Source organism: Cenococcum geophilum (genome assembly GCF_001692895.1).
Source record: "Cenococcum geophilum 1.58 unplaced genomic scaffold K441scaffold_7, whole genome shotgun sequence".
Classification (NCBI taxonomy): domain Eukaryota; kingdom Fungi; phylum Ascomycota; class Dothideomycetes; order Gloniales; family Gloniaceae; genus Cenococcum; species Cenococcum geophilum.
The window spans coordinates 2,225,276-2,297,364 of NW_027137565.1; the positions used below are offsets into that span (position 1 = coordinate 2,225,276).

Below are 72,089 nucleotides of genomic sequence, written 5' to 3' on the forward strand. Positions count from 1 at the left end.
TACATTATCCTACCATTATATTATATTATCCTATTATCGCCCTACCATTATATTATATTGTCCTAACATTATCCTACTATTGTCCTGCTATTATATTATATTGTCCTATCATTATCCTACTATTATATTATATTATCCTGTTATTATCCTACCATTATATTATATTATCCTATTATTATCTTATATTATCCTGCTATTATCTCGGTACTGCTATATACTTTTTGCCATTTACTAAGATTATAGTTATAGGTATTTATCGGCCAGGATCTAGGCAGTAACTCTTAGCAGTAATTTTACTACCTAAATCTCTTATAGATCAATCGATTAGCGTAGAGCCGTTATATTATAGTAAAGCCATATCTAAGCAATCTATATTATAATCCTTGGCATAGTGTTGCATATAGAAATATTTAATCGTTAGATTTAGGAAGGTGTTTATATTTTAATTAAATTCATAAGACTATAACTAAGGGCCTTTACGGCGTAGTAGCATAGTAAGTTCTACAATCGCTTTAGTTTAGGGTTGCTCAGTTACTGCAAGAAAGTTATAATGCTTGGCGTGGTATTGAACTTAAGGTGCCTTGCTACTACAGTGGCAGAGATATAGCAGATTAACTACTCACTGAAATATGGCGCCCCCGTTACTGTAGTAGCCACTACAGTAATAGAGATACCCTATATTTATAAATTTAGATTCTATATACGGTATAGCTTGCGAATTTAACGCACTTGCCGATTTAGAGGAGCTTTCGGATCAGAAAGTCGCCAGATTGACTAAATAATCGCGTTAGAATCAGATTTAAGCTTTAGCTTAGATATATTCTACGGCCTTTAGATTTAATCTAAAGTCGCAACCGAACGTTCCCTAAGATTTAATATAGGGATCTCTCCCTAAGGATCTAGTTTAATCGTGAGGTTTAGGAAGGGGTTATAATTTAGTTAAATTTATAAGATTATATTCCAAAGTCTTTATAACATAGTAGTATAGTACATTCTGCCTCTTGCTATAATTTAGAGCTAGCCCAATATAATTAAAACTTAACATAGAAGAGCCGATATGCTTAGTATATAGTGCTGAGATTTCGTCAAATATATGACTTTAGGCGTTGCGGGACATATACGAAAATATGAGCTTAATTTAGAGCCTTACTAACGCCTAATTTAATAGAAAACAACCTTCTTTTTTAATATTTTTAATATTTTTAATGCGCGACGAGTGGGAATTGAACCCGCTATGCCTAGGAGTTAAATACGCGACGTCTAATTGCTTAATCTGGCTAGGAGGCTCGGCGGCGATGCAATAGGGCTCGATAACGTAATAAGGCTTAACGGCGATGTAATAAGACTCGGCAATATAATGAGACTTAACGATGTAATAAGGCTCGGCGACGTAATAAGGCTTGGCGATGTAATGAGACTTAATAATGTAATAAGGCTTAGTAACGTAATAAGGCTTAGCGGCAATGCAATAAAACTCAATGATGTAATGAGTCTTAGCAACGTAATAAGGCTTAGGGCTGGGCAACGAGGGGAAGATTTAAGGTTGCTCGGTTACTAATGCCTAATAGCGAAATCTAATAGTATAGTACTGCTATTAAGGTGTTCTAATGCGGGTAGGTTATATAAAGGTTTCGTCCGTAACATATCTAATATATCCTAAAAGTCTGCCTTTTGCTTATCTTTAAGGTTAAATTTCTAGCCTATAATAAATTAAATATTATAGTTGGTAAGAGCATAACGAATAATAGTATATTTTGCCCTGTTATTCTTAGAACCATTAAACATAAAGTGGTAAATAGTCCATTAACTTATATCTGTTAGTGCTGGCTAATAAAGTACCTTTAAAACATACCAATATTAATAATAGCCCTTTTATTTTATAGCATAATAAGCTTAATAGTAATGGGGTTTTAGTCCTTATAATTAAGCATATTTGTCTAGCGGAGCTAGGTTTGCCAATTATTCCAGTCAGTATTATATTATAGGTTAATTCAATATCTTACACTAATAAAAAAAGGCAGGAGGTAGATTAAATAGAATAATTAGGGTACGCTTTTCTTTACTATTAGGGATTTTATATAGACGTTATATAGCGTATAGGTAGGAGCTAGTGGTTATTAAGACGTTATAGGCAGTAGTGAAAGTTTTATATGGGATAGTGAGATCTCAAAAACCACTACTAACGGTTCCCCCTCATAGCAGACAACTACGTATATGCGCTATAACTGTATAATCGGCAGACAAAAGCGGTAGTTATAAATGTTAGTTTATCTGTTCTAATGCTGTTTTACTTCTTATAATAATTCGAGATATAAAGGGAGCTTTAGTTATGGGATGATCCTCTTATATACTGATTAGGCTTTTAGAATAATAAAGATAGCATATATATATAGTCTATTAGTAGAAAGGATATACCTTAATAGGAATTGTTAATGTATATTAGGAATAAGAGTTAGTAGGGTTATAGGCTAGATTACTTAATAGGTGTTAAGGTAGTTAATGGCTGGAGTAATATTAATCTGGATAAAATTTAAACTTTTTAAGGTTTAGTTAGTTATAAGGTAGTTAATACTAAGATAATATATTACAAAATATTAAATAGTTGCATATTGTCTATATATATATACATTATGCTAAGACATACTCTTATTACAGGGGGTCGCTACTCTAACTGCACTAGCTACGCTATTTCTATTATATTATTATTAGCCTACTAAGTAGGTTAGGCTTTAAATACTTTATAGAACTTATTAATTATTATCCTTTTAGTTATTATACGCCTCGCTAATATAACTATATTAATTGGGTTCCACTTATCCGTACTATACGTTGTTAACGTAATAACTACTAGCGCTAGCTATCTAGATCTAGCAGCTTAGCCGAACACTTACACCTCTATATCTACTATTGTCGCCAGTTTAAGTAGATAAACTCTATGCGTAGAGACCAAATTTAGACCCTCTCCTCTAACTCTTTAGTTAATAATAAAAAACTAGACCATATTATTCTAGTAAAAACCGCCTATTAAAATATAAAACGCTTTGTAGATATCCTTCTAGTCTTTTAGGGATGTCCTAGACTCTATCTGGTAAACAGTTAAATATTTAGACTAGCTAAGCCTTTTATAGAAATACTATATTACATTATTAGTAATAGTTTACTACTAGTCTAATAGCTAACTTATAAGGCGTAATAGCGTATATGCCGCTAGTTCGTAACTACTAAATAGTAGTCTCTTATTAGGATTCCTTTTAAGTACTTTATTAACGTATTTTATAATTCTATTTAGTTTCCTGGAGTTAGCAATTATGCTCTAATTCTTCTAAAGTAGATTCTTATCTAAAGGTTTATCCCATTTTTTGCTATAGAACTTGTTAACTATCTACCTTAGCTTTATTCTAACTTTTGTCTCATCCTTCCACCATATATTCTGCCACTTATTTCCTACCTTAGCTAGGCCTAGAAAGATAGCAAAATTTTTTAATAAGTAACCGGCTCCCTCTAGAAATTAATCTATATTAAAGACGGGTTCTTCTTTTTTTCTTCTTTTAGCTTTCTAGTGTCTAAAAGCTTTATTTAGCTGTTTAAAAGCTTTTAGGGATGCTCCACGCCAGAGCTTCTTAATATATGGTTTGAATATTAAATCGTTCATTATATAGCAGTCTTAGTAGACGACCAGTGGTAGCTTATTAATTACCCTCCTATTAAACTATTGGTCTTCCCCCATCCTATGTATAATTAAGACCTTTGTAATTAAAGAGGAGCATTCTTTAAAGCCTGTAATAACCTTGTTCGGAAGAGAAGAGCAATTAGCTGCTCCTAGCTTTTTATATTTAATTAATGCTTTAACATTATAATTATTAATTAATTTTGTATTTAGGGAATCCGTCTAATTAGGGGCCCTAAAAATTTCTAAGGCGGGAATTAAACTTGTAAAACCTTCGCTAGTTAGCGTACTGGAAGTAAACACTACTAAAGGTCGAGAGGTATAGTAGGTTATTTTACCATTGCCGTCCTTATAAGACTGGCCTGGGTATTAAAAGTAAGGAAATACTACTTAATCATTATATACTTATTTGGCGATTTTCATTAAATAACCTGTCTCTAACCTATCTATATAGAACTCGTTGGTAAAAATCCCACTAACAATATAATGAGGACCACCATCTCTATAGAGATTAAAAATGGTTTTATGCTATTCCTAAGCGGTCTAGATTGTTGCCTAAGTTTGTAAGGTCGTAATTATAAGATATAAAGCCGATCTTGGGTCCATTTTCTACTAGACTACTTCGCCTTCTCCTTTATATTTTATAGGTTTAAGAATGTCCCTATCTTTATCCGTGAAATTATACTTCTTTATGCTGGACTTAATAAAAGCCGTATGGCGTACGCGGACTTATAGTTTGCCTCTAGGAATAAAATTATTTAGTTCTAAGGTCTTAAACCATAATTTAACGTCTTTAACCGCTTAGGGCAGTAGATTCTGTCTAGTAATGTATATAGTTGGTCCTACTAGCCGGTTAAGAAATTTTCTGGCGATACTTCCCTTAATATAACAGCACTATAGTATGCTATCTATTTAACTCGGGCATTAGGCGTTAGGCGGCTGCAGGTGTTTATCTATACTAGGGGTAAAGTAGAGACTTTTATCTCTACCTTTTTGATTTTTCTAATTAAGCTAGTTAAGGTTAATCTTGGTTATTAATACGCCGGTGTACTAGATTAAAAGCATTTAAAGTGTTTTGCCTAAACCCATTATATCCGCGAGAAAGGTCCTACCTAGGGTTGTATAATTAAGAAGAGTATAGGTAATACTAAGCAGCTAATATGTCTATATAGCTTTACCCTTTTTTATGTTGTGTAAATAGAAGGTTACGTCTTAAAGAGTATTGCGAATAGTTAACGGAAATGAGAGGAACTATAGCGCCTTTACCTATAATATTGGGTTAATATATGCTTCTTATACGTCCTTTAGGTGATTAACTTCCTAATTAACCTCCTTAATTTTATCCTTATACTTATCTTCCGGTTCCTTGTTAGTCGAAATAGGGTTAATTAAGGCGTTAAAGTGGCGGCGCTCCTATATATAGTTAAGATTAATTTCCCCAATACAAATTAGGTTAGGGTTATTATTTATATCCTTAAATAATGTATTAATAAACATTTTGCGATTAGACTTTAGCTATTTATCACACCATCTTTTTATTTTATCCCATGGTATTATCTTAAATGTTTATACTTTATCTAGATCCACGCCTTTTAAGAGCTCTAATTTATCTAGTAGGGGCTAGTCTTTACTACTACGGGTCTAGCTACGAGCAGTTTTAATTATAGCCGGCCATACGGCTAATAATGCATTAGTAGGTATAGGTGGCGTAGACTTTAGGGTTAATATAGGCTTTAGATTTAACTGCTTAGGTATAGGTAGCGTAGACTCTAAGGTTAACTGCTTATGACTACTTTAACCTAGGGTAAGTATATCTATTCTTCTCCTAGTTAGTACCGGTCATATAATATTAGGGTTAGAGTTAGACTTAGAATCACCCTCATTAAATCTTATGCCTGTAAATATACGTTAGATAACTCTATATAATATTATATAATCTTATAAATTATAAAGTCTCTTACGCTTTGTAATCCGATTAGGATCTTTAACTCCAATTATAATTATATTAAGTCCGGCCTTCTTTACAGAAAGCACTATAAATGCTAGGTTTATATAGTTGAGAATTAGTATACTAGTGGTTAGATCTACTATAGTCCAGCCATCCCTATATTTATCCGCTAAGAAGTTTTCACTTATCGCGGCCTATAGCTTATTATATCTATAGTAATATATATTAATTTTCTCTAGAGAATCAGACAATAGATGCTTATACTTAGTTTTTAATGCAAATCTGTATAGAATGGGGGCTCTAGTAAATGGCGTTTTGTTTAGGTAACTATATATAACAAAGCTTATTTTATAAAATAGTATAGGTATAGTATTTAGCTGTTATAGGGCTTTAATATATAGATTACCAAGCACCTAGGTAGCCTCGGAGGTTACCCTTAATCTAGATAAGTTAACAGACTACTCTCTAGAAGATAAGGCGCCACGCTTTTAAACAGCATCAGTTATTATAACCTCTACGCCTCCACGTCTATTAGTCGTTACGTGTCGTTATATAGATTTTTTGGCGGCGATAGCGAAAGCTTTAAACTCTAATGGTAAATCGGATCTCTTAAACACGTGCCCATACTTAGTGTTAAGAAGGTCAAAGACTATGCGCTTAACTCCATTTTATATAGGTCCGGACGTTAGCAACTTACTACTAGACGCTTTATTAATTTCGCTAGCATAGTATTAGAGGATTTTATTATATATTTTTTTGTTAATTATAAGTCCTTACTGCAGCTTTAGACCACTTATTTATAATAAGTTCTTATTAGTTATAGTAGTTAAGTACTAACTAGATTCTAAATATGGCGCCGCTATTATAGTTAGGGACCCTATATATTTATAAGCGGGTAAAAGCTTAATGTAGAATAGTATAGAGTGACTTATAAAGATAGTAAAGCGGATAATATATTAGACAATTAGTAATTATTCGTACTAACTTAATAGCACGAGTAAGTCGTATCCACGGGCACGAAATACATGTAGTATCGTATGCTTGTTTGGATGGTGACTATCAATTATATAAAGCAGACTACGTGGTCTATATACTGATGCACCTCCCCCCTAATTAGTTAGTGCTTTATAAGTGCACCAGACGCGTAAGTAAGTGGTTAGTGCACTAAACGCGTAAACGCGTAAGCACGCGTTTAGTACAACAGGTACTGTAATTATACACTAGCAGTACTTAAAAAATAAAACCACCTGTGTACAGCCTCCGTAATTACTTTAATAAAACCATAGAACACAAAGGAAAATACATAGAAAATCTCCCCTAAGGTACCGTCTAGGCTGCCTTTCAAACGGTACCTTAAGCTGGCCGTAAGTCCTGCTTACGGTCCGTAAAATAAACCGTACGGCCTTTCAACGGGCAGTAAGTTAGATTTTAAGGGCCGCTAAGGCGCTAGTACTAAGCAAGCCAATGGCGATTTTCCATACCCGGCATGGAAAATTGTAATTAGTTAATTTGACCACTATAGCAGAATATGGCAGAATTCAGCAGGTCACGTAAGTCCACTAAGTTCTATTACAGCTTTCCACCGTTTTTCCACCTAACAGCTTACGGTCCGTAGAATAGGCCATATAATAAGCCATACGGCCTTCTAATGGGCCGTAGGCGTACCATAGGTACTCCGTTAGTCCCGTTCTACCCATTCTATAACTTTTAGGTTGAGCTTATTTATATTAATTAGGGTTTTAAGGGCTTGACACAGCTTTGCCTTAGTTATGGCGTCCGCTAGGTTATCTCCGCTGCTAATCCATTTAACCTCCGTAATCTCACGTCGTTCGTAGGCCTGATATAAGCACATTAGGTCAACTATAAGCCTCTTCTCTTATATCGTACCTAGTTTAACTAGGCAGTTGTAAAGGGACTTTAAATTGGTGCATAAAACTAGGGGTAACTGCTCTAGTTATAGAATCTTCTAGACCGTTAATTTGATTGCGGCTACTATATTAAATTTATGAGCTAGTATATATAGTTTAGAAGCTAGTACACTACGGGTTACTTATTTACACTTAATTAAAGACTAGTACAGTATATTTGCGTCCTAATTGCGGTCCGTAAGTACAATTATAAAGCCGATTTGTAATAATAGGTCTTTGTTATTAGTAAAGGAGGCGTCCGTAAATGCCAGTAAGCTAAGGGAACTTAGGTCTAGTGGTTCAAAAGTAAGTCCCCTTACTACATTGTTAATTTGCCACTAAATGCGCTTATTAAGCTGCTTGATATTTTCTTTTTATAGATCTACTACCTAGGCCGTAAAGGACAAGTCGTAGGCAGATTTGGGTTGGCAGACTATGGCAATATAGGCGCCTCTTGCACGCTATACAGCGTATTAGTCTTTTATATTTACAGTCTTACAGGTCTCTCCGCGGGAACTAGTAAGGTCTATAGGCTTTACTATAATAAGCTTTAGGTTTTAAGCTTGGCGTTCCTAGGTTAGCTAGATTAAGTTGCCCTTTTGTATAATTAAGCCTCCGTTAAACTTAATTGGAGTCTGCTTAGTTAACTACTCTCATAGCTTTGCCAGGAACTTAGCTTCTTGCAGTTTAGTCTCTTTAGCGTCCATAAATATCCAGTCTACTAAGAAGAGGGTATTATCTATTTAGAGTCCAATAATACCAAGGCCGTTTAATGGGCTGTATAGGAGGCAAGGGTTATAGGTCGACTGTTCCATTTTGAGTTTACTGATGTAGTGCTGGTAGTATGTCTTAAACCAATGGTTTCCAGCTTCTGGTACTCCGTAAAGAGGTTTTATAACCCATAAAATTATTCCTAGTTATAGGTTAAGCTCATAGGGTGGTCGTATAAAGATATCCCTACTTAGGTAGGTATTAGACTGCACATAGGCTTATAAGATGTCCCGTAAGTAAAGGGCTATAGATTTAGTTTGCTATAGTCCAGGTATAAGTGCGAGTATAATCCGTTAACTGACCCGTTAAATTATAGGCGATTGCGTAAGGACTAGGTCCTTTCCCTAGTCATTATAAGCTTATATAACGAGCCTTAATTTCTTAAAGGCTTTATTAGTACTAGGGTGCTTAATCTCGTCAATAAAGCGTAAGTTAAATATACGGACGCCTTACAGAACGTCTCTCTCCGTTATAATTGCAAAGATACCCTTTTTAAGTAGTCCGTTAATCTCTTTACGCCGTAAGTCCGTAAAAGGGGTTTCCTGTACTAGAACTAATATATCCATAGACGGAGATTGCTTTACAGATATGCCTGCGGAGATTAGGTAGTTCTCCGTTATAGGATTCTTATAGGGGCGTCCTTGGCCACGCTTTACGGCAGGTTTAGTAGGTTCAGTGGGTTTCTAGGGGACCTTTAGGGTAGGCAAGGGTGCCTCCAGTTTGTCTAATTTGGCAGTCATTTCTAGTTCGTCTAGTTCAGCAGTTGCTTTTAGTTCGTCTAGCTCAACGTCATAGGTGTTTTTGGGCCGAAAGTAGGGTTTTACGGACGTGCTTCTAAAGCTAGTTGGCCTGCTAGAAAGCTATACACAGCACGTCTCGTTTTCTACGGCTAGTAGACGGTAAGGTCCATTCCAACTGCCGCTTTTACGCCATATAAGGACTTTAGAGTTAAGCGGGAGGTTATATACTAAGGTTGTATTAGGTCCGTTACAGTAGTATAGGGCGTTATTGATAGTTTGTTTAGCCCGTAATTTAACTATTTCGGCCATTACCTTCCGTATTATAGCTGCTCGTTCTATAATAGACGGGGCAGGGGGGCCTAGGTTGCTTATCCTTAGGTAGGCTCCGTAAACCAAAAGGGTGGGTACTAGTCCGTTAGGGCCAGCGGTGTCGTTAACGGCTTTTACGGCCATCTATAAAGCCAGTTCCTTTTAAATGTCCTTACACTCATCCGTAATAATCTGATAAGCTCTCTATAGAGCTAGGTAAGCTCACTTAATAAGCCCGACGGACTAATGCGCCTTAACTAGAACAGCTTTTATTAATATAGCCATGGCCATAGCATACTGCTGGAATTCCTTGCTGATGAAGTTCCTACCGGCATCGTAGGTGATATACTTAGAAGGTCCAACGTACGTGTCAATCCAGCAGGTCCGTAAAATATCCTAAGTGTACTTTGCGGATATATTTTGCAACCAACGGGCGGCTTGGTAGCGGGTTGCCTCGTCAATTATATATAATACTAGGCTGCCGTTAATGTACATAATGTCTATATACACTGAGTAGGTTCTCACAAAGGGTGAACTTGAATCGGCCTGGGGAACGTCCGTATTTCTAGCAAAAGGAGCAGTATTTAGTCAGGTAATCAACTGCCTTCCTATCGACGTCGTTATGTCCAGAGCGTTCAAGGACTCTATATAGCTTTTTAGCTAATAGGTGGCCGAAACGGCGGTACAGACGGTAGATCTCCGTACTGGTAAGGTAGCACGGGTTATAGTTGAAAGATTCCTAAATGTAGGTCCGTAAAGTCTCTCCCTATATAAGGAACGGGTGTCCAAATCGTCATGTAATTAGTAGGGTAACATGCTTGCTTTCTAGGGCAGTTGCGGGGCCGATTAAGGTGTCCGTAATATTGTTATAGTAAACCTGTAACCTATCTATATCCGTAAGGCAAAGTAAGAAAGAAGTGTCTGCTTTTACTATATAGAAGTTAACTAGGCCAATTAGGGTCTTAACTGCAACTGATCCAATTGATACAGTTAAGCCAATGCTGAATTGGACGTTTACGGCCCCAGTTTACGTAATATCAATGTCCGTATTATCATTTGCGGTAGTCCTATATATAAGGTATTGTCCGTAGCCTACAGTAAACTTCTTAGAGGCGCCTATATCGATTATAACACCGTAGAATTCCTTAGGGGTATAGCGTTCTGTGGTGATATATATAAATGGGTCCTGCTTATAATCTATAACGTCTATAACGAGGGTGCTTGCGGAATGGTTTTTAGGCGCAACTAAGTGTATAAAGGAACGGTCGGCTAATACGGTCATAATATTAAAGGCTTAGCTGTCCGTAAAAGGTCTGAAAGTAGTTAGGAATGTTTCTAAGGTCTCTTGTTCCTAAATATCTGAGTTAAAGTTAATTATAAGGGCTTCTATTAACTTATTAGGGGGCTCTTCTACTTCCTCTCCTTCGTATTCTAAAATAAACTAATTAATACAGCTATTAAGTCTCTTCCTAGACTTGTTACGTTCTTCCTAGGTATACCTTATAGACTAACATTCTTCCTTACCGCACATAAAGCACTTCTGGCTAATTTGTCTACGGAGGTATGTTTTCGTACGGGGGTTGCTGCAGGGGTTATGGGTAGGACTTAGTCGGTACGGGTGCTGCTGGCAATAGCGGCGGTCCATAAAGTAGACGTTTAAGTCTATTTGCGGATATTAAATATCTGTAATAAAGGCTTAAGTGCTGCCTAGTGGGTTTAAGACTTTGTACGTTACAATAGAGGAGCGTAGATTATTAATGAGGCCAGCTAAGGTATCTATAGGCTTGTAGTAGGCGTACTTACAGGGCTCTACTTCCTAGCAGGCCGTAATAAGTTTATTATACAGGAAGTCGTCCNTTTAAAGCTTAATATTAAAACCGTGCTATAGGTGGCGGAGGTCTTTAATAAGGATTTGCAGGCACTCTATAGTCGATTTTTCAGTGTTCTTATCCATTACGGTCCGTAGCTTAGTCGCATTCCATTAGGTAAGGATATTACGCTTATATTCCGGTCCTTTAAAGTAGTTACGTGTAGCTTCACATAGCTTATTAAAAGAAACACCAAGGGGGTTACTCTTAAGGTTAGTATAGTAGTGGTCAAGTGCTAGGCCGCGCAGCATAGTAGAGTAGGCTTGGCTAAACTCTTGTTTAGGAATATCAGCCTTCTAACAGAGGTCCGTAAAGATGGTTAGTTTAAAGTTAAAGTTATTATTTTCGCCGCTATACTTAGATTCATCGGTATAGAGCTTAGCTAGGTTAGCTAGCTCCTTACCGTAGGTCTTTAATTAGGTAGGTTACGGATCTATAACTTATAAATTTGTGGTTTGCGGATATGTGGCTTACGGATCTGTGACTTAAATAACAGGGGTAATTTAGTCCGTATTTTGGTTTGCGGGGGTATTGCGGTCCGTAACTTGAGTACTAGGTGTGCTTTAGCCCATAAAATTAATTCCGAAACTACTTAGGTTTATAGGACGAATTTAGTTAAGTAGGTTAGGTATAAGGCTAGCGATTATATTAAGTTTAGAAGAAGTAAAGAGTTCCTTAGTTTCTTAGAACTAGTCTAGGATTTCCTCTTTAGTCCATTCCGTTTGGTCCTTCTCGTGTATTATATTATATAAGGACTGTGTAATAGTAACTTGTTTATTCCTTTTAACCCATATACCTTAGTTATGTAAGAGGGTCCATAGGTTATAGATGGTAGTAGGGTTACATACTTTAAAGATAGCTTCCATAAAATCCGCGAAGTCTTCTTAGTATTACTCCTATAGGTCGACGTTCATAAGCTTAAAATATTTATATTTAAGAACTTTAAATTTAATATAGTTGTTAACATCAGGTATAGACGTAAGGTTAGCTCCCTGCCTCCACTTTTCCTAGCCTTTATTGACTTGCTTCCTTAGGTCTGCTATACTATATAGTATAGTGTAGTACGCAGTAGGTAAAAGAGGTCTTATAGTAGTCCGTAAAGGCGGTTAATGTCCGTAGCGGTTCGTAGAAGGGTAAAAGTGTCCATAAGGGGTCTCAACAGGTCCGTAGTAGTTTGCAAAGGGGTAGGGGGTCTCCATAAGGGGTCTAAAAAAACGTTGGAGGTATTGAAAGAGGGTGTAGTAGGGATAGGGGTTCAAGGTTTAAGGGTAGGGGGTTCCGTACAGGTCTGTATTCACATCTATTATACTTTCAATAAACCGTACTAAGACTTAAATAAGTATACAGAGTTAGAGATAAGTCCGTAATCCCCAACTTCCGACCTTCCAGCAGGTCGTACTAGGAGTCTAAACAGGTGGTTGCTGTTAAGTATCGCTTAGGGGGAGGTATCAAGTAATTGCTAATCTGTGCGCGCTTACTAATCAGTGTTCATACTAACTTAATAGTATGAGTAAGTCGTATCCACGGGCACAAAATACATGTAGTATCGTATACTTGTTTAGATGGTGACTATTAATTGTATAAAGCAGACTACGTGGTCTATATACTAATACACCTCCCCCCTAATTAGTCAGTGCTTTATAAGTGCACCAGACGCGTAAGCAAGTAGTTAATACACTAAACGCGTAAACGCGTAAGCACGCGTTTAGTATAACAGGTGCTGTAATTATACAGTAATAATATAATAAGATAATCCTAACAGTTATAATAAAAAGGTGTGCTAATAGTATTAACTTAAGATAATAGCAGATACTAATAAGAGCGATTTAAGAGTAATATAAGAAATAGAATAGAATACGAGTCTTAACGTAAGAAGTAGGATAAGATATAAGCTTTAATATAGGTAGTAAAATAAAATATAAAACTTAGAGTAAGAAATAGAATAAAAGGTGTATAGCAAGATAAGATATAAGATTTGCGCTGCTAATTAAGTGAATAACAATAAGAGAGCTAATAATTCTATTCTTTATATTATAACTAGTTAGTAAAGCAGCTCTAGAGAGGTAGGGAAATAAGTTTAAGACAATCTAAGATATTAAAAAATGTCTAAGATTATACGAAAAAGTGAAATACAATATAGCATTTTATTCCACAAGTGTAAGGTAAGGCAAAATATATAGTAGAGAAAGGTAGGGGGATAATCTAAGACATTATAAAAGGTCCAAGATTATATAAAAAAAAGTGAAATATAATATAGTATTTTATCCCATAAGCGCAAGATAAGGTAAAGTGCATAGTAAAAAAAGGTAGGGAGATAATCTAAGACATTATAAAAAGTCTAAGATTGTACAAAACAAAGTAAAATATAATATGGTATTTTATCCCATAAGCGCAAGATAAGGCTTTAGGATACCCTTTTACCTAAAGTATAACCTATTTTTAAGCTATGTTACTAATAAAGCAACTTTTTTTTAGGTAAGCTGTTACGTTTACTATATAGGCAACCTAAAACTAGTATCCTAGATCCCACTTATAGCTACTACGCCTTATATTAAAGATATTCGCTAGACTTATTTATATATAGGTCCCGTAGTCCAAATTACATATCAAGCTATCCACAACATAGCTATTGTCACTCTAGCCCTATAACACCGTACTCTCATTTATACGCCTTTTTCTTCTATTTCCTACCATTATCCGCTTAATCTTTTAAACTTCTATAGCCGCCTAAACCAATACTACAGCCTCTTTATCTTCAAAAACACAACTACGTTAAGCTTAGCTTAGCCTCAATTTCTCTTTAAAAACACGGCTACGTCAAGCTTACCTCGGCCTCAATTTCTCTAAACGTATACTACCTAGAAATATATCCCGCCTTACACAACTACTATAAGCTCTACCTACAATATAGCGTTTAGTGCCCTAGTGCGGAGCGGGCTCTCTTAAAAGCCGCATCACAATGCTTTCTAAAGACTAGACACCTAAAGCTTCTTCAGCCGCTGCGAATAAGGAAGATGCCAATATGCAGATCGACGGTAGTATACTAGGTAGAGATGGCCCTAATCTTCACAAGCTAGGGTAGGATATTAAGGTTAAGCTAGCCAATCTATAGACTAACCTAAATAACCCGTTCTTTTCTGCCAAATCATTTAAAGAGCTCCAACTATATTTTAGCTCTCCGCACCCTAGTAGTATATAGGCTTATACTAATATATCTGTTTAATAGGAAACTAGAGGTATTAAAAGGAATTCTAGAAATAAACTTTTAAAAGCTATTAAAAATAAACAGTTAGCCTACAAGATACGGGCTTTCTATTTAGTTACTTCGCGGGCTTTAAATCATCTATATTATTGCTAATACCTATTGTTTAGCCTAACCCTTTAGCGTTACCCTAACGACGAATATAAGACTTCCGGGCAGCAGCTTAAGTTAAATATTAGTTAGAACTCTATATACCTAAGACTAGATATTATAGTTCCAAATACTAACTTATTTAGTTATCTCAACTTAACTAGCACTACCCTTAATCCTCCCTTTTTTCTTACTACGGCTTATATAGAAATAACGGAATCGTAGATCTGGATAGCTAACATCATCAGGCTCTATAATATCAGTGGTAAATAATATCTTCGCCGTAGCTATAGTCCTATAGCCATCGCCTAAGAATACTATATATTGTTATTTAGATAGATAAAAGTTTTTTAGGTACCATTAAGTCTTTAGTTTACAGTTCGGCTACTTTAAACTCTTTTAAGTCCTTAAACTTAGTATTAAGCTTAGTGTTAAGCTGGTTATACTTACACTTTAGTATCTAGTTTAGTTACCTTAAACTCTTAAGTCCTTAAACTCAGTATCAAGCTAGTTATACTTACGCTTTAGCATAACTAGTTCTAACAAGAAAATAAGAGGTATACTCTTAGCAGCTACAAAGCCAAGCCACTTAGATTAAATACCGGCAATTAACCGTTAGTACTATAATACGCACTCTTTACGCCTAGAAATAATACCACATTATTTAATATACAATTAGCGACAATATAGTAGAGCTGTCTATGGTATTCTTATACCCCTAAGAGTTACGGCGGCCTTTACCGACACTTATAGTGCTATAAAAGGCGGCTACCTAGCCACTAATACGTTTACAAAAAAACACGTAAAGAGAGATATAACACTTACACATTTATTGCGGCCCAACTACTTATAATTCGCGATTAATTCCACCACTCTAACTAGTTAGATAACGCGTAATTGTAACCAAATAGTATAAACATGGATACTAATAAGTATGCTCTAGTAGCGGTAAAATATAAGCAGAATGCCCACCTAGTGCCTCTATACGGTATACCACATTAGAAAAGCGTCCTATTATTATTATCATTACTTAGAGTAGAAATATTTAAAGCAACTAAGAATATAAAGGCAGGTAAACCAATTTTGTGCAAAACCAATAATAATATATAGTAAGTTAACCAGACAATTTTAGATATTACTATATAATAACACAATAATAGCCAAAGTATACTATATAATCCTTTTCATTTAGAGTTTAATTACGCCTTTTTAATATAGCTGCACTACATTTGCTGCATAAAGGGAGACGTCAACACACTGCTTAAAGACACCCGCCTTAGTGTTACGGCACTGGCAGAACTTGGCAGAACTACGCACCGGCAAGTTGCCACAGATTGCCGCATATTGCGGTCACGTGACGCGAAGATCGTATATAGCTTCGAGCGGCGCTCCCCTTCTTCTCCTTNCCTTTCTTTAGCTTTAGATTCTCGTTTATAGACAATCCAATNATANAGGCTTGCGCGACCNTTTTGCCGTACTTATGTCTCGATTAACTAAGTCGCTAACATTATCTAAAGCTTACTCTACTCTTTCTTCCTAAGAAGGAACTTAAATATATCTACGAGAATACAGAATAGGACCCTAAGGACATCACCAGGACCACAAGGACAGGACCTAAAAGAAAAGAATAGAACCCTAAGGAAAGGACCTATAAGATACACACAGACCAGAACCCCTAAAGAAATTACCCGGAATTACCCAATACCCCTACTACCATACCACGAACTATAGTAGCAGGTAAAGCAGCTACAGGACCCTTAAATACTTCAGACGAAGAAATAATTAACGTTTCAACCCCTTAGGCGGAGCTTGCGGCTGCCAATGCCGAAATTAAACAATTGCGAGAGCTGCTTGAAGCCAGAGATACCCCTATATCTAATAATGAGTTATCATTAGACAACCAAAGACTTACTATAGTCCTTTAGGCCCTATCCTAGCGCCTTAGTGGATCCACCAAGGCCCATACAGCACCGAAGCAGTCAGCAAAGGTCGCGGACCCCCTACTACTCACAGACGGAACCGACCCTATATTTAACAATTAAAAGCTCTAATTATAGGATAAGCTTAAAGTTAATATAGACCACTTCCCTAACGCCCAAGCCAGAATGGCCTACGTCTTTAGCCGTACTGGCGGAGACACCTAGACGCATTTACGCCCGCGATACACTAAAGACTTAGCAAACCCCTTCATCTCTAAAGAAGAAATAATTAAATACTTATCTTTAATGTATAAGGACCCTTTTAAAGTATAGAACGCCCGCCTTAGCTATAAAAGCCTAAACATAAAAATAATAAAGACCTTTTTAGCCTTCCAAACCCGCTTTCTATACCTGGCCGGACAGGCCTAAATCCCCTAGGAAGACCTACTACCAGACCTCTTTAATAAGCTTACCCTAGACCTATAGCGGGCCGTATTACTAGCTTATACTACGGCATAGACGTTAAAGGAACTTATAGACCATTACCTAGCTATTAACCAAGGCCTTTATTAAATTAAGGCACGTGCTAACTGGCTAAAAACTAGAAACCTTATAAACTAGGCCGCAAGTACTACAAGTACGGCCCGTAGTGCCCTAGCACAATCGGCAACTCCTACAGCCAACCCAGCAGCTAGCCGTATAGCTACCCCTACTACGGGCCTAGTATACACCTAGCCTATATACAGCGACCCCCGTATACAGGCCTTTAGCGATTAAGGAGCTTACTTCTCGTGCGGTTAAATAGGCCACCCTATAAGAAACTGCCCAATAAAGGCAAGGACAAATAAGGTCTTGTTAATTTAGGAGGATAGTATAAAGCCAGAAAAAGAGGAACCCTAGAGGAAGACTCCTCTCTAGGGTTAAAAGGGATTAATATATTACATATTAATCTAGGTCAGCTAGTTAGTAGAAAAAGCTACACTATCCCTTATACTTTATTTCATAATAGATATTAAGTTTTAACCTCTACTTTAGCTAACTTAGGAGTAAATGCCTTTACCTTAATTAATATAAAGTGCGCTATAAAACTGGCTGACTTTTTAAATGCACCCCTTAAAAAACTGCCTAAATTAATCCCTATTTATGGTTATAACGGACGGATAGGGCCACCTATTATAACTATCTTGCGGATTTACCTCCGCGTTAACGGATAAAGGCAGTATAATATCCCCTTTCTTATTACGGACTTAGGAAGCCACAATATAATCTTAGGAAGAAAATAGCTAGCCTATTTAGGCTTACAGCTTAAAGTACGGAGTAGACGGCTTATCTGGCCCAAAACTCTACCCCCAACCCCTTCCTTTATAAAAGAAATTAGTATTATAATAGAAAACCTTATACGGCCCTAGATCAATACCATTTATTAGGCTAATACTATGCGCAGAGACTAGGCCTTTAAGAAGGACGTACAGCTTAACCCGCAACGGATCCGTATACTACGCCGCCTCTAGACTACCTATATTACGCTACCCGCACTAAAGACCTAGGAAGTCGGTAGTGACCTAGCTAAGTTCCCTATAGAGAACCCTACGAAGCTATAAAGGAAAGCTAGGGATATCGGACGCTATACTAAACTAATAAATAGGAAGGATAACTTACAGAAAATGGAACGTGAGCTAAGGAAGACTATAAACCCTATACCGCAAACCACGGCCTAACGGACGCTAAAGAAACCTACGGACCTCCCACCAGTTAATATCTGCTATATTAGCGCTATAGGATTCTACCGGAACCTAGTTTAGCCTAATACCGTTGCCTTTATAACTAGCCTATACAAAATTAACCGAATAATTAAGGAAAAGGAAAGTAAGCTTAGCGGATAGGAAAGCGGGCTTATAGATAAAGAACTAATAGAGTAAAAACTGCCTAATTAACACCGGAAATTCAAGGACGTATTCTCTAAGGTAGCGTCTAATATGCTTCCACCCTACTGACTATATAACTATAAGATTGAGATTAAGTAAGACAAGGGAAGCACCCTTAGCTTTAGCCCTCTCTACCTATAGTTTATTGCCAAATTATAGGCTATAAAGTAGTACCTTATTAACAACCTAAATAAGGGCTTTATTAAGCCTAGCTAAGCCCCTTTTAACTTACCTATTCTCTTTATTAAAAAGCTAAATAAAGGACTGCGCTTCTATATTAACTACCGTAAGCTAAATAATATAACCCCAAGGACCGCTACCCGCTGCCCTTACTTAATAAAACTCTTACCTAAATAAGTAGAGCTAAGGTTTTTATAAAGCTTAATATCCGCTAAGCCTTTTACTAAATTAGGATAAACCCCAGGTCTAAGGATTTTACTATATTCTAGACCTATTACGGGACGTATAAATATAAGGTACTTCCTTTTAGACTAACTAACGGACTAGCTACGTACCAGCGGTATATAAACGATATACTCTTTAACTACCTTAACAACTTCTATACGGCCTATCTAGATAATATTATAATCTATTTAGAGAACGAACTAGAATATAAGGAGCACATCTATAAAGTTCTACAACGGCTCCGCGAAACTGGCCTCCAGGCCAATATTAAGAAGTTGGAATTTAGTGTTAAGCGTATAAAGTACCTAGGTTTTATTATTAGTATAGACGGAATTAAGGCTAACCCAGAGAAAACGACCGTAATTAACTAGTAGACGCCCCTTTAGACCATAAAGGGGGTATAATTGTTTTTAGGTTTCTGTAACTTCTACTAATACTTTATTAAGAACTATAGCAGAATCGCCTGGCCTCTTAACCGCCTTACTAGGAAAGACTAGCCCTTTTACTTTAACGCCATATATATGCAGGCCTTTAATAAGCTTAAAAAACGGCTAGTGTTGGCCCCCCTACTTGCCTACTTTAACCCAGAATGGCCTTTAATACTAGAAACTAATACCTTAAACAGCGCGATAGCCGGTGTTTTTTCCTAAAAGCAATTGGATGGAGAATAGCACCCTATTATATACTATTTAAAGACTATAATAAATGCTAAACTAAACTACCATATCTATAATAAAGAAATGCTAGCTATTATCTCTAGCTTTTAGCACTAGCGTGTATAGCTAGAGGGGACCCCTAAACCTATTAAAGTAGTATTAGATTATAAGGCCCTAGAATACTTTATAACAACTAAGGCCCTTACGGCCCGGCAGGTACGCTAGGCAGACGTCCTATCTTAGTTTAACTTCTTAATTATATATAGACCAGGCGCTGCGAACCGTGCGGATGCTCTTACTAGGCGTAAATAAGACTTAGGTGACTATACGGCTGTAAAGATCTTATTACGGACCTAAACGCTACTACAACTAGAGTACCTTAACCCCTAGATATAGGCAGAACTAAGTACAGACCCCTTAGGCGCCGAGATGTATCCTATTAACCCTTTAGGACTTAACTTAATTAATAAATTACTGTAGATAAACCGTACGGCCCCTTCTCTATAGGAGTACTGTAAAAAGGCAAAGAACGTTACCAGCCTATAGTCCCTCAAAAATGGATTACTTAAGTATTAGGAACGGCTGGTAGTAGCAGAGGAATAGAACTTACGGACTTAGCTTATTGCTAAAGTACATACCTAGGTCTCTACGGCCTACCCCAAAAAGAATAAAACCCGTAGGATTATTAGCGACCGCTACTACTAGCCCGGAATGGTTATAGATATTAACCACTATATACGGAACTGCAACGACTGCTATAGGTCTATAATCCCACAAGATAAGACCCTAGGACTATTAAAACCCCTCCTAATACCCGACTACCCCTAGTAACATATCTCTATAGACTTTTATAAGCTACCTCCAGACCGTGACGGATATAATATAGTTATAATCCTAGTTAACCGCTTTAGCAAGCGCCCGTTCTTAATTCCCTGTCATAAGAATATTAATGCTAAAGAGGCAGCCCAACTATATATCCACTACATCTACTAAATTTACGGACTACTAGACACTATTATATCTAACCGCGGGCCGCAGTTTATATCAGCCTTTTGGAATAAGTTCACCTAGATTCTAGGCATTAAGCTAAAGCTTTTTATAGCATATTACCCCCAGACAGACGGTTAAACAGAGATTGTGAACCAATACTTAGACTAGAGACTCCGGCCTTTCATTAACTACTTCTAGGATAACTAGGCCAAACTATTGCCCTTAATAAACTACGCCTAAGCAACCCTACCCCACAACTCTACCGGATTTGCCCCTATTTAACTAGAAATAGGTTACCTACCCCACATAAGCTTTAACTGGGAAAGACTAAAAGGGCCCCAGACCATACGCGAAAAACTATCTCATAAGGAAGCCCAGCAGTACGCTAAGCGCTTAGAAGAAGCCTAGAAAGTAGCCCGTACAAACCTAAAAAAGGCCTAGAAATTAATAAAACAGCAGGTAAATAAGCATAGGCGCGAGCCTAACTTTACTGTAGGCGATATAGTCTAGGTTATAATAAAGAACTAGAAGACAGAACGGCCTAGCCGTAAGCTAGACTATAAGATAGCAGGACCATATAAGATTCTTAATAAAGTAGGCAACTCGTATAAGGTTAAGCTCCCAGACTTAATTAAAGTCCACCCTATCTTCTTACCAGATAAGCTACAGAAAGCTATAAATAACCCACTGCCCGGATAAAAGAATAAACCTCCCCTACCAATTTAAGTTAACAATAATAATAAATAGGAAATTAAAGAAATACTGGCCTATAAACTTGTAAAGGGAACGTTAAAGTATTNNNTTAGTTNNAAANNATATAACCTAGACCCNACTTAGTACCCTANATNGAACTTTATAGNTAGCCCCTATAAGCTTTAGGAGTTCTATAGCTATTACCCTAATAAACCCAGACCGCTAAAGTACCTAGATAAGTAGATAGAGTGCTGGCATAATAAAGACAATAAGCTACTAGAAGAACATAAGGACAAAAACGCCCCAGAAATTTCTTAGTTACGTAAGGTGTTAAGATATTTAGGAACTTTAACCGGCGGTTAAAGTTATCTAATTAGTTAGATTCTCTTGCTAAGACTTTTAGCGGCAAAGCCTGAGGGCAGGCTTTTTTAGAGGGGGGGGTAATGTTACGGCACTGGCAGAACTTGGCAGAACTACGCACCGGCAAGTTGCCACAGATTGCCGCATATTGCGGTCACGTGACGTAAAGATCGTATATAGCTTCGAGCGGCGCTCCCCTTCTTCTCCTTCCCTTTCTTTAGCTTTAGATTCTCGTTTATAGACAATCCAATCGTACAGGCTTGCGCGACCATTTTGCCGTACTTATGTCTCGATTGACTAAGTCGCTAACACTTAGCCCACTTCATAGCCTACTTAGCTTCCAATCTGCAAATTAATAGGAGGAACTAATTACCGCTATTCTATTTAGTATATAAGATAAATAATAGCTCCAATTAGAGTATAAGGTAGAATTAAACATTAAAGGCTCTAAGCAGAGGAAATACTATATTCTTTACCAGGATGTTATAAATGTAATTACCTTTCTAATTGGCCATTAACCCTTTAAAGATACACTAGTATATACACTAAAGAGACTCTATAATGCTAATAACTACCAAGTCTATAATAAGCTATATAGTAGTAACTAGTAGTAAAAGACATAAGGCAAGGTTCCTAGCGGTGCTACAGTAGTTCCTATACTTATAGCAGTTAATAAGACCTAGCTAATAATATACTATAGCAATAAATCGGCCTAGCCGGTATATCTTACCATCGGTAATCTTAACCGACAAGTTTAACGCCAATAGACATCCCCCGCAAATATTCTTATTAGTTTTATGCCAGTTATTAAAGAAAAGGATAACAATATAAAAAGTAAAGCATATTATAAGGCGATAAGAACTATACTTAAACATAAGTCCTGCTTTAGTATTCTAACGCTATATTCCATAAACTAAAATATAATAGCAATTAAGCATCTTGCAGAAAGCGGCATAGACCTTTAATGTGCGGATAATTTTGTGCAATAATGTTATCTAATTATATATGGAATAATAGCAGACTATAAAGAATAAGTGCTGCTTATAGGTGTTAAAAGCCGATAGCACTACACTATGTGCTAGGTCCCCCCTTTAAAGCGCAAGAACTTAACCGAGAAATAATACCCGCCACGCACCCATGAGGAGACGAGAAGACAGATTAAACGCCAGCAACTAGAGAACATTCTTCCATCCTTAGACAACTGGGTATACCCAGTAGAATATTTCGCGTGGCACTATCGCCTATTTAACATCCATAAGGGTATAATAGTAGATGTTCTATATTAGCTTCTAAAGGGTATTATTATACGACTTATTAAATAGGTATAGAAACTAGTAGGTAATGTTATCTAGCTAAAAAGAAAGAGAAGAGGGATAAAGACAACTATAATAAATATATCTGCGGAGGCTTAGCTTAATTAGCGTTTTAGATAAGTCCTGGCTTTTACGGGGCTAAAATGGTTTAATAATCTGTTATTTAGTAAAGTTACTTAATAGATAGGTAATGAACAAAAAGCCATAGTTCGTCAACTTGTCGCTGTGCTAGCCCTACTGCTGTCATCTAGGGAACTATATACTATGCATTTTACAAGAGCCGTATACAACTTTGTTATTATAGCTCAGTATCGCACCTATAATAAGAAAACACTATAATATATATACCACGCCCTATATCGAATTAATATGCTTAAAGGCGTGTTTTAAAGTTTCTATTTAAAGGCAAAGGATTCTAATATAGGCCATTTTAATATACTAAAATTCCATGCCCTTATATATTTTAAGGAAAATATCCGCCTATACGGATGCGCAGATAGGTACTACACTAGCGTAAATAGCGAAGCTGGACACCGTTACATTATTAAGGCGTTTTATAACTTAACAAATAAATAGGATTCGCTATTTTAAATCTGCTCTTATAATTTAAGATAGGTAGCAGTACTAGCAATAGAAGACAAAATAGCTTTCACAAATAGTAATTCTATACTACAGTCTTCCCAGCGTCTAGAGGTATAGGTTACTTAACTAATATAGCATTTAGCAGTTGCAAAGCTTTAGTAGCCTTTAGAAGACATAGATAGGGCAACGGATCTTATCCAAAGGTGTCTTGGGTTAAAGACGTGGCTTTATATATCTTATATAGCAAACTACTACAAAATCCTAGGGTTTCTAGACGGCATTACAGTATTTATCCAAGAGTGCAGGCAAAAACTATAAGGCGAATGTGCCTAGAACTCCGATATAGACCAGAAAGAGAAGGATCCTTTATAGGTTAAGCGCCTACTTATTAAAATATATCTATCTATCCGCTATTAGAAACAAGACGGAAAAAATACAACCAACCTTAAGGCCTAAATTAGTGAGGTAGTACGTTATACACCAGATTGGCAATATTCTAACCAGTAGAGGCGTAATTACGTATAGGTTTAAGAGTATATAGATAACGACGACCGTATTAGAAAGGGCCGCACACCGTTAGGTGGAAGACTTATAGGCCAGCTTCAGCTAATTATTACTATTCTAGATATTAAAAGGTTAGATAAGTACGGTGTATACATATAGTATACTAGAGCTATAGTAGAGCTGCTTTAGCTATTAAATTATGGACTACCGCATCTAATACACGGCATAGTTAAGGTAAAAAGGTAGCCGCGCTTAAGCGTAAATACTAGGCAAGTACTTAGAGGTAGTCGCTTTTATTTAATGCCATCTATTCTATAAAGCGCGCATATTGTTTTAGCCGCTACTTCTTATCCAGATTTATACTATATCAATAATTATATTAATTAGGACTAATACAATACTCTATACTCGGATAACTTTCTTAAAGAAGGAACCTGTATTTGTTACGGACGCTTTAAGTACAATATTATAACTACTTAGAGAGGAGTCGGAAGAAGCTAGTTAGTTAATATAAGCACAGTCTAGGATAAAACCCGTGGAACCATATAACAAGGAATGGTAAGTAGAGTCACGTAATATAATCTATATAATCTATATAATCTATAAGATCTATCGCAGAGTAAACAGAGCAGATAGAGCAGATAGAGCAACAACTTTCTTAGAAGTACGGTTATGTATTTAAGGACCCTTAGTCCCTACCTAGATAGTTCCTTCCTCGTAGTAATTCTTAGAATATAATTAGAGTTAATCTATTAGGCAACCACTCCACTAGTTATTATTACGTTATTAACTTTTATACTTGCATTTCCTATATACCTAGCCTATTAACAAACCCATTATAGTTCTTACTACAAGGTTCCGTTACACAATTACTACCCAGTTATAGTATTAATATAAGAAGTCGAACAACATGCCACCAAAAGCAGCCACCATAACGCTATTAACGGTAGCAACTACTTTAAGGATAGGAGGTAACACTAGTATAGCGGATACTAACTTACAGCAACCTGTGACGGTTAGATAGCTATAAGAAATAGTTAACTAGCTAACAGCTAATAATATAGTATTAGAAGAAAGACTTAATGGGATAGAAGCAGTAAAGATTAAGCTACTATCAATTAAGAGATTTATAGGAGAGAAGTTAAAGCTTAAAGAATTCCTTATATAGATATATTTTAAGGTCTTATAGAAGGGAGCAAAGTTACCTATACCTGTGGATTGGATAGCCTATACAGAACTATTCTTATTAGGAAAAGTACTTAAGTGGTTTAAACTTTACCTTATGGAGATATAGGTAAACGGAATGACGACTACTAACTAAGACATGTAATTTATGTTCTTAAGTTAGGAAGGATTTATAGAATAACTAACGCAGATATTTAGAGACCCGGAAGAAACAACTATAGTGGAAAGAAAACTCCAGAACCTCATGTAATAAACTTTAGCAATTAAGTATATAATATAGTTCTAGATACTAGCAATATAAGTAGAGTGGAATAATAGGGCGCTTATAGTATAATATAAACAGGGACTTAAGGCTAAAGTCTAGGACGCGATTATCCTAATAGAAGATGCGGATACCTTAAAGGGACTAATAGATTAGGCAATTAAGATTAACAATTAGATCTACTAAAGGGAATAGGCTAAAAGAGGCTAGGATAGAGTTCTATAGTTATATAAGGCATAAAGTACGCAATAATAAAAGCTAAGTTAGAAACTATAGTATGGTATAGAGCTAATAGACCTAAGTAGTACCAAAGAAGCCTATAAGAGAGGGAGCAAACTATAGAAACCTAGAGGATAAGAATTAAGTAATTAAAGGTCTAAGGAGCAGAGGCCGAATTAGGGATTTTAATAGCAGAAGACATTTAGGCGGACTCTATAATAAGAGAAATAGTTTAAAGAAGGAGCTTATATAAATTGCGGAAAATAGGGTTATTATATTAGAGACTATAGAAGTAGGCAGAGTTACCACGTAGTAAAAGGTATAAGATTAGTAGACGACATATATGTATAAAGGGATAATAATATACTGTAAGGAACAAAAGAGTATTTAATTAGAAGTTTTGCGTTTTATTATAATAACGTATACTAAATTTATAAGGACGCTAAGTACGGCGCAAGCTATTAGCTATAAGAGCTAGTACCTATAGAATATAAAGGAACTAACGAACTAGTTCACAGATCGGATATTAAAGACGATAAATTTAACCTAGGTAAAACATTTAGTAACAATAAGGTAACAAGGGCCGCTTATTAGGAGCGAGTAGACCTTAAAAATGTTATACTAAAGGTAGAGGATAATTCTATTACAGAATAAGGAATATTAGTAGGGATTAAAACCCCACTAAATATAATGTTTATCGCTTCGCGAGATATAAGAGAAGTAGGACAGTAAACCACTTTGGCACTTAATAAAGGCAAAAAGCCAAAGGCTTAAGATTCTTAAGATAAGATAAGAGACGACTAAGATTCTTAAGACGAGATAAGGCAAGCTTAAGAATCTATAATAGATAGAAACTAATAGAGCAGAGCAGCGGCTTAGTTTAAAGATATATAAATAAGCTTAGGACAAGAATTCCTAATAGTATAAGATTCTTAAGATAAGATAAGTAAGATCTAAGATTCTTAAGACGAGATAAGGACACTAGTTAAGCCTAGTTAGACTAAGGTAGGAGCTAAGCTTAGGTTAGAAGTAAGCTCAGGATTAAAGAACCTAAGGGGTCAAGAATTCGGGGTATAAATTAGGACACCTATAGATAAGAGGCTAGGAGCTTCTTTATAAATTAGAGAATCTGCAGTATAAATAGTAATTAAACTAGGAGACAAATATATGGACCTAGAGGATTTACTAGTTAAATAAAGTATTCGGACTAAAGATCGAAAAATTAATACTAGGATTAAGAAGTAAGATAACTTTAAGGATTAGAGCGCAAGGCGCAAACTAAAAAAAACTATAAAAGAATTTAGATAAAGAATTATCGCGTAGTAAAAACAGAAACTAGATAAAAAATCTAGCATATTGGGACGTATAAAGGACAGAGCACTAGTATAAAGAATTACTAATAGGCCGAGAGAAGGTATATTAAGAGCTAAGTGGCTTACCAAACTGGAACAAGAAGAGGATTTAGGGATTCCTACTAGGTTCAAAGAATAATATACTAAAAGCTATTATAATGTAGTAATAAAGAGATATTTTCTTACGGATAGACCATATATACTCTAGTAGCTGTACTAAAAGTGGTATAGGCAACAACGCAATAATAAGTGGGAAAATTTCTATATATAGTTAGATAAAAAAGTTATTTAGGACTACCTAATTATAGAGAAGGCCATAACGTATATTAAAGGAGCCTTAATTATAACGTTAAAGGATCTAGAGGAACGTTTAGAGGACTAAAAAAGTAAGAGGCGCATCTTAGTACCTATAAATAAAGTCATAACGTTTAGATTAGTACGATAAAGGTTTAAACTTAAGGATAAAAATAAGCTAAAAGTTAACCTAAAGCACCTAGCACACTATATGTTATTATAAATTGCGTACGTAGACAATATATACAAAATATATAAGAATCTAAAAGAAAAGAATCAGAAATACCCTATAAGGATATACTGGATAATAGATAAGCAATAGTATAGGAATACTAAATATATGCATGGATAGCATCTAATAGAAATCTAAGAGGAAGAAAGTTTAGTACTTTAACTAGGAAGATTCCTTACAGAAGAATACTTAGACGGATAACAGTAGTGGGAATGCCCAGAAAACACGTGTCTATAGCATATTAAAGATAAAAAGTAAACTAGGTATTAGCTAAAAAATAAGCCAAGTGCACTAGGATTAAGTGGCTAATAGTTAAGAAAAGTAGAGGCCTATAGGACTAAAGGGAGCCAGTAGTAGAGCTTCAGACCCTTAAAGGAATTTAAGGATAATACCTAAATTTACGGATTAATTGGCAAGATTAGCAGTTTAAAGCGCTAATAGATAGTAGAGCAACGCGAAACTATATCTCACTAGTAGCAGTTAAGAGAATAGGGCTACCTTATAGATAAAAAGAGTAACCTTACCTATTAGCTACAATTTTAGGAGATCTAATAACCTATAGAGGAGGGATCATTAATCTTAAAATAGGGCCTATTTAGATAACTATTAAAGGAAAATAAATTAAGATGTCTTTTAATATCCTACTATTGGGACGGGACGAGGCAGTATTAGGCATACCTTAGTTATAGGAATATAATCTAAGAATTAATTGGATTACAAGTTAGATTAATATTAGAGATACTTAACGCTATAAGATGCAATAATAAGCTAAGTTAGTATAGTACTAAGTAGGAGCAACCTATAAAGAAACAGAAAAAGGACTAAGCTATATACTAAAGAGATACCATAAGTACGGTAAGAAACTATAGTTACCAGAAAGTAAAAAGCTATTAGAATATGCAGTATGGGACTATAAAATAGAGTTAGAACTAGGAATAAGTTTAAAGTTCTTTCTAATCTATAAGCTTACTAAAGAAGAGGGTAAAGCGTTAAAAGAGTTTATCTAGGAAAATTTATAAAAGGGATACATTAAACCATCGCAGTTATTAGCGGGTTATCTAGTACTATTTATACCGAAGAAAAATGGCAAACTAAGGCTGTGTATCGACTATAGACAGTTAAACAGCATTACTAGAAAGGATAGGTATCCTTTACCCTTAATTAGCGAAATCTAAGATAGAATAGGCAATACGCAAATCTTTATAAAGATAGATCTAAGATAGGCGTACTATTAAATCAGGATTAAGGAAGGCAACAAATAGAAGGCAGCCTTTAGGTTAAAGGAAGGACTATATAAACTATTAGTTATATAATTTGGGCTTATAAACGCACTAGCAACGTTCCAGAAGCGTATTAATAATATATTAGGAGAACACTTAGATAAATTTATTATAGTATATCTTAACAATATTATTATCTACTTAATAACTAAGGAAGAATATAGGGAATACGTTAAATAGGTCTTAAAGAGACTATAAAAAGAACAGATGCTAGTAGTAATTAAGAAATACAAGTTCTTTACTAGGAAGACCAATTTTGTTAAATTTATTATTAAACTAGGCCAACTTAGTATAGATCTAAAAAAGATTAAGGCTATAGTGAATTAGTAGGAACTAGAGAACGTTATATAGTTAAGATCGTTTCTAGGGTTTTGCAATTACTATAAAAGGTTTATAGCGTAGTGGTTAAAGGATATTAAGCCATTTACGTGGTTAATAAAGAAAGAAGAACTATAGGTATAGGGGGAAGAGTAAAGAAAACTCTTTAAAAAAGTTAAAGAGTTATTTACCTAGGAGCTAATTCTTAAGATCTATTAACTAGAACTAGAGATAGTTATAAAAACAGATACATTAAACTATACACTAGGGGCGTGCTTTATGTAAAGGTATTAAGATAGATAGCACCCAGTAATATACTATAGTCGGAAAATAATACTACCAGAGTTAAACTATAACATCTATAACAAAGAGTTGTTAGGTATAGTTGCAGTATTAAAGAAATAGAGAGTATTCTTATAAGGCATAGAGAAACTATTTATAGTTAAGACAGATTATAAGAACCTAATAGGATTCCTAATAACAAAGGAACTTAACTAAAGATAGGTTAGATAGGCAGAGATGCTTACGGAATACTATTTTAAGATTTAGTATACTAAAGGTACAGACAACACGCGGGCAGATGCTCTAAGCCATAAAGCTAAACTACAAAATAAGGAAAAGCTATTAGGGGCTTTATTGCGAAAAGATACAGACAGATTAATTAGGTATAATTATCCAAAAATTATAGTAACTTAAGAAGACGAACTAGAGAAAGTCTACGAGATATTAGAAAGCTTTTAGGCACAAAGAATTCTAGAAGCATAGCTAGAAGATCTATAGACGGATATATACGAAAATCGAGAAGTAAAGTACATCCTAAAAAGCATAGCAGAGTAATTTGTGGAAGACTTCTATAAGGGACTAACCTAAGGACACAATAGAGCTACGGGCTTAGTGTTAAGACTACAGGAGGAGTACGTTATTAATGGAATCTAGAGGATAGCTAGAAGAGTTATAAAGGAATATTTAGATTACTAAAGAAATAAACTAATAAGGCATAAGCTATATAAAGGGCTACAACCTGTTAAAATACTAGAGAGACCATAGGAGGTCATATTATGGGACTTTATTATTAAGTTGCCAAAATTAAAAGATCCTATTACCGGATAAGATCATAACGCGATCTTAGTAATAGTAGATAAGCTTACAAAGTGGGGATACTTTATAGTATGCACAGAAGAAATCTCAGTAGAAGATATTGCTAGAATCTACGTTAAAGAAGTATTTATAAGATATGGAGCACTAAGCAAAATCATATCGGATAGAGATCTAAGATTCGTAGTAGTATTCTAGGAAGTGTTCTTAGCGGAGCAAGGAGTTTAAGCAGCAACTTCTACCGCATATTATTTATAGACAGACGGTTAAACAGAAAGATTAAATTAGACGCTAGAGTAGTATTTAAGATATTATATCAATCATGCACAGAATAATTAGGTATTACTATTACTAGTTATACAATTTACATACAATACAATACCTTAAGAAGGAATAGGCATATTACTATTTAAGGTAAATTATGGATACGAGCTAAGAATATTATTATTACTACAGCAAGCGAAGAAAATAAGTAGTACAGCTAAAGAAAGAATAAAGATATTAATGAATCTTTATATAGACCTTACGGAATTAGTAAAGAAAGTATAAGAGAGAATAAAAAAGTACTATAATACTAAAAGATCTAAGGGACCAGATCTTAAGGAGGGAGATAAAGTATAGCTACTACACAAAAATTTCAAGAGTTGACGACTAAGTAAGAAATTGGACTACGTCAGACTAGGACCTTTCGAAATTACATAGAGGATTTTATTAGTTACGTTTAAGTTAAACCTACTAGCCAAAATAAAGATCTACCCTATACAGTATATCGCAATGCTAGAGCTAGCATATAGGAATATTAAGCCACCGGTTTATAAAGCAGATATATATAGAGGATAAGAAGAAGACAAATGGCAAGTATCAAAGATCGTTAATTATAAGAATATTAACGACGAAATATAGTACGAGGTTAAGTAGATAGGCTATACTAAGACTACCTAGGAGCTACTAGAGAATTTAAAGAACGCTATAGGAAAGGTATAGGAGTATCGGAAGAGATTAGGTTAGGTAGTATTAATAAAAAAGGATCGCTAAAGAATAAGTCACCTAAGGGGGACCTAAAAAGAGCAGTTACCGAACTACTCAGATTTATTTCCTTCTTTATTAGAAGAGAATCCGTTCTTTTATTACCTAGTTCCTATAGACCTTATTTTATAAGTTTCTACTCTTTAAAACGGACCTTCTTACAAACGCGTTAAAGACGCTAAACTTTTATAAAGGCAGACTGCTAAGCCTTAAGGGTATAAGTAAATTCTTTAGATTAATAATAGGCTTCCGCTAGCGCTACGGCAAGATTACCCTTAAGTTTTTCTGCCTTAGATTAAACACAAGACCCTAAAACAAATTAATTAGGGAACTAGATAACTATTAAGAGTAATAGGTTACGTATATTTAACATTAGAGATAGAGCGAACATTATAGGATAACTGAATATTCGCTTTAGTGCACTCTAAATAAGAGAAAGGTTGCTAGGATAAAGGACTTACTAATATAACGTAAACCAGCCCCTCTTTTATATAACAAGAACATAGAGATGGTATTATCTCACTAAGAGACAATATTATAGCAACGGTATAAGACCGACGGGCTATAGAGGAAGAAGAAGGTGCTTTAGGTATTATAAGTAACGATATTAACTAAATTAATTAGACGGATATTATACCTTTAGTAAACGACCTAGAGATGCTAGGTATCTTTAAGGACAAAGATAGAGAGAAGGGAGATGGTGTTACGGACGCTTTAAGTACAATATTACGACTACTTAGAGAGGAGTTAGAAGAAGCTAGTTAGTTAATACAAGCACGGTTTAGGATGGAACCCATAGAACCATATAACGAGGAATAGTAAGCAGAGTTACGTGATGTGATCTGTATAATCTGTATAATCTATAAGATCTATCGCAGAGTAAATAAAGTAGATAGAGCAGATAGAGTAATAACTTTCTTAGAAGTACGGTTGTATATTTAAGGACCCTTAGTCCCTACCTAGATAGTTCCTTCCTTATAGTAATTCTTAGAATACAATTAGAGTTAATCTGTTAGGCAACTACTCCACCAGTTGTTATTACGTTGTTAACTTTTATACTTACATTTCCTATACACCTAGCCTATTAACGAACCCATCGTAGTTCTTACTACAAGGTTCCGTTATAGTATTGCGTTATTATATAGAAGCTAGGATAAATAGTAAAAGTAGCTAAGCTAGTATAGAACCTATATAAGACTATATAGGACTATATAAGATTATATAAGATTATATAAAATTATATAAAATTATTTTAATCCTAATATATATTATAAGCTAGCATACTATAGGCTAAGAAAATAGTAAAAATTTATTTGCGTAATTAGCATACAACTTTAAAATAATATATTATATTACCTTAATTATATATTAAGGAATATGCAGTTAGCTTTTAAAGTTATTAAGTTAGTTAACTATATATTATTTAAATTTTAAGTTAGTTAATTGCATATTAAGGAATATATAGTTAGCTTTTAAAGTTATTAAGTAGGTTAACTATATATTATTTAACTTTTAAATATATTAAGTTAGTTAATTGCGTATTAAGTTAGTTAAGTTATATATTAAGTTAGTTAAGTTGTATATCAAGTTGGTCAATTACGTGTTAAGTTGGTCAATTGCGTATCGAGTTGGTTAAATTGCATATCAATTACGCGAAACGCGAAAAACAAAGTCTACTTGAATCTCATCCTGCGAATATTTTCCCGATGATAGCTACTAGTTAAATAAGAAAAAGGAAAAAAATAATTGACAAGAGAGGGATTCGAACCCCCGCGGGCAAAAGCCTTGTAATGTTAATTTAATAGATACCAAGAGACTTAAAGTAAGCATACCCATGAGAATAACCTAATATCACTAATAGGAAGCTTAACGCTTGAGTCTAATATAGAATGATTAACACTTGCATAGAAATCAAGACTTATCACCCTACCGCACGCCTTGGACCGCTCGGCCATCTTGCCATAAATTATCATAATATCATAATTAACTTGTATATATATAATTATAAGTTGAAGTTTTTGACGCACGACAATTGGCTGCACGCGCGGCCTTGGAACAATGCCCTTAGCAAGGCTCTGCACCCCAATTGCAGTCAAAACTTCCGTTATTTTGAAGTCGCATACTAATTTCCTATATAAGCTTAGCGCTGCGGTAAATTTGCATCTATTACACAGGGCTGGAACTGGGTCCGTATCAGCTGCAGAGTTGCATTGCTGCATCGCCAGATATAGTCACGTGACTGTAAGTCTGGCTCTAATTGCTTCAAGAAATCGCTCCGCCCGTCAGCCACGTAGAGGTCCTCCAGCTCTGCGCCCCCAAAACAGGCCCAATTTGTCGGTTTCCGTCGGGTTTTAAAAATTGCATGCTGATTTCCTATATGGGCCTAGTTTGCTTGCAAATTTGCAGCGTGTGCGCAGCTCTAATACTAAGTGCCTAGAACGGGGCCGTCCTTACGTGCTTAGGGCGTGCTTAAGGTTGCTTAGGGCTACTCACCCTTAGCTGAGTCCACAGACGGAAATAGATCCTAGTAAGGGGAGTTTTTCACTAAAGACTATAGAGGATATATATAATAAAATATGCTAAGGAAAACCCAGCCCCGCACCAGCGATTAATATAAAGCTGAGGTGGCATACTATCCTTCTTTTCTTATTGCGAAAATAATTTGCTTAGCCTATAGCGATAAACAGCCCTACTATATTCTTAACCTCCCTTCCAAACTTCGCTTACTAATTCTGCTTTAAATAAGTCAGTTTAATTTAAATAAGAGCTATTAACCACTTTTTATTCTTAAATATACTAATTACCCTCTTATAAATATATAAAGCTATTTACGTAGAAGCTACTAATATTCTTTATTATAAAAACTTTAGAGACTAATTATTAGTTCTTCTTTAGGGGAGAACCAGCTCCCTTTATAATCCTTTTAAGTTATTAGTAAAACCCTCCGCCCCTTATCTATCTAACTATATCTTCTTTAAGATATTAGTAGGACATTAATAAAATCTCCTCTAGAGAAGAGCTAGCAATTAGTCTCTAAATAGAAGAGGTTAGAAAGCAATTGTCCTTTAATACGTGAAACCTATTCTATCTTTAACTTATCTTTAACTAACCTTTAATTTATATTCTACTTACCTATAATACTGTTGATTAGATAATTATATGTTCTGGTTAAACTGGCCTTTTATAATTCTAATTGCTTATAATCCGTTACGGAAGGGACGTATAGCTATTAATTAAAGATAATGGGCCATACTCCTATACCCCCTAAAATAGCGCCCTTACCCTAAGAGACTAATAGAGTCTCCCTAGAGGAGCGTATTCCCTCTTCCTATAAAGAAGCCACAGCTAGTCCGTCTAACCTTGCGAGACCCTTAGGAATAATTACCGCTGGGGAGTTATTAAAGCGGTTGCTATGTAAGACCTTATAAAAAATAAAGGAGTTAGAGATATAATTAAGATAAGTATATTAAGATTACTAAGAATAATTGTAAGGACAAATAGGAGAAGTATAGACATCCTAGACGTAAAGCGGACTAGAAGGGGCAACGCTATACTATACTATAGTATTAGAAAAGACTAAGTTTCGTATAAAGGACCTTAATAAGTATAAGGGTAATAGTCTCTAAAACTATAATCGTTTTATCCATTAATGCGAAACTATATTTTGGCTAGAACCGAAACATTACTCTAATAAGTATAATTAAACACTAATTGCTTCTACCTTCCTACATAGTACTATTAGGGGTTTATGGATACGCTATAAGAAGAAACTTACTATACTCCTTAAATTTAGCGAATTTAAGTCTTAGTTAGTTAATTAGGTCTAAGACCCTACTAATTAAGGGATGAATTATAACTAGTGATACTATAATGCTAAGTAGCAAGAAGGCCAGAACGTAACCTAATTTATAAACTACTTAGAAGAGCTAGAAGATAATATACCCTATTTAGATCCATAGGATAACGCTATATAACTTTACCAGCTACTCGCTAAGCTATAACCTAAGATTTAATAGGCTATATAGGAGAAAGGCGAGATTTCTACCTTTTAAGAAAAGCTTATCTCTAAAGCTGCTTAGATTAAGAATGCTAAAAGAGATTATTTAGGGAAGCGAAAGGAACGAGACGCCAATAATAAAGAGTGTAGGACTAGACCTAGCTTTAATAATAGGGGTAGGTTCCAACCTAACTACTCTATAGAAGGATAATATAAGCAGGCTTTACAGCCCTAGAGTAACGCTGGCTAACTCTAGTATAATAATAGACAGAAACCTAATCTAAATAAGTAGAACTAAGAGATACGCGTCTGTTATAACTGCAGTAAGAAGGGCTATATAAGCCGCTTCTGCTAGAAAAAGAAGTAAAAATTGGCTTAGCTAGAAAAAGAGGAAGCCTAGTAGATCTTTACTTTCTAATACTAGGTAATTAGAAGAAAGAGGGAGTAATCTGCTATATAGTTATTCCTGTCTCTATTTAAGTTAAATAAATAGGTAACGTAAGACTGCCTTATAGACAGCGGCGTAACTATAGGGTTTATTTCTTAATTACTAATAAAAGAATTGGATTTAGACCTAAGCGGCTTATAGGTGCGCACTATTTAAAGTATTAGAGGCTACCGGATTCTATACTACAGGGAATAGACTTTTTTAGTGGCTAGCTAGGACCGCGATAGTCTATAGGACACGTAGGAGATATGCTTTTATACCGTAGAAATTAAGGGGTATAACCTTGCCTTGGGATACCTATAGCTTTAATAAGTTAATTTAGATATTAATTGGCCCTTAGCCTTATATTAATACCGGAAGTCTTAACCGCGTATTATAGTTAAGAATTAGGAGACTTTTGTAAACTATATACAAAAAGAAGGATAGGCGCATACTATATATACCACTTTTAATCCTAAGAATAGGGACACAGAGTATTTACTTTTAGATATTTAGCTATACGTAGTTAAGGCACTAGAGATTCTACAGGAATATATAGACTTAGTAGAAGTTTTTAGTAAGGAAAATATAGAAACCTTACCTAATCCTATATTAGTTAAACACGAGATAGATATAGGGGATAAGTTACCTTTTTTTAGACTACTATATAACCTATTAGAAAATAAGTTAGCAATATTACGTTAGTATATAGTGGACAATCTTTAGAAAGGATAGATTTAGCCTTCTATAAGCCTAGCAGGAGCACTAATCCTATTTATACTAAAGAAGGACAGTGGCCTATATTTATATATTAACTATTAAGCGCTAAATAAAATTACTGTAAAGAATTGCTACCTATTACCCTTTGTTATGGACTTTATATCAGCAGTAGTATAACTACTAAAAAGAGATATAAATGGGTTAGTTAAGATAGTATAGAAGGCGCTAGAGCCGATTAAGCTATAGGATAAAAGGTAGCTAAGTTATATAGCCAGTTATATTATAAGTTTAAAACGTAAGAATATAGGAATATAGGAACGTGGGGCGTACTAATATACTTAGTACATTTCTTAGGCGCAGTATTGTATATTTAAAGGACTATAGTCCCTACTTAGATAATTCTCTTCTTTATAGTAAATTTTAGAATATAATTAGAGTTAATCTGTTAGGTAACTACTCCACTAGTTATATTACTGTTATTAACTTATTAGTTACCTATATATCTAGCCCATTAATAAGTCCATCATAGTATTTCCTATAAGGCTTCGTTATATATTTACTACCTAGTTACGGTATTAATAAGTCAAATAATATACTACTAAAAGCACTAGTTATAACGCTATTAATAGCATTAACTACTTTAGGAGTAAGTAGAGATACCAGCATATAAGACACCGACTTACATCTTATTACAGTAGGTTAATTATAAGAAATAGTTAATTAATTAATAGACAATAATCGAATACTTAAAGAACGAATTAACAGCATTGGAGTAGTAAAGGTTAAGTTACCGTTAGTTAAGCGATTCTTAGGGAAGAAGTTAAAGCTTAAGGGTTTTTTAGTATAAATGCGTTTTAAGGTAATATAGGAGGGTATAACGCTCGCTACGCTAATAGACCAAGTGGTCTACGCAGGATTATTCCTAATTGGAAGAGCGCTTAAGTGGTTTAAACTTTACTTTACTAAGATATAAAAGAATGGGAATACGACTATAAACCTAGAAGTAAAGTTTATATTCTTAAGTTAGGGAGGATTTATAGAATAACTTATATAGATATTTGGAGACCTAAAGGTAACAACTACGGTAGAATGGGAGCTCTAAAACCTAGTATAACGAACCTTAGTAATTAAGTATATAATATAGTTTTAAACACTAGCTACGTAGGTTAAGTGGAATAATAAGGCGCTTATGGCACAGTATAAACAGAGACTTAAGGTAAGAGTCTAGGATGTAATTATCCTAATAGAAGATGTGGATATACTTAGGGAACTTATAAATTAAGTAATTAAGATTAATAATAGGATCTATTAAAAAGAACAACCTAAGAAAGGATAATATAGAGTTCTATAGTTGTATAAGGCGTAGAGCACGCAACAATATAGTTAAAATTAGAAACTATAAAATAGTAGACTAGAGCTAATAGACCTAAGCGGTACTAAAGAATCTAGAAAGTAAAATAAGAAATTATAGAAACCTAGAGGCTAAGGATTAAGCAATTATAGGACTAAATAGTAGAGGTTAAACTAGGGATCTTAGTAGTAGAAGACGTTTAGGCGGACTCTATAATAAGAGAAATGGTTTAAAGAAGGAGCTTATATAAATTATAGAAAATAGGGTTATCTCGCTAGAGACTATAAAGATAGTTAGAATAACTATACGGTAAGGGGAACTAGGCTAGTAGACAACATATATATATAGAGGGACGATAGTATACTATAAGGAACCAAAGAGTGTTTAATTAAAAGTTTTGCATTTTGTTATAATAATGTATACTAAATTTATAAGGACGCTAAGTATAGCGTAAGCTATTAGCCATAAGAGCTAAAGTTAATAGAGTTTAGAGGAACCAATAAACTATTACGTAAATTAGACATTAAAGATAATAAATTTAATATAGGCGAAATATTTAGCGACGATAAGGTAATAAAGGCAGCTTACTAGAAGCATATAAACCTTAAAGAAGTTATAATAGAGATAGAAGTTAAATCCACTATAAAGGACGAATTAGTAATGGGGATTAAAACTCTATTAGATATAATGTCTATCGCTTTATAAGACGTAAGAGAAGTAAGATAGTAAACTACTTTAGTACTTAATAAAGGTAAAAGGCCTAAGGCTTAAGACTTTAAAGAAAGGATAAGAGTATAAGCTAGTTATTTATAAAGATAAATTAAAGTAGAAAATTAAGAAGGCGAGACTTCTGTAATAAAGGGGAAGTATCCTATAATAGGTAAACAAAGTATTTAGCCTTAGAGTTAAATAGTTAATACTATAATTATAAAGTTTATAGATCTAAAGGATTCTATAGCTAAACACAAACCAAAAGAAGATTAGAAAGTATTTAATAATTAAATTAAAGTATAGTAAGAATAAAGAGGCTACTAAGGGTTAAGAATACTAGGTAGACTAAGGGTTAAAGTATTTACACAAAAAATTACTAATAGGCTAAGAGCAGGCACGCTAAGAGTAAAATAGCTTAAAGAACTAGAATAAGAAGAGGACTTAGGGGTTCTAACTAGATTTAAAGAAAGGCACACTAAAGGTTGCAAAAATGTAGTAATAACGAGATATTTCCTTATAGATAGATTATATACACTTATAGAGCTATATTAAAAGTGGTATAAGCAGCAATATAATAATAAGTAGGAAGACTTTTATATATAGCTAGATAAAAAAGTTATTTAAGACTAAGTAATTACGGAGAAACGTATAAGTTATATTAAAGGAGCATTAATTGAGCACAGACCTGACCCCTGAGCGACGTGTATATATACCGCCTCACTTCCTACATAGATCCTCACACGACATCGTTTGTCAATCATATACAGTCACCTCGTACATCGTACCTTGACAGTCGGCACGTACTATGACATCTAAATTACTAGAGAAATAAACTAATAAGGTATAAGCCGTATAGAAAGTTACAGCCTATTAAGACACTAGAAAGACTATAGGAAGTTATATTATAGGACTTTATTATAAAGTTACTAAAGTTAAAAGATCCTATTACCAGATAGAAGTATAATATAATTCTTATAATAGTAGATAAATTAACTAAATAGGGCTACTTTATAGCATGTATAGAAGAAATCTTAATAGAAGATATTACTAGAATCTATATTAAGGAAGTGTTTATAAGATATAGGGTACTAAGTAAAATTATATTAGATAGAGATCTAAGATTTATAGTAGTATTTTAGGAAGTATTCTTAGCGGAATAAGAAGCTAGAGTAGTAACTTCTATTATATATTATCCACAAATAGATAGATAAACGGAAAGGTTAAATTAGACGCTAGAGTAGTATCTAAGGTATTATATTAATTATACATAGAATAATTAGGTATTGTTATTACTAGTTATATAGTTTGCATATAATATAACACTATGGAAAGGTATAGAGATATTACTATTTTAGGCGAATTATAGATATAGGCCTAGAATATTGTTATTACTATAATAAGTAAAGAAAATAAGTAGTATAGTAAAAGAAAAAATGAAGATATTAATAAATCTTTATAAGGACCTCTATTTTATAGCAAAAATAGTATTAAAAAAATTAAGAAGTACTATAATACTAAGAGATCTAAGGAACTAGATCTAAAGGGGGGGGATAAAGTATAGCTATTATATAAAAATTTTACAAGTTAATAAGTAAGAAGTTAGACTATATTAAACTAGGACTATTTAAAATTGCAGCTAAGATTTTAGAAGTTATATATAGACTTAACTTACTAGCGAAAATAAAGATCTACTCTATATAGTATATTATAATACTAAAGCTAGCGTATAGAGACGCAGAGCTATTAGTCTATAAAATAGACGTATAGAGAATAAGAAGAAGACAAATATTAGATTTTAAAAGTCGTAAATTATAAGGATATTAATAATAAAATATAGCATAAAGTAAAGTAGATAGGCTATAATAAGACTACCTAGGAGCTACTATAGAACCTAAAGAACTCTATAGAAAAGGTATAGAAGTATTAAAGGAGAATAGGTTAGGTAATATTAAGAAGGAGCTAAAGATAAAGGGATTAGTTAAAGGTAATAAACGAGCCGGATTACCTAAGGAGTCTACTACTAGTATATAAACTGTTTCCGTCTCTTTATAATTAGAATCCTTTTCGCCTTCTTAGCCTTAAGCTTATAGAGACCTTACTTAGTAAAATACTACTCCTTAAAGCGTACCTTTTTATAACCCTTTTTAAGACGGACTAACTGAGCGTAAGCAGTCTTTTAAGCCTTAAATACTTTCCGCTCCCTATTATCGCGAAGCTTTTATACTTTAGTAAGAGTAGTAGTAAGTTTATCCTTAATATAGGACGCCTTAGATTAAATATAAGACCCTATAGTAGATTAGATAAGGGAGATGAGAACAAACCTCGCCCCACATAGTTATAGATTATATAGATTATATAAATGTATACGAAGGAGAATTGAAAACAACCATAGAACCTACATTGAAATGTAGAGGCGAGACTAGTGAAAAGGCAGCTTTCATCGTATTTCAAGTCCGACTTTAATTAATATATATATCACCGTTTCGGTAAAACTGGGAACTTTTTATGAAGGAATAAAAAGACTGTCGCTCGAACCCAGCCTCGAAATACCAGCCAAACACCTTTAGGTATCTCTACAACCGGACGAGAAACTGTCCCGTCCCATTCCCTTCTAGGACGCCAGCTCCGAAACGCCGAGCCAACTATATCGTACAGCCCGGAAACTCTCGAATAAATTTGCCGAAGCCTAGAACCCCGGAAAACTAGCCAATACATCGCCCTCATTAAATCCCCTGCCTTGAAAAACCTCATCCGCCACCAGCTGCGATCGCCTTGTTCAGACTAACCATATACTCCCTCAGCGTAATGTTATGTGCCATAACAAAATACAACTGGTCCTTGACTGGCGCGAATACTCTCTTAACCCAGCCGTCGCTTTCCTCACTCTGAATACTCCCATCGCTGCTAGTGCTGACCCTCCGATCCACAGGCTCACCAGGGCCCTCCAGCTTCGCCATTTGCCTGGCCAAGTTCCTCAGCACAAGCACACTCGCGAGCGGCAAGCCAGCAGCATCGCTCCGCTCATCCGTCGCCGTGTTCATCCACTTGAGCGATGGCTGCGGGTTCGACAACCCGGGGCCCATGCCCATGGACTGCATCTGCGCGTAGTTCAGCTGCGCCGAGCTTGTCAGGAGCGTCGAGTTGGACGGGGTGCGGTTGTGCTTCTGGCGCTGGGCGCTCTTGCTGGACGCATCCGGAAGATGCGTCTTGACGTGCTGGCCGACCTCGTACGCGGAAGCCGAGCCGGTCACGGGATCGAAATGTGTGCAGCCACCCCAGTGGCAGTTGTAGCGGAGGGTTGGCGACGTCGCTTCGCCATTTGTCATGCTGATGTCTGGTTTGGTTTCTAGGAGCCATTTGCCCGTGTCGTCACGTGGCACTTTGAGATGGGCGGAGAGCACGTGTTCCCACATCTGCTTAGCGGTGGGAGCGTATTCGCCGCATTCCGCGATGGCAGCGGAATGTTTTGTGTCGGCATGGCCGTTCAGGAGAGCTGGAGCCTGCCATTGGCATCGCATGTAGGGGCGGCGACCAATGGGGTCAACTGGAATGGAGCGCGGTCGAATGCCGCGAATAGTGTATTTTTGCTGGGTAGTGCTAATCTGAAGGACCTGGGCCGTGGCTCCAGGGAAGGTTGAAGATACGTTTGTGATGAAGTCCTTGGCTGGCATAAGCATTTTGTGATGAGGCTGCGCTTGCATTACGTCGTTAAACGCCTGGTTGTAGGCGCCCCACAGGTTAATCTGCGTGATTTCGCCTGCTGGGTCTTCTTCAAAACAGGTCCGCAGCCTAAAAGGCAAGTTAGAAAAGCATGAAAATAAGCGTAAGAGGTTCTTCATACCATTGTGAACTACGCTCCGGTTCTTCGAGGGCTACAAGCTGCTCAATAATTGCGGATGATAGCTTTGGTGCAGTCTCTGGGGTCAGAGCTGACTTAGTGGGAGGCTTCGTCCTCCCTCGAAGCTCCTCGGTGTTTGCATTGTAGAGAAGCAACCGGACGAGCTGATTTACCAAGCCTTCTAGATTGACACTGTGAATGAGAATTTCCACGTTATCAATTACAGCAGTATATTGGTAGAGGAAGTCGAGACAAGCATTTCTTAGTTCTTCGTCCTCGATCAACAGCCAATCACAAATGTGTTGTAGAGTTGCGATTGGTACATCAGTTAGCCGATTATTTGCCTCCAGGTTCATGGATATTCGACCAAGTGCTCTTAGTGAGGTTATGATCCGACCACGGTCGGTAGAGTCTACTTGCGCAAGTAGTGACCGGTATAGAGGATCCTGTGAGTCCAGTGTCCAGTACTTTGTCAGCTGCTCAGCAATCTCGAGTGAGTAGTGCTGTAGCTCGATAATAGTAGAATGTCGTGGAAGGTTCAAGGCAATAACAATTAAGTCCCGAACGAGAGGTAGCCTGGAAACATACTGCGCATTTTCTTCGAGCATGGCCATATTGCGAAGGATCAGACCTGCTTCGTGGACTCTGCCTAATGCCGCTGTGACGTCCTCAGGTAGCAGATCATCTTGCATGTCAATAACCGCGAGTGATCGTATCCTCTGTAGTAAGTCTGGTGTGCCGGTCAGGCCGTTTAGCACATTCTTCTCTTGGTTCATCTCGTCATCTCGGTAAGATATCTCCCACTTGACGTCATAGAATAGGGAGGCTACTTCGACGACCTTCACGATCAGGGCTTCAGCAAGTCCAGGAAAACCATCGAAACGGTACTTGTCGCCTCGTTCATGAGAAATCTTGACTAAATGGTGAAGGGCGTATGCTTCTTCTTCTACATTATTGGACTGAAGAGCAAGAAGAGCGCGTATGTAGATATTTGGGCCCATGAAGCCAGCTGCGCATTGGCGATGAGCATAATTTACCTCAACTAAAAATGACGGCACTACTTACTGCCTGGAAGCATCATGCCCTTGTGCTGCTGTACCCCTCTCGAAGCCCTACTGGCTGCTGCAAGCCTATTGCGAATGTTCCTAAAGTGCTCTGGATTATTCCCAGGAGTAGCAACCGGTTTTACAGCAGAAGGTAGAGGCGGACGTGGTTCGTAGTTTGCAATAGTCATTGCAGCGCCAGTGGAACCATATGTGCCATTGGTTTGTGCATGTGCACTGCCTGAGCCTGGTGTTGGAGAGTTCATATTGCCAGAAGACTGACGTGTTTGCCTAGTATAGGAGAGGTCTGGTTGAAAGAGGACTCGCTGTGGTGGTGCGTGGCGAAGGGCTGGAAAAAGTAAGTTAGTGAAGGTTCGCTCGAAACAGTGTGAAGATGTGGCTTGGGAGAGGAAGTTGCGATACAACGAATCTTTCATCGTTGAAGCATTGCGCATGAATTGCAAGTAGAGTGACGTCTCACCTCGAGTGATTCTGCCACCTGTACTCCCAGGCTCATCAATGTCCATCTTGTCTTCCTTTGGGGTCTTATGTGTATCTTGGTCCGAGTCGTCGCTATCTTTGTCCTGGCCGTTTGCTAGACTTTCAGCTTCGCGACTCACTGGCCGAAAATAATTCTCAACAGTTCGATTTAAAAGATCGCCACCCTTTGCCGACACATCTTCTAATATTTCCTTGGGAGGAGGTTCGCGCTTGTGGACGTCTGATATCTCGTAGGCGCTAGGCATATTATGCTAGTGTCAGCTTGTGATTACTGTGTAGTGGTTGAATGAATGGTCATACGCGAGGTTCTTGTAGAATGCGCTTTTCACAATAAATGCCTGAGTTGTCACGTTTGAGCTGCCTGGAAGAAATTCGGCAGCAATTCTCCTCCAAGCTAACTTATTGCCCTTTGTATCCGAGACTTTATCATATCCACCTTCCTCGCATACCCGCTTGTATAATCGCAGGAGGTCAATATGCCTAGTGCCGACTTTGGGTTCGCGTTCGAAATGAGTTCTGCCAGCCAAGTCAACGCCTAATTCCCCGCCATGCTCAGATACATTACCCACCCTCGCTTTTCGTGGTACTTTTCCAGTTTCTCTATAAATTCATCGTATTCTGCGGTGCGTTCGATTGAGGGTTCGCGTTGACGAGCAGGAGCCATTGCAGACGCAATGCGCGATCACAACAGGAAGAAAGGAGACACAAGCACAGGCACGGAGAAGCAAAGGACCTGCACAAGCCGCATTCGGGATTTGAAGCGTAACAGAGGGATTCAAGATGTGATGGACCAGCGTCTACAGTTTTGAGGCCTGTATTCGTCGCATCCTCGACGCGCCCAGCTTCATTTCACACCCGGATTAAGCCAGCCTCCGAGGGTCTTGGCACCGTTATGTCTTGCACGAACTTCTCCTCTTCACCTCCAACCATCTCTCGCTGCATAATACCACTCCACCTCAGAGTAGACTGTTCCAACAGCTCTGACTGTGTAGAATTAGTTTATCTATTACAACACTTTGCTCACGATACTAATTAGCCGCTCTACTAGGATATTGGCCATGCGAAGACCTCCCATAGTCCCAGAGGACATGTCAACAAGTCTTATCAGTCTTCCATTATTGAAGTTTTCTTATGCCCTTGATGCATCTACTGAGACTGACAAGTTTTCATGGAAGCATACAGTACAAAATCTCTTTGTTGTCTTTGATTCTTTCCGCAACGGTCCAGGTTTGCGCTCTAAAATGATGAAGATCGTGCAGGGGAGTCAAACATTGGTATGATCATTGCATACCGTTGCCAAAACGTCCTTATGAATTCATCTCCTACCCTAATGATTATTTTCCTTTCCTTCACTTCCCTAACCTCATCTCTTTCACTCTTAGGAATCTGTTGATATTGAAGAAAAAGTCAAGAGTGCACTTAATGTTGTCGAATCAATGCGGAAATACGGTATCGAAATTCGTAACGAGCAACTTCCTGTATCAGCTCTTGTCCGATGCCCCTTGTTGGCCATCAGGTATAATTTACCTGACAGTAAAGTATAAGTGATGTATTCTCTTTGTTTTGACTACTTCTCTTACTTTGGCCAGATCCGCAGACTCCAACTAAAATTTACTTCTGAAAGTGACTTCACCACTGTCTACGATCTACTTATCAGCATGGGTTGTCGAATCACTCACAGTATTCCAGCGTCTAACTGCACAGCGTCTACTAAAAGTGAAAATGCGGGGCCATCCTGTCCACCGTCATCTTTAGCCTCACTTAGCAGCCACTCGGCACTTCCTCCTACGCATGTTGTCGGATTAAACAACCAAACAACTTCTATTCAGCCATCTTTCTCTCAAGGCTTGGATGCAATGTCTTCGGTAGAGGTTGTGCGACCTCAAACAATGCAAACACTACTTCCATCGCAGATTTCACAATCGACTGCGTATGAACGTTGTACGAATCAATCCGAGCCCTATCCCAATGTGACTTCGGCCCAGCATCTGGTACAAAATCCACGCCCACTCGACTCTGAACAGCCCGTCTATTCTTCAATAGTTCACCAAAATGCTTCTCGTGGCCCACCTCCCTTACATGTCCACCGGTCCTCCACTCTTCCTTCTCACACAACAACGGAAGCTCACCATAGCATTCAACCCTCTGCGTCTTCAGACGCTAGAGAGAAGGCTGGCTCTATGCGCTTCATTCAGGGTCATGATCAGCACTATGAGAACGTAGTGAGCACTGCAGGCTTGCTGTTGGCATCGCCGTCTTTAGAATCGGGCTTCGTTGAAAGAGCTATTGACCCTATAACCTCGACGACAAGACCTCACTGCTCTCATCTGCAGACTATCACTGAAAATGAAGCTGCATCTAGCCAGAGACCGTGGACAGCTCCTGTCTCTCAGGTAGAAGATACTCTTACCTGGCTCGTTCCTCCAAGACGCGAGTTACCGTTTCAAAGAACCTCCACTCTGCAAAAGGCTACTGGAATATGCCCAATTGAGAACTCAAGTAGGCCATCAAGTTCGACCGCTGACCTTCCTCCCTTACCTAAGCCAAATTTTGTTAAGGATTTTGCAAGAACGACGACACGACCAACCATGACGCATTATCAAAGCTGCAATGGTTATGATGGCCAGCAGCGGGGTGATCTGAATGGCCAACAAACCCATCCGCCTGCTTCGGACAATTCAAGAGGCTCGACCAAGGAACGTCTCTCTGCGCATTCTGATCTGCAATATTCTTCCATAGTAAGACCTAGCACTTCTAATGCGACGGCCGATCTATCCGAGATGGCATACCTCGACCGAATCATCACACGTATCTCAGCCGAAGCAACTCCAGGCGATGCTGAGAATCTCGCAGCCTATACGACTCTGCCAGCTGACGAGAGAAGAACGGTGATAAATGACTGGATGATGCAGCACATTGAAGATGATGACTTCTTGACGTTATGTCAGGATGTTTGGGGGTGTTGGCAGAGAATTGGCTTGGGGTTATGAAAGCGTAATGTTTCAAATATGACATTGGTTTGATCTGATCTGATCTGACTACCTGTGCGCGTAAAAAATGGTGCCGCTTGCTGAGCTAAAAGGTTTCGCCATGTACACTGAAGAGTTATCCATGCATTCATTATTCGATATATCTTATTTGCTCTGGGATCTCACGGCGGCCCTGAATTGCTCTGGAAGTGGATGTTTTACTTTGTCACGAGTAGTTTACTGCTTGTTAAAATACCATCCTAGCTTTGTATATAGTTAACACTTCACTTTGACCATACTTTGAATTTCTGGGCATGTCACAAGATACGACATCACCTTAACACGGGTCATATCTGCATAGAAAATCCTGAATTTAAACTTTCCGAAAGTCTTACCCATCGCACCTTCACAATTTCTCCCCGTTGCATCCTTCCTGCGCAGCCGAAATATTCATCAATTCCAACGTATCCTGAAGTTATCCCAGCGCCTAACAGTGGAATTTTTCTTTGAAAGTCCGAAACGCCAATGCCCCTCCATTCCCGATGACCCACTTACAACTTCCCAATTCTACCGTTGCTTATTGCTCGTCAGTCATCTAGAACCCTCTCACCTCAGCAAGCGCCGCTCTCAAGGAACCCAGGCCTAACCCAGTTGACGTGTCTCCCATTAAGTTTCATTCCACGTTCCACTCTGCTGCACGCAGCCTCATTTGCCCCTGACACCCAATTACCGAAGGCCCACCGCGCCCCACAACAAAAGCGAAGCCGAGCACAAAGCGAAGCCGAACAGAAAGCGAAGCCGAGCAGAAAATGGGGCTGACTAGCGAGCGGTCATCGCAGCCTACCGAGCCGGCATGACGGGGCCGGGCCTGGCTCGCCGGTGCAGAACGACGTCGCACGGACGCCGCCGGCGCCGCGGCGTTTGAAAGAAAGCAGTTAGCGGCTCTGATCATGGTGCAAAAGCGACTTAGCGCGAAACAGTAGCAACGAAACTGCCGGCTCCCGGTTTATCCATAGCCGCCTTGAAACAAACCGTGCTGTGGTGGGTTAATTCAGCGAGGAGGCTGAGCAGGCAAACTTAGTGGCTAGGTTCAGGGAGGCACTGCACAGTAAAATAAGCTGGTCGCCGGGCTCGGGTAGGACGAACCGTTGGGGCGCGGAGGCTCAGCTTTTTCTTTGTACGCGTGGAGGCTCTTTTCCTCCTCACCCGATTGCGCAAAACTGTGAGTTTTGGTGCGGCTGTGGTAGTCGGACGCCTGGGTTGTCGCCCCCGGTCCCCTGTGTGCTGGCCGTACCGCGAGCCCGAAAAGAAAATCAAAAGTCAGATCGAACTTGATTTCACGGCTGTTGACGACAAGTGTCCGATGTGGGAAGATGCCGACTTTCGCGGCAACCCGTTCGGCACGCTAGGAACTCGCTGCAGAGGCGCATGGGAATGGAGCAAAAGCGCACGTGTGCAGAGCGCAGGGCGCGGGAGACGGGGTTTTTGCTTGGGGAGCGTGCGTTCGGGAGGGTGGGGGCGATGGGGGAAGGGCGGGGGGNGAAGCGGGGGTTAAAGCGGGGGTTGAAGCGGGGGATGAAGCGAGGGGAAAGAAGCGGAAACAGCTAACTGTTAGTTCTTGCTCTTTCCGTGTTTCTTTTGGAACGACTCTCGACACCTTCCGTATTTCTTTTGGAACAACTCTCGACATATAATTACACATATAGCTAGATGGAGCTACGCGTGAGAAAATTTTCTAGTTGGAAATTTGAGGAAGGCCCGCGTCCGTGACTTGGGGCAGGGGTCGCGCTGGTCGCGTTGTCAGTGAGGAACCTGCTGCTTGGGACTCTAGGAGAAGCTATTCGTGATGGTTTGACTTTGGAGGCTCGGCTTGAAGGATTCGTGAGCGATACGGGCCACAGGATATCTGGGCGTGGGAGAGTGTGGAGGTAGCAATGGTCACAGTGCGAATCAGCTCCTGTGATAGGTGCTTTGAAAACTCTGTATGGAAGGCGTTTGTGGGGGTTCAGCCTTACACGACTGCTTTGCAACGTCAGCTGTATCGAGGCTGAGCAACTGCACCCACCCACCCGCATTAAAACCGATTGCCTTCTTTCACAACGGCATCTCAAAGGTGCACACGTTAGCAGCATGTTCTAGATAGCAAACGAATTTTCATCTGATTCCGACCTAGCTAATAAACACAAAGACATGTAACTCCGGTATTCCCAGTCTATTATTTTAGAAACCCCCACATATGCCGCCGCCTTCTGATATCACTTGTCCGCCGACCGCAATATGACATAAACGCACGCTTGCTTTCCATTTGTTTGCACGCGGATACGCTAGAAAGGGAAGAAAAGAAGCAGTTGTAAAAGGAGTAAAAATGACACAGGGGTCAGGTAGATAGGCTCGGATCAGGAAATATACACAGGCGAGCCGGGGCTACAAAGGGTGCAAATGTGCAAGGGTAGTCGGAGACACTCGACACTTAAAGGTTTAAATGGTTTCCGGTAGTGACAGATATCATTCGGATCAACATCGTCATGAGTCATGGCGTCGTGAATTTGTGACGAAGGGGTGGGGTGTGACGAGTCTGAACGGGCATTCTATTTGGGCCATTTGTCATAACCATATCGGGTATGAGTTTGTCATCTCAAGACCACCGTCAATAGGCGCCTCTAGAGATGGGAGGCAAAAGCTCCAGGGGTTGCTAGTGACAATATCATCAATGCTGTTCGGAATAGCAATAGACCGAGGTGCACTGTAATCGACTGCCGAGTAAGCTGTAGAGCTATCGGATCGCGTGGTGGCAGCTGCATAGGTCGAAGGGCTTGAGAGTGCCTTTGATGATTGGATATCCTCGACGGTAGGGGATTGATAAGAGGTCGCGTCTGAATCAAACCTAGGCTCCTGCTCAAAGAAAAGATTGTCGTTCGAACGCCTCAAATACGCCGAGTCAAGAGAACTACGGGAGTCATTGGTAGGCATCGACGTAGGAGCCGGGCCAAGGTCGTTAACCATGGATGTGGAGCTCATGCGGTATGCTGGAGGGTCACGCAATTGCACGGTATCATCCCAGTAAATCGGATCGTTGGCCGCAGAGGTTGGATTCCTGACATCCACATCTCCAAAGAGTGCGGGTTCACCAATCTCAGACTGTGCACCGGAAGAAGACACAGTCAAGCCTGGAAGGCTGTGTCGATTGGATTCTCCGCTGTGGGAGGTGGGCTGGGTGCCATTGTTGATAAGCTTGCTGGGGTCCAGAGGAAGGTCCCCAGCCGACCACAAAGGATTGTTCAGCCCGGCAGAAGGAATAGCCCAATCATTCTCTGAATTTGGGAGAAATTCCTGCGATGGAGAAGTCGACAAGCTATCCAACCCGAATTGGCCATTACTCGGAATGATTGAGTTCATCCAAGGCCACTGCTGAGAAAAAGTGTCACTGAGATGGCTGTCGCTAGGGGAGCTGCAATCTTGACTAGCAACCGCATTGATAGGCTGGCTGTTGTACACGGACTTCGGCGGGTCATATTTAGTGCCATTGACCTCAAGTGTCCCAGTCAAGGGAGTAAGAGGGAGGCTGTCGACTGAGCGTTGAGCAGAGCCAAAAATGCCGTAAAAACTATTGTCCGACAGCGGGAGAGTATCGACCGAGCGTTGAGCGGGGACGTCTGACCGTCCATAAAATCGCTCTATGCTGTCGTGCGAGTGGTGGCCAAGAGCAGACGAACCGTGCAAAGTATGAGCCCGTGGAATCTTGTATGGAGCGCCGGAAACGTGAGCAGCGTTGTTCAACCTGTGACAACGCTTGTGATGGCCGTTCGCGAAGACTGTTAAAGTGCTTTCTGAGTGTGTTGTAGTAAGTCTAGGCTTAGCCTTCGCTCCGTGCTGAGCGAGCTTCAAAGAGCTAGTGTCTAGCTTCAGGTCGAGACTGTCCTTCTTCAAGCCGCAGATGCATTTAGTGCCGTGGTGACAGCAGCAGCTAGTTTCATCGACTGCAGCATGATTAGAGACCCCATCGACACCAGTATCATCTAGATTCTCACCCTTCAAATCGCCCTTGTCTTTGGCCTTGTCCTTTTTGTCACCACAATCGCATTTGGCGTGGTGGGACTTGGACTTGCGAGCACCACGACAATGCTCGCATTGTTTAACAGGACGGCCCTTGGGGTTTATGTGGTGAAGCTCCCGATCTAAGATATAAAGTTCAGCCTATGATTTGTTTTCCAGCAAAAACATCATTGCGTCAGCAAACGTGGTCGAGGAGATATACCCGAATGCGTGCAACCGCTAACACGATGGCCCTTAATGCAAGAGGCACAGGCAAACTTCTCTCCATCGATAACAGGCATGCTTGGAAGATTACGGCCGAGAGCGGTCGAGGCAGACTGGACGCGGTCGGTCGGATGATCTGTATGTGAGGCTAAATGAGAAAAAAACGTATGGGTTCAACGACAGGCGAAGTCGCTGATCGCTGCAAGCCGGCGGGAGAGGAAGAATAGATAAGTCGCAAGCAACCGAGCAAAGAAGATCCAAATAAACGAGTCGGGTATCTATGTATGGGACAGTAAAAACGCCTTGCAGAGCAGCAGAGGACCGTCAAACGCCGCCGACGACACCGGGTAGAGCCAAGAGTGGAGTGGAATGGAGGTAGAGGGCAGATGAGGCCAAGCCGTGCACCAGAAGGCGCTGGCCGTAACGCGTTGGACCAGGAACGCTTTGGAGCGACCAAAACGACAAGCTATGTGGTAAATCCGGTGATGGGAGGTTGTTGAGGAGAAGGCAAGAACGAGAGTAGAGGGCTCGAAGATGGAGGATGGCCGGGTTTTAGTTGCAGCGACGCAACAGGGCTAGTCAATCGCCATTTGACACTGACAAGCACGACCCCGATTCTTTTTCTTCACCCACCGCTGCTGAGATCAGGCATCGTGAGCGAGCACGGCACTTGGACCCTGCCGGCTGCCTTGCGCAGATTCATGAGGCCTGCAGCCCAGCCAGCCCCCCCCCAGACTGAAGACGGTGCCTCCAGCTGCATCGCTGCATCGCTGCGTCTCCATCGCCCCAGCGCTGTCGCTTTCGCAATGCCTGTCACCAGCATTCTCCAGGCACGACCCTCCGCCCGCCTCAACCCCCCTCGACCCCTTCGAACCCCATGCTTTCTGCTACTGCCCGTGCGACCGCACCCACCGTGGGTTTTGATTGCCACCGTACTCGCACTCCCCCAGACCGATGACTTGCAGTCGCACCCGCGCTTACTGAGGACCTAACCCGCTCCAGCCTACGACTAAGCCAGTCCTCGCTGGGACAACAGCGAACGTGACGGGCACTCTGACAACGTTTCTTTTGTGATCTGAAGATGAGCTTGCGCAACCGCCAGCATCACGCGACGTCGTGAGCACTACAGCGCCTTGACAACGCAGGCCACGATTCCATCGGTTTGGTATAAGCAATGCTTTAACTGAAAAGTGTTTTTTTCCTCCGCCTGTTGGTGACGCTATTGATTGGCGTTGATGGGGGACGGTTGCCAAGCCGGTGATCCACAGAGTGTGTTCTTAGTGAATTCTCTGCAGCGAATGGCAGCCGGCATGTTCCTTACTAGTTGTGCCACTACTTTCAGGAACATTGTGGGCTGCTATATTGCGCCCAGCTTCGGGGCTCCATGCAGGTGATCCGTGAGACCAGAGATTGTACAATAACAGTAGCTACATCCCCGAGGTATCTTTGTGCGAATCAATGCAGTGCCGAGGCACATGCTCCAGATGGAGCCATGTAGCCATGCAGCCATGGAGCAATGGCATCAATATGAGCAAACTGCGGGATCTGGGGCTGGCCAGCCCAGCCTGAAACAACCAGGTACGTGTATAACATTTCACGGTCCAGCATGGCAGCGGTTTCTGCAGTTGGACGTTTCAAGCAGGAGTGCATGCCATGGCTTTCACCAATTCGACGCGGCGGGCTTCAACGCTGGGCAGCTCGGAGCACAAGGGCGCAGTTATTCCGTCTTGCACAGCGTACCTCTTCAGGAAAACTCCCCCGCCCTTCGGATAAAATGGACCACAAGACGCCGAAGGAGAGTGGAACGGTTGACAGCATCGCCGCAGCATCGCCGTACACATTCCCATGTACCTCTTTATACGTGTTTAGATGACGGGAAATAGAAGCATGCAGACGGCGAGAGGAAGGCTCGGGCATTAAATAGAAATTCCATACTCGCAATCCAGTCAGCTTGCCCAAAGCCCTTCTCACCGTGACGGGAGCAGCCTCCTTCCGCTCGCTCCGTTTCAGGACCGATGAGGAGCACAGGTTCTCCCGACCCGGCGCGATCACCAACAACAAACGTGCATACTCGAAAGAGGAACACTTGGATGCAATCATGGCGGCTTCGAAATGAATCCATTGCTGCGTTAACCTCTTATTTTTGGTCGCCGCGCTTTCATGATGCGGCTGCCTTCATCCTCTAATGCGCTAGTACAGATGGCGTAAAGCGCGACCTCGCTCAAGGTGAAAAACCACACGCGCCTCGGTCTCCGTTGCTCACTTTCTTCCTCCTCCACCACCGCCCGCACATCTCGAAGCGCCATCATCTCTATCCGCGCGGAAAAGCTTCCACCCGGTCCACCCCATCTATTGTCTGCCAGTGCCCTTTAAACTCGTTCCCCGCGACAAAACCATGGCGTCTGGCGGATCATACCCCGATCCTGACGCCGCGCAAGCAGGAGGTGCCTCTGCTGGCCTCTACGTGAACAATCAGAACGGAGGAATGTCGCCTCCCCAACCACAACACCAGCAAGTAGATCCGGAGTTGCAGCTGCAGGAAAACCTCTCGCAGCATCTATCACGCAGTGCCATGATGTCAGCTGGCCCCCCGCAGGAAAACCCTATGAACGCGTCTCATCATCACCTCCAAACTCCGAATCGGCCCACGCACTCACCACAGCAAATGGCGCAAACTGTCATGAACCTTGAAGACCATGCTCCTTATGGCGAACACCCGGACGTATCCTCCAGCCAACGAAAGCGTTCAAAGGTATCAAGAGCCTGTGACGAATGCCGAAGGAAGAAAGTGAGACGGATTTGTTCATCCTAAATGCGCAATCCTTGCTGAATTTCTGTAGATTCGGTGCGATGCCACCTCTGAGAATGGACCCGAAGCGTGTTCGAGCTGCAAGCGTACCGGCGCACGATGTCAATTCAGTCGCCAACCAATGAAGCGAGGACCTAGCAAAGGGTGCGCTAAATTTAGTCTTGTATACAACTTGAATCGCTAATCCTATCCGCAGATATATCAAAGAGTTAGCAGACCGGCTAAATACACTTGAAAGCCAAATCGCAAATCCGCACCCTCCTCCCCAGCCTGGATATGACATTCCTTACGTTGGCATGGGGGATCAGGGTTTATCCGGCTTGCCAGACATGCAAACACCAACTCAGTATTCAAGGAAACGTACTCACTCAATATCAGAAGGCTTACCGGACCCCTATGGCCCAGGACACCGTCCCGCTATGGGATGGTCTGGCCAGGACTCAACTCAGCGTGGTATATATGACTTCCCGCCAATCCCTAACGCCTTTTCTAATATTGATCTAGCACTTGTCGGAGACCAATATTCTCCCAATGGTGCCGCTCAAGGTGGATATAGGCGGATGAGTAATTCTTTCGGAGATATTGCATTAGCAGGCAGCTTGATACAAGGTTCGAACGAGGGTGTTCTCAAAGCGTAAGCATTCTTCCACACGATTCAGCTGATTGCTAATAGCCTTAAGTTACTACCACTTGATCCATCCTACGCTACCAATCTTAGCGGCAGACTCTTCATCACTGAATCGCTTGACAGGTTGCCCGGCGGGGCTACGAGACGCTTTCTTTCAGGCTTTGGAATGTGCGGTCCGTTCTTTTTCCGCTTCAGGCCTCCCGCAGGCTGAAGTTAGTATTGTACAGCTTTTGCACCGCACTCTAGACCTAGTAGAGAAAGCTCAACATACTCTGGATGATGGCGATTCAGCCCGTCGGTTCTATAACCATCTCGTATACACGCAATCCCTCGCTTTCTTGGCGTTTGCGTCCGACAAGTCCGGCCCCGGGGCGATGAATAGTTCAGCTGAACTGCTTGGCCGGACGGCCGGTCGAATTTCCCAGTTAGGTCTAAACGATGCGAAAATGATCCAAAGCGTTCGGGAGCAGGACCCAGAGGCGGTAGACGTTGCCCGTCGACTATTTTGGACTGTGTTCATTCTAGACCGTTTCCACGCCTCCAGCATGTCCAAGGATTTGCTCATGCCCTTATTCTGCGGCAGTGTATCCCGTGATGACTTTAACGCGCTTGGCGAAATCGGCTATCATCTTGCCCGTAAGCAGTATCCCTCCTTTTCTCATGCATACTAACATCGTAAAGGCGCTTCAGACATAGTGGGTCAGATCGCCTATTTAATTCGGACGAACAGTATTCCAAACATTGAACCTCAATCCCCGCACGCCTTTGCCACTATGACTTCGACGTCTGCGCCATCCTTGTATCTGAATGGCCAACTAGCTCGTTTCAAGGAGTCCCTAGATTTGACCAATCTCTTGAGCAATTCTCCTCCCCATTTGGCCTACCAGTACTTGCGCATCATTGTTGCACGCCTTTCTCTATTCACTGCACCTAGTGATATTCTTGCTCTAACAAAGGAGCTCATGGCTAATCTCATCCATCCTCCGATTTCTCCCCTTAACCATATACTGGGTAGTCTTGTTGCCACTTCTCTAACCGAGCTTGCAGATCGCCCCGAGACTCAGCTTGAGGCTCTAAATGCGATTGCTGAAATGGATGACGCTATCGCCAATGGCAGTATAGTTCACAGGGGCGTGGAAGGACCAGGATGGGATGCTGCAATTCGAGACCTGCTGCACCAGAAGAAAGCCCCTTCAACAGAGCAGCAAGGTTCTGGAACTCAACCAAATATGGCAGGTCTTCAACATCTGGCTGCAGCGGCCGTTGGTGAACGTGAGGGCGCGGACGCAGGTCGTCCAGCCAGCAGCGGCGGTAATGGTGCCCCGACGGAAACCAAGAATGACGTCACAGCAGCTGTTGCCGCTGCTAGTGAGGCTGCAGTAGCTCAGGCAACTGCTGCTGCTGCCCAAAAGCAACTGCAGAACTCCGCCGCACAGTCCTATGACCCGACCGCCCTGGTTAAAGATGGTTTCATGAGCTCTCTCGGCTGAGAGTTGAGTCGGACGCCTGTGCGCACCCTAGTCAACGCCACAGAAATTAGGCTCGATCCCGACACGTGGAAAGTTAATTTGGCCTGCCTTAGCGCCCTCATTTCGGAGTGAATGACTACTTTTGTTAACACTTGCGCAACACATGCCTGGACGGCCACATCCACTATATACGACTGCTCAGTCAAAGAATACCTAAGTTTCACAACAGTCCGGTAGCTGAGCCGTCAATAAAAGGAAACAGAGGATGACTCCTCGCTTGTCTAGATTGGATTGTATCGCACAATGTTCATCTTAACCCTTGCGCTGTCATGCGCTTGCACCACCTTTATTCCCTGTATCTATACATTTCCCCCTATCTCCACAAGAAGCGAGCTGCGCACTAGCTGCGCGCTTGCTTACCGTGCTTTCGGTTTTTTTTTCACTTCTGCTTATACCCTCTAAATATTTGACCTTTTATCTAACCTTTTTGTTAACGACGGGCTAGGAGGATGAAACCACACGAAACGGTGCGGCGGGATGGGAAAACCCCCATCCTCAGCGAGAGCAGGAGGGGAAAACGGCTTGGAAAAAAACCGGAGATGGCGTTTTTTTCTTTCTCTTTTTTTCTGTGGAACTACTATTAAGTTACTTGGGCGAGCCCAAAGTCAAAATCGTGTACTCGTAAATCTCCAACACGCAAGCTCGAGCTCGAGCCACCCTATGTCCCCCTACACTCAGACCAAAAAAATACCGAAGATTTAGGTTGCTCCCCAAGGCCTCAGTCTGCTTACTCGTGTAGCGTAGCGTGGAATGACCTTAGTATCAGCGTCGATCGGAGGGGAGGTGGGGTAGCGGGAATGTGGAGTGCGACGGGATGAACCGTTTGCGGAGGCGGCGGATGGTTTCGGATGCTAGCGAGTGGCTGCCGGCCCTCCAGGCTGTGGTGGGGCTGCTCTAAATCCAATCAAGCAGCTCGGTAGAAAACAAGGTGGTTTCTAGAAGGGTGCCCGATTAATATATTTGCGGGTTTATCCTGGCTTGCACATGTCCGAGGCTCTTATGCAGGGCACGGATAGTGTGGATTGGCGGGGACAAACTCCGACTGAGGCTGTGGTTTACGGCGAAATGAAGAGCATCAAGGGTTCTGGTGGAGAGCAAGGATGGAGGCAGCGCTGGTGGGGATGCATCACCCCATGCCTTAACTGCAGAGAATGTAATACGGGGAAGCCTAACTGCATGGTGGAGCGGTGCTAGTGAGGAGGGACTGCTCCGGGTTAAAGTAGTTGAGAACTGACTCGTAGGCAGAGCAGCAGTGAGAAATTCCTCGGCTTCTGCTCAAGAGCCAGGCTGGCGGCTTAGAGGAAATTGAGAGGGTAGTTCGAGTCTCTGGAAATTTGCGTGCCGACTTCCGACTTCGATCGTGGAGGGGGGACTCTGTAAAGGGAGTGCTAGGCCTGCGATGCTAATGAGCATTCGCTAATTTGCCGAAACCTCTGTAAGCCACCAAACCATTACGATACTACTTCAAGAAACAAATACTCATTCTTCTTACTTGAAAGGGCTGGCGTGGTCTAGTGTTGACAGATCGAAACAAGGGTCAGTGTGAACGGAGTCCGGTGTGTATGAGCTCGCTCCAAAACTTTTTCGAGGAATTCTTTTTATTGCATGGTAGCTTTACAACGTAACGCTGCAGTTCATATATAATCCAATGTAGAGGATTTGAAGAACTTCGAAATCAGTCATGGTAGCTTTACAACGTAACGCTGCAGTTCATATATAATCCAATGTAGAGGATTTGAAGAACTTCGAACTCATTTTTAGTGCGTAATCTACAATACCACTTTGTAACGAAAGGTTTGCACATATCTTACTTAGTACTTCGTGTCGAACGGGCGATCAAGAATGAGGACTCTGTCTTATTGCAAGAGGCTTTAGAGTCTCATTATATACACGAGGTAGGTGGCGAAAGGCTGACGACGAGGCTGACGACGACAGTTCGCAATCGCCACTCGATCGACACTTTGGCTCCGCTTTCAGGATCAGTACATTGTTAAAGGTACAGCTGCCCTGTCTTTAGGTTACTCTTGATTAAAGAAAGTAAGAATCTGTTACGTTCCACGGACTTATCAAGGGAAAAGTCAAGAGAATCAGATATTCTATATGTTCCACGTCAGTATGCTTACTCTAAATGATGTCTTAGGTATTTCAAACGTATTAAAAATAGTGCCTATGATTTCGATGAGAATCGCATGGGATTATCATTGATTGAATGTTTACTCCAAAAGGCCCAAATCTCCTGAGGTGCCTACTCAGCAAGACAAACAGAAATCTAAAACAGCACACGCAGCTCCTATAAATGTTCGAACTATATAAGGTAGGGAAATATCGAAAATATACGAAAGGAGGAGATAAAAAGGATAGCATCGCCAAAAACGACTGGGCTCAATGTAAGAAAAATACGATAGAAAATTGCACAACCTCCAGCGTATCCTGCTCGATTTTTCTACGTCTTCAGAAAGGCCAAAGCGAAAATATACGGGTTTGGCTAGCATTTAAGTAGACTGGAGAGGACGTTAGGTAATAGACATCATTTGCAAGAAGAGGTCGGGATCCATTGATGGATTCGACGAGGGGTTCGATTGGGGATTGGATCTTTCTCGCAAGCCGAACACTGACCACCTCGGCGAATAGTCTTTCTCGTCTTGCGTCTCTTCATCAATAACCTCCTGCATGCGATACCGTCCCGTTATGTGATGGGCACACGAACTCAGAATCAGGTGGTAATACACCACGATGCGAAACTAAGTACTACTCCTTGGACATTTGTTGCGCTCGACAGGCCCATTACTGTTGCTACCAGTATTCCACCCATCAGAAACTATGCTTGGTAGCTGTTATCGTTATTTAGGTGGTAGAAGGCGAGGGTTACCATGCCGTACGTGAGCGTTGGGACGACATGCTTTAACTGCAGAGGACGTAATACGGGGAAGTCGGACTGCATGGCGGAGTGGTGCTAGTGAGGAGGGGCTGCTCCGGTTTGAAGTAATTGAGAACTGACTCGTGGGCAGGTGTTCGCGATGCGAGCAGATATACCCCGGCATCTTCTCCTTGGTCGCCTAATAACTCACAGTGAATTGAGCAGGTTTTGGGGATTCGTGTGCCACGGCGTGGACTTTAGACTGGGGTTCTATAGGGAATACTATGAAGAGGCGCGATTCGGATATGCTAGTGAGGACTCGCTAATTGACTAAAGTCTAGAGATTACGGATGCTTAAGGTGCTGATACGTAACAAATCCATTGCAGTATCCCCTTGAGAAACAAATAGTTGTCCATCTCGGAAGTGGGTCTGGTCAAGTGTCAGCAGAGGCTGAATAGAAGACTGTGAACATCGTTGTACGAGGTAACTCGGGCTAAGGAAAAGGCTAGGGCGATGAGATTCTCATAGTATCAGCATGCTTCTCAGCATTTTGGAGCATTATTTTGTGTAGTATGGGGCAATAGTGTAGGATGTGGTTCATATATGGCCTGGTACTAAACAGGATTGTGTGGAGATTTGTGAAGATTTGTGAATTGATGCTTGACATCTCGTCAACGCTTCTACTGTCCACTTCGCTCCACCTTAGTAAATATTGGCGTATGGCTAAAGCCAAAGTTTCCTCTGTTGATTTGACTCATCCTGGGCTAGAGAAGAATGGGAATCCGTTACATTCTGCCGGTTAGCGACAGAGTCAGCCAAGAGAATCATATATTTCAGGACCCTATTCTCACTTGAATTTAGGGTGGAGTTTTTGCCAGTGTGGCCAACTGTCGATCGGTAGTCCGTGCACCGATGAGTAAGTAAAGAATGAGGACTCTCTGTCTATTCAAACTATGAAGAAAAGAAGCTATTTATACATGAGGTAGGTCCAGGCAACTGAGTCAAAATAGGTAATAGAAACGGGTGGTGAGACCTAGGGCACTAGGCATCAAAGACAGTAGTAAGACGGTAGTAAGACGGTAGTAAGACGGTGGTAAGAAAACCCGATCTGGATCGACACACCCCCCTAGCTTTGAGCCCCTACGGGTCAAAGCTGTATCGCGGGTCTTGGCATGGTGTTGAGTCGAATATACCCTATATCTTCCTCCTTGCTTACCTTTTTCAATTTAGATCCTTTCCTTGATATTAACCAAATTCAATTAATAAATAAATGTCTCGTGCTTCTGCCTTGGCAGAGCTTTTGTTAAGCCGTCTGCTACCATTGCTGCAGTAGGCGTCCAGTTAATCCTAATTCGATCGTTACGTACTTCCTAACGTAACCAGTGGTAGTGTATGTCGACGTGTTGGAGCTTCGTAGATAGCTCTGGCCCGTCTTTTATAAGCAGTCGAATTGTCTGTAGATTGTCGCAGTTAATCGTCTGCCTGTTATCTAAGGTTAATCCGATTTCTTTAAAGAAGCAACCCCACTAGATTAATTCTGTTCCTGCGTATAATAGAGCCATAAGCTCTACCTCTATACTTAACTTTGTTACTAACGTCTGCTTAGTAAAGCGCCAGTTAATTAGTCCCCCGAATAGGGTGAACAGATATCCTTCCGTACTACGTCTACTTATTAAGTCGTCTCCAAACGCTGCGTCACTTGCTCCCGTAAAGACCTAACTCCCTACATTATGTCCTAAGTATTTAATCGCGAGGGTCCTTTTCTGATATAGGTAGGCAATTGCTTGACGAGCTGCGGCGTCGTGTAGGGGTAAGGGGTTTTATAGGAATTCCGATAACTTGCTTAAAGCTCTCGCTGCATTAGGTCTTATAATATAGGTCGCATAGAGGAGTAAGCCGATCATCCTCTAGTAGACGTAGATGTCTTGTTTTAAAGCTTCCTCCGGATTTAGTAGGAGCTCGTCGGTGCTTATAGGTGTACTAATTAAGCGTATGTTAGTTAAATGAAAGTTATTAGCAATCTTTTTAATATAGGAGTCTTGACAGAGCCACAGCTTCCTCTAACTCCTATCTCTTAAGACTTAAATTCCTAGGAACTAGGACCGTCAGGAAAACGGGAAGTGGCGCAGGAAATTTGGTTTCGCTAAAAGTGTTTTTAGGGCCCGGGGCTAGCTTTCCGCCATATTAGCCAACCCCCCCTAGCCCAGGGCCAGCTTTTAGCCATATTAACTAACCCCCCCTAGCCTAAGGCTAGCTTTTAGCTATATTAGCTAACCCCCCCTAGCCTAGGGCTAGCTTTTAGCCATATTAGCTAAGCCTTAGAGCTATACGCTAGCACTATACTAGCTTATAGCTATAAAATAAATATTATTACTATTATTATATTTATTACTATTAGGGTATTAAAATCCTAAAGGCCTCCAGGCAGGCTCCTAGTAGGCTTCCTAGCAGGCTCCTAGCAGGACTTTAATTTTCCTTATTATCTAAATCGTCCGAAGTACCATCGGGTCCCCACTATATTCCCAATAGCCTCTACACGTGCCTTTACATACCCCTTATACACCTAAATGCCACCTTTACCCTTCCTTCCTTCCTTCCTTACATCCTCCCTACTTAGGGAGGCACCAGAACGGTAGCTAGAGGACTGTGACCAGAACCAGACGACCGTCGCCAGAACCAGACGACCGTCGCCAGAACCAGACGACCGTCGCGAGAACCAGACGACCGTCGCCAGAACCAGACGACCGTCGCCAGAACCAGACGACCGTCGCCAGAGCCAGACGATAATCGTTTAAACGACCAGCCAGCAAACACCACGATCAATTCAATCAATCGATTAAATCAAACTAGAGCCTTAATATCATCCCATTACCAAATTAAATCAAATTAAGGCCTCTTAGGGAGGCACCCTAGACGACTACCGTTTAAACATATAGCCAGCAAACGCCCAGAGAGAACGATTCGAATTAATATAATTAATCGCAATTAAATTAAGCAGAGCCTTTAATCTGGCCAATCTCTCCCCTAAATTATAGATATAGACAGGTAGGCATAGATAAGTAGGCACAACCGGCAGGTATAGATAGGTAGGCATAAACAAGTAGGACGGTCAGACGGTAGGATAGGTAAGATAGGTAGGATAGGGAAGATAGGCAGGATAGGCAGGACAGGTAGAATAGGCACTAGGCCTAGTTAGGAAATTAGTATATAGCTAGCGGATTATCAGGAACGCCGCTAATTAATAATTTAGAGACTCTGCGAGAGATATCCCTTATAGCTACTATTAATTTTAAATTTTAAATTTTATTATAATTATATATATTATAGCTATAGGAAATATTATATAAAATATATAAAACGTATAAAATATATAAAACGTATAAAATATATAAAACGTATAAAATATATAAAATGTGCTAATATTGCTAATATAGCCCCGGGCTAGCCCTGGGCTAGTGTAAATAAGTATATATAAGTAGATTAGCGGATCCAGCTAAAATGACCCCGGGCTAGCCCCGGGCTAGCCCCTAGCTAGCCCCTACTACCCTCCCGTTTTCCTAACAACAGTTTACCTAGGTCCTTTATCTTATATTTCTTTATAAGCGCAGTTTTAAAGCTTAGAAGCTCTAACTAGTTCCCCTTAGTACTTACGGCATAGATATCGTCTATATAGAAGAACACAATTAGCTAATTGTTATAGTAGAGACACAGCTCTCCGCTAACAGGCTTTAACCCTAATTTAGTTAGTTCCTAACTTAAGTTGTTATACTAAAGACATGGCGATTATTGAAGTCCGTAGAGAGCTCTACGTAGTAATAAACATTTGCCCTTAATAGTAAATCCATCCGGATACTTAATATAGACTATTTCGTTAATTAAGCTATTCGCGAACGCGTTAACAGTGTCGCCCTACCAAACGTCTAAATTAAATGCTATAATAACTACTGCGAGAGCTCTAAAGACTTTAGCTGCCAGAGTTGCCGTATAGGTGTCCTTATAAATTAACTCTTATAGATTACCTCTTACACAGAGTTATGCTTTAAACTTCGTTAGATATCTATTGGTGTCCGTTTTATAGGTAAATCTCCAGGTTATAGGCACTGTTTTGACTAATAGTGACTTATCTATAACCTTAAACGTTCCACAACCTTCTAGGTTAGTGTATTCTTTTATAGCAGCAGTAAGGAAATCTTCCCTATACTAGTATCTTATAAGCTCCTTCCAGTTCTTAGGCGGAGGTGGTAACTTATCGCGATAGATTTTCCTATAATATTTTAGGCCTACGTAAAAGGCTGCCTAAAGCGCTTTAAAGCTATCTACCTCCTTAAGGTAAGTTAAATAAGCCATATATTATTTAGGTAGCCTCCTTAATTATTTACCTTTTATAATATTGTCTTCCTTAATAGCTGCGCCATCTTTATCCTTTGAGTTATCCTTTATAGGTACGTATTCGTAATACGGTTGTTAACGGGTAGAGGGAGCTAAGGAGCTTAAGGATTCTTTAGTAGGAATTAACTGAGGTTCTAGCGTCTTATCTAGGGTAGGAAGGGCAGGTAGGAAATCGTCCTTTAAGGTTTATAAGTTTACTACGTTATTATCTTAATTAGTCACTTGGTTTTAATTTCTACTAAAATCTACCTATTAATTTCCACTATTTTCCACTTAAATCTTATCTAAAGTCTTATTATCCTTATCTAACGTTTCGTCAAGCTCTTCCTAAAGCGTCCTATTAATATATGACACATTAATTACCTCCAAAATTTAATCAGCGCGTTTTTAAAGCAGATTCGCGAGATCTAGCTAATTATCGTTATAGAGCAATTGCTTATTAAATATAACGTCTCTTATTTAAATTACCTTTTTTTTACTGGGTATATAGACCCTAAAGATATTCGTTAACTGGTACCCAACTAGGTATCTAATATAAGCTCTTAGCTTAAGCTTTTAAGTGCGCGGGAGGTTATATTTAAGTAGGTAGGCTCTACAGCCGTATACACGTAGATGGGCTATATTTGGCTTTAATGGTAAGAGCCCTAGTGCTAACTAAAGCTTTTCAAAAGGTGTTATCTAGCTGAGCTGGGCGTTCGGTGTCCGATTAATTAAATATACTATAACTCTAATAATCTCTAGCTAAAGCTCTTCTAGTAATCGAGCTTTGATTCGCATATAGCGAGACTTAATAATAATTACCCCCCCAGAACGTTCAGTAGAACCGTTCTAAGACTTCGTATATAGGGCCGATTGCTCTACTATAATTCCTTCTTAGTTCGTCCAACTATAGAAGTCGCCACCAAGGGAGGTCTCGCCATTGACTTAGATGACCGCAATCTTCTAATTATATCGACGCTTCACCCTGTTCGAATATCATATAATTACTTGCGTTAACAACGACTTTTAGGCAAAGGTCTCTACCTCGTTCATTCGCAGAAATTCATCATAGAAATGTATCGTCCATTTGTGACCGTTATACGCCACGATCTCTTAAAATAGGTCGATATGCATACGGTAGAAGGGCCTCATTGCCTTATCGGTAGGTGCTCTTCTTAATACAATTTCATGAGCCTTGCTGACAGCACAGGATTCACAGTCAATCGTCGCCGGTCCTCAAAGCTTCGCACCTCCTACCTCCTAAGGCAGATGCTTAATTACCTTCGGTCCTATATAGCCTAGTCTCTTATACCAGAGCCTTCCTACTACTTCTTAATTAGGAAGGGGGTCTCGCGATTAGATTGCAAATAAGGCTTTTAGCTCATTATATTTAAGCATATTTTAGTTATAATATCGCCCGTAATAGGCAAATGTCTTATAATCGTCTTTATAATATAGTAGGTTCTTTTTATTATCCCACCATATGTTCTTATTATTAAACCTATCTAGATAGGCCAAATTCGTATAGAACGCTAGTACATATGCTACATTAGCCAGTAGGATCCTCTTAGGGCCTGCTAGCGTCTGGATCGTAACTACTGCTATCCCTATACCCTTAACTAGATCTAGGCCCGTTCCGGCATATACGAAGTCATTACTTAGTTAGAGCTCGTTAACGAATCTCAATTAATCGTTAATAATATGTATCGTGGTTCCGTTATTAAGAATTACGCTATTACACAGCTTATAGTTAGAACCTACGTTATAGGCGCCTACTTAGTATACGGCGAAGATACCGTGGTTATCTTCCTTTTAACTTCCGTCTGGGTTCCGTATGGCTTCCTTTTATAGAGCTTCCTTACCTAAAGCCTCCTTCCTTATCTTCTTAATCTTTAACTTAGTCCAATCTAATGCGCTTACAATCCTTTCCTCAACTTTTATAGCCGTGGCTTTATCAGATTTCCAATTCTTTAATTAAACCGATTTGTTAATATAAGGACACTCCAGAAACCAGTAAACATCTCCACAGTAGCACGGTGGGGCGTCTTTCTTCTATAACGTCCTAGACGATGTAATAGTAGAGGTCTTATCCTTAGAAGCCTTATCCTTAGGAGCCTTGTCCTTAGGAGCTTTGTTAATCAACTTGCCCTAAAAGCCTACTGCATTGGCGCTAAGCTAATCCCTTCTCTTTTGGGCAGTCTCTATTCGTCAATAATTCCAATATATTTCGACTAGTCGATCTATAGATATTATCTGGTCACTAGCCCAGTTATGTTTATTAAATTTAACCCTCCACGTTAAAGCCTAGTTTAGTAATACTAGCTTTACCGCCATCAAAAAGTCTCTAATCGCACGGTCGCCGTATACGTCTGGCAATTTAATCTTTTTGCAGTCGTTATATATCTTCTCCCACTACTATAACTAGGCCTTAAAGTTCTAGTTCTTTAGACCCTTTTTAACCTTAGCATATTAAGTGGATAGGTATAGCTTATATGCTGTATCGGTAGGGGTAACCCTCTCCTTAAGAGCTACCAGGGTGTTATATACCGAGTTAATACCTAATATATAGGTGTTAAGGTTCCTAGCCACTACACCAGTGATATAGCTTCGTAGGGAGGTTAAAGCTGCCTTCTACTTCTTATATTCCTTCTCTACTGTCTTATACCTCTTACGGAGAATTTAAAGCTTGTCCTTCTCATCCTTAGAGAGAGCTACATATAAGGTTATTCCTATCTTTACATCTTAAGGCCTAGGAAAGACTGGTTTAAGCAAATAGGGCAACTAATCCTATTTGGTTAAGGGGTCGACGTATTCCTATACATCTCCTATTTAAGCTCAAAGCCTAATAAGGTCGATCCATTCGTCCCAATTAGCTTGGTTTGATAATATTACCGTTATAGTAACAGCTTGGGTAGTTTAAGAGGTTATATTAAGAGGTGCTTGCAAAGATAAATAAAGTATTTAATGAGGGATAGGATTAATTAAATCAATAGGTGTAATACGGCAAGTCACCCGGGCTTATAACTGTCGATCGGTAGTCCGTGCACTGATAAGTAAGTAAAGAATAAGGACTCTCTGTCTATTTAAACTATGAAGAAAAGAAGCTATTTATACATAAGGTAGGTCCAGGCAACTAAGTCAAAATAGGTAATAGAAACGGGTGGTAAGACCTAGGGCACTAGGCATTAAAGACAGTAGTAAGACGGTAGTAAGACGGTAGTAAGACGGTGGTAAGAAAACCCGATCTGGATTGACACTAACAGGCAGCGTCGCTGGCAGCCAGCTGCTTATATAAGCAGTCAGTCAGCGGTAAGACTGCAGCGAGCCGTCAGCTCGCTGCATAGGTGGTAAGAAAGGATCAATTTGGTGGTGTTTTAAAGCTTTTAGTAGAGGTTAAGGATCTAAGAGTCTTTGGCTAAAATTCGGGCGGGAAAACCCTGGGATATTTATATAAAATAGTACAGTTTTCTCCAAATTCCCCGTCGCGTATATAAACGCGTTTATATTAACCTTTTTATTACTACGGAAAATATAATATACCTTACATTTTACCAGCTAACCGACTAGTAGAGCTTCTTCCTCTAGTCCTTTTTTATTAAGTTTACAATCTATGCGTTAATTAAGCTCTTTAGTATCCTATAGGCGTTATAGATCTACTACTTCTACTCCCCTCGCAATTAAAGACACGCCTAAATTAAATAAGTAGAATAACTCTACATTATAAGAGCCTCTATTAATTAGCTAAAACTATAGCTATATCTTCCCTATTAACTAGGATAATCTTTACCTAGGTAAGTATAGTAAGCTTATTAGTAAATATAGATACCAAATTATTAATAAGCGGTTCCTTTTAAAGAACCCCGTTATATTAATAGTATAAAAGTATAGAGTAGATCTATTCTAGGACGGCCTAGAAGGTAGGAAGAGACTTTAGTTATATAAAATTTGCTATCTAGCTTAAAGACTAGCTATATTATTAGCTATTTAAAATTAAAATATAGTCTTATTCTTAATTATAATAGCTATAGTAGTACTTTATAAACACTATCCAAACTAAATACTTAAGTCTTTTCTATACCCAGCAGTAGTAAACACTAGCTATTTTAGGTAGCCAGCTATATATAGGCCTATATTAATTAGACGATCCTATAGAATATTATATTTTAGTAAGCTGTAAGTACTTATACCCGCGTATTGCTTATATTTAACCGTCTGTTATAGTATACAGTTAAAACCCCTTATAACGATACGACTTATTTAGCCGACCGTATCGTAATACCAAGGGTATCGTTATATTCCGTATTTGTATGTAAAATGCACTCAAAATTAAAATTAGGTAATGATATTATATATCTACGCCCGTGAAGCCGCAATTGAGCGATTGGCTACACTAAAATACGTCGTAATTGATTGCTGTTTGGCGTTCCGACCTCGTCGATTTTAAAGTCGTCGCTCGTGCCTTAATAGAGTTATAATTACGTCTTTATTATAATCTTCCTACTATTCCTTATAAAGATAAAGCTTTTATAAGGCGTTAAGCGCCTCGTTAAGCTTAATTTAAGGTTGCTTAATGACTTTCTTATCCGTCTCTGCATTGCGGTCGGGCCCTATATAGAGCTCTGCTATATACTTAATAAGATCCTTCGTTAAATCCTCTATTTTCTTACCCAGTAGCTTAATAAAATCCTAAATATTTACTATAGCATGGATTATTCCTACTGCTTATAGCTCTTCTACTATTGCCTGCAGCTTATTAACAATAGGAGGATCTATATAACCCTAAGGGCGAGGCTATAGGCCTATACAAGAGCCAAATAACGTAGATTTAATAAAGTAGTTCTTAATTATCTCTAGTATAACTTCCTACTAAGCTATAATTATCCATTAAATCGCCTATAGGATATGCATCTGCTTAATTAGATCTTAGTTTTTAAGTAATTACTTTACTATAAACTGCATCTAATATCTTCGGTAGAAAAGCTTAAAGTTTATAATTATTCCTTAGTTAAGAGGCTGGTATACAAAGGTGCAATTTAGAGGAAGGAACTTAACGCGCGTATTCTTAAGAGAGCTGTTCTTAAAGATTGTTTAAACGGCTGCTTTATAGGCGCTATAGCTATTAATTAAGAGGAGCACCTTCTTACTAGACATCCTTTTGTTAAACTAGGTAAGCTAGTTAAGTATAATAACTGTTATTATCTAGGCCTTTTTATTATACCTCTAGATAATATCTAATAAGGTTATACTAACTTTATTAGCCGTAAAGCAACGTAGCCGTTGTGTTAAGCTAATTATAAGAAGAGGAAGCTTATTAGAGCTATTTATATTTATATAATTTCCTAGAGAGATTTATGCCTTCTATTTCTTTATTCCTAATTAAGCCTTAGTAGCTAATATAGTATCTAGTATAGCCTTCCAAAATAGCCTTATCTTATCTATATTATAAATATTATTTAGTAAATAAGGTGCAATAATTGCTTAAAGCTCTATTATGCGATCCTTTACCCCCTCTATATTAACTAAAGCAGCCTTACCGTGCTACTTTCTTTTACGAATATTATTGCGAGATTTAAAGCCTTCTAACTAGCTAATAGACTACTTTAGCTCTAGTGTATTAGCTAATATAGGTATCCATTACTATAACTAAGCGGCGGTAATATATATAAGCTCGCCAGAAATAGGAATGCGAGAGTTCTATAGGTGTTAGTGCCACTTAAAGAGAGCTTCCTCTAAAAGAGGCTGTTTAGCGTCTCTCTTACGCTCTTACCTGCCTTGCCTACGTAGTAGTTTAGCTATATTAAGGTGCTTAAACTTATTGCTAAGTATTTCTAATATTAACAATTAATTAAATTTACGATGGAAGAAGTTAGTAGCCTATTAAGTAAGCTAGTTTTATAATAGGTGGGGGTAATTTAGGTAGTAGGCGTGTGAGGTAAGGATGTAGATAGAAAGTCTAATAATAGAACAATAGGTATATTGTATAGATAGAGACGAATCCTTAAGGGAAAAGGAGGAGTCTATGTGCGAGGTAGGAAGGGTTTTCCCTAGGCATATATAGAGTACATACCTTACGGGCGAGTTACCCCTAGGTTGCCCTAGGGTCGCCCATACCTTATAGCTATATAGCTATCTACTTAGATTTTACCTAACAATGCCCCCCCCCTTTAAAAAGGGTTATCCCTAATCCTTTATATACTTAAGCCTTAATAAAACCCTATAAAAAACCTTAATAAGGAAAAAATTTAGAAGGGAAAGAGCGTTTTAATTTTGTATATAAAGAGACGGGTAGTATATATACGCGGCGCGAAGATGTTAAGGAACTTTAACTAGCGGTTAAAGTTGTCTAATTAGTTAGATTTGCCTTATTAAGACTCCCCCGCATTTAACTAAGCTAATAGTAATTTTCTATACCTAGTATAGAAAATTCTAATTGGTCTATTTAACAGGTAGAGCTAGTAGGGCTTAAGACCGTCACCTAAATTTAGTAGACTAGAAATATTCTAAAAGCTCGCTTATATATATAGGTCGCTAGTACCTTACGGGTAGGTTGTAGGTTATTTATATATAGCTAAATTTATAAACGGTAAGGTTATATACCTATTAAATCCGCCGCTAACCCTACTTTAGCCTTATATTATACTGGCGTAGCGCCGTATATACTTTGTAGGTAGGTTATAGGTTACTTATATATAGCTAGGTTTAGGACGGCAAGGCTATATACCCGTTAAATTCGCCGCTAACCTATACTTTAGCTGTACGCGTTATCTATATAGCATATGCGTAAAATAGTATAAGTTATTAGTATAGGTTACTACTAGTAGGTCACTAATAGGTTATAGACCCTAGTTAAATAGACCCTAGTTATAAACGGGCCTATTCTCTAATATATAAATAATCTGCTTAGCTAGTATAGAGTAACAGATTAGGTCTAGAAAGGGTGCTTTTTAAATTAAGCTTTATTGCCGGTATACACTATAGCCTCGCCTATAAGTCGCCTATAAGTTACTAGCATTACTAGGTTGCGTTAGAGTGTGGCTTATATAGGATATTAATAAATTAAAACTTTACCCCGTATATATGCCGCAGTTCTTATAGTAATTGTTACTTATTCTCTAATCCCTTAGGACGTCCTCTGCTCCGCTTTAATATAGGTTATATTTTAATAGCGGCGCTTGCTTTTTGCCTACGCTTTAGCTATAAGGCTAGGGTATTTTACTTACGGTACTTATCTAGCAGTTATTAATAATTATTAAGTTCTGTCTTATATTTCTATTTATTATACTTATTTAGCTATCCTAGCTATTTAATAAGGTACTACAGTTATCTAGCACGATCTTAGTAGGTAATAATTGCTTCTACTTCCTAGCTACTTTCCTTAAGCTCTTTTACTACTAAGGGTTAAAACCTAGGGCGTAATCTATAAGGCTCTAGTAGGGAGATATAGAAGACTAGGTAGAGCCGTACTATAGTAAATAAGAGCTCTAGCTTATATACTTACTGCCCTATACACTCTAGGATCTAAAACGGTCCTATAAACTTATAGTTAAGCTTTTTATAGAGACGTTTTATGCGGATGTTCTTAAAGGAGAGTAGGACTTATTTACCGACGGCGAAGTGCTTAGCTAGGTAGTGACGATTATAGTATTTTACCTAAAGCTTTTAGGTGTGTATTATTGACGCTGCCGCTACCTTATATATAAGGCGTAGGCGTTATAAATATATCTCTGTAAGTTAGATATTTGTTAACTTAGACCTCTCCCTACCTTACTAGGCGTCTTAGACGCTATCTAGAACTTTATCTAGAATATTTAGTAGCTAGCTATAGGTAAGCTTAATAGGGGAACGCTTTATTATAGTATAGACCTTAGAGTTATAGGTAAAGGCTGTTTCTTTAAGTAGGGAGGCCTAATTAAACTGTTCCTAGTTTGTAAATATGCGTAAGTATACCTTAAGCTCCTAGTTCTAACGCTTTATCTAACTATCTATTTACGGGTAGAATATAGTACTAAGTTTACGTTAAATGCGGAGATAGTAGCATATAGTACTTTAGTACTCGCTTATAAATATACTACCCCTATTAGAGACAATATTATCTAAAGACCCTATTTACATAAAGACTCTAAATAAGAGTTCTACGAGTTGCGTAGCATTAATTATCTTACGCACTAAATAGTAGTGTACTAGCTTTATAAAACGGTCTATAAGGATAAGAACGGAGTTATACTCTACGCTATTAGGAGTCTTAGACTCTAGGAGATCTATAATAAAGTTAAGTAAATAATATTATTAGGCTTAGGTAGGGACCTAGAGAGGCTATAGCTTACTATAGGGTTTATAGCGGCGCGATTTAGAGCGTTAGTAGGTATTATAATTATCTAGGTATTTATAGAGGTTCTAGGTAAGGCCGTTCTAAGTATACTTTCGCGTAATTACCTTAAAGGCATAGTTAAAACCATAGTGGCCGCCTATAGGATCGTTATAATTCCGCTTAAGGATCTCCTATTATAGTAGTATATAATTTAGCACCTAGACCTTATTATTTTACCTTAGGAGTCCTTAATTATTAAGGGTATAGTCCTTATTACTAGTAGGAACTTATTTTTAGGTTAACTAATTATATATAAAGCGTGTAAAGGCGTCCCTTTTTTATACTCTATAAATAAAATTAACTAGTGACTTAGGGGGTTAACGTAATCTATAAGCAAGTGGCCAGCACAAGCATGTGGCCACCTCACTAAAAAACCAAAAAATCGTTCTTTAATATTTCAACAACGGCTTAATAATAAATTATAAAATTTTATAATTAGACTCTTATACTTATTTAAAGGCCTCTATTAAAGTTTTGAAGTAATTTAAAAAGTGGTTCTTAAGATATAATAATTAGGCTTAAATTGAAAAGCTAAATCGTAAT

General features: G+C 39.2%; 4 protein-coding genes and 1 non-coding gene across 5 annotated transcripts; 2 read left to right on the forward strand and 3 right to left on the reverse strand.

Moving 5' to 3' along the window:
* Nucleotides 1-32,919: 32,919 nt before the first annotated feature.
* Nucleotides 32,920-33,133, reverse strand: K441DRAFT_t8. Its single transcript has one exon. It is a non-coding gene; the product is annotated as a tRNA-Leu (tRNA).
* Nucleotides 33,134-40,705: 7,572 nt separating this feature from the next.
* On the reverse strand, nt 40,706-44,571 carry K441DRAFT_604237 (RSC complex subunit Rsc9). Its single transcript, XM_067645334.1, has 6 exons — nt 44,330-44,571; nt 44,061-44,276; nt 43,741-43,997; nt 43,282-43,608; nt 42,220-43,225; nt 40,706-42,167 (listed from the first exon to the last, which is right to left on the reverse strand). The coding sequence occupies exons 1-6, from the start codon at nt 44,422-44,424 to the stop codon at nt 41,126-41,128; spliced, it is 2,943 nt and encodes a 980-aa protein (XP_067507843.1). The 5' UTR covers nt 44,425-44,571; the 3' UTR covers nt 40,706-41,125.
* Nucleotides 44,572-44,848: 277 nt separating this feature from the next.
* K441DRAFT_543983 (uncharacterized protein) lies at nt 44,849-46,750 on the forward strand (the record flags this gene model as incomplete). The annotated part of the gene is made up of 4 exons (XM_067642757.1): nt 44,849-45,034; nt 45,143-45,298; nt 45,350-45,698; nt 46,044-46,750. The coding sequence occupies 4 exons, from the start codon at nt 44,849-44,851 to the stop codon at nt 46,748-46,750; spliced, it is 1,398 nt and encodes a 465-aa protein (XP_067507844.1).
* A 2,143-nt stretch (nt 46,751-48,893) lies between these two features.
* Nucleotides 48,894-51,490, reverse strand: K441DRAFT_654458 (uncharacterized protein). The gene is made up of 3 exons (XM_067647683.1): nt 50,985-51,490; nt 50,758-50,904; nt 48,894-50,706 (listed from the first exon to the last, which is right to left on the reverse strand). The coding sequence occupies exons 1-3, from the start codon at nt 51,061-51,063 to the stop codon at nt 49,334-49,336; spliced, it is 1,599 nt and encodes a 532-aa protein (XP_067507845.1). The 5' UTR covers nt 51,064-51,490; the 3' UTR covers nt 48,894-49,333.
* Nucleotides 51,491-53,381: 1,891 nt separating this feature from the next.
* Nucleotides 53,382-55,913, forward strand: K441DRAFT_684876 (uncharacterized protein; the record flags this gene model as incomplete). The annotated part of the gene is made up of 6 exons (XM_067651827.1): nt 53,382-53,774; nt 53,827-53,939; nt 53,992-54,248; nt 54,300-54,429; nt 54,476-55,059; nt 55,105-55,913. 6 exons carry the CDS (start codon nt 53,382-53,384, stop codon nt 55,911-55,913), a joined length of 2,286 nt encoding a protein of 761 aa, XP_067507846.1.
* Nucleotides 55,914-72,089: the final 16,176 nt, after the last annotated feature.

What these genes read in the sequence shown, in the direction of transcription:
- K441DRAFT_604237 (XM_067645334.1), bottom strand. Translation starts at nt 44,424, where the DNA reads ATGGCTCCTGCTCGTCAACGCGAACCCTCAATCGAACGCACCGCAGAA. An exon ending in AGGTGGCAGAATCACTCGAG is followed by an intron (nt 43,609 to 43,740) that starts GTGAGACGTCAC and finishes TACTTTTTCCAG; the next exon opens with CCCTTCGCCACGCACCACCA. An exon ending in GGGCATGATGCTTCCAGGCA is followed by an intron (nt 43,226 to 43,281) that starts GTAAGTAGTGCC and finishes GCCAATGCGCAG; the next exon opens with CTGGCTTCATGGGCCCAAAT.
- K441DRAFT_654458 (XM_067647683.1), bottom strand. Translation starts at nt 51,063, where the DNA reads ATGCCTGTTATCGATGGAGAGAAGTTTGCCTGTGCCTCTTGCATTAAG. An exon ending in TAGCGGTTGCACGCATTCGG is followed by an intron (nt 50,905 to 50,984) that starts GTATATCTCCTC and finishes TTTATATCTTAG; the next exon opens with ATCGGGAGCTTCACCACATA. An exon ending in AGACAAGGGCGATTTGAAGG is followed by an intron (nt 50,707 to 50,757) that starts GTGAGAATCTAG and finishes ATCATGCTGCAG; the next exon opens with TCGATGAAACTAGCTGCTGC.